Source organism: Nicotiana sylvestris, chromosome 4 (assembly GCF_000393655.2).
Source record: "Nicotiana sylvestris chromosome 4, ASM39365v2, whole genome shotgun sequence".
Taxonomy (NCBI): Eukaryota; Viridiplantae; Streptophyta; class Magnoliopsida; order Solanales; family Solanaceae; genus Nicotiana; species Nicotiana sylvestris.
In genome coordinates, this window is record NC_091060.1 from 21,070,511 (window position 1) to 21,142,599 (window position 72,089).

General features: G+C 39.8%; 1 protein-coding gene, 1 long non-coding RNA gene and 1 pseudogene across 2 annotated transcripts; 1 reads left to right on the forward strand and 2 right to left on the reverse strand.

The window, feature by feature from the left end:
• The first annotated feature begins 17,310 nt into the window (after nucleotides 1-17,310).
• Nucleotides 17,311-21,629, forward strand: LOC104218444 (uncharacterized). The gene is made up of 4 exons (XR_011406701.1): nucleotides 17,311-17,580; nucleotides 17,741-18,606; nucleotides 19,295-19,383; nucleotides 21,209-21,629. It is a non-coding gene; the product is annotated as an uncharacterized lncRNA (long non-coding RNA).
• Nucleotides 21,630-22,625: 996 nt separating this feature from the next.
• LOC138889321 (disease resistance protein RPP13-like) lies at nucleotides 22,626-25,392 on the reverse strand (annotated as a pseudogene).
• Nucleotides 25,393-32,769: 7,377 nt separating this feature from the next.
• LOC138889322 (uncharacterized) lies at nucleotides 32,770-33,144 on the reverse strand. The gene has a single exon (XM_070172615.1). It carries the CDS (start codon nucleotides 33,142-33,144, stop codon nucleotides 32,770-32,772), a length of 375 nt encoding a protein of 124 aa, XP_070028716.1.
• Between the last annotated feature and the right edge of the window lie 38,945 nt (nucleotides 33,145-72,089).

Genomic DNA, 72,089 nt, shown 5'->3' on the forward strand with positions numbered 1-72,089 from the left:
TTAACAATTTAAGAAAATGAAGTTTAAATTTTTTTAGAAATTCGTTTACTATTTTGATGTGATTTAAGCAATTCAAATTGTCATTATTATTACAAATATTCCAAGTATAGCATGCTTTTGGGTCATAGACTACCCAAATAATAGCATAATAGTAGCTACGTACGGACTCTCGTCACCTCGTGTGTACGTAGCCCCCACAAATAGGAGCACATAACCAATTAACTCACCTATGGGGATAATTCCCTCTTACAAGGTTAGAAAGGAGACTCACCTCACTCCGAAACCTATATTCTGATTCAAGAACGCGCTTAAACCTCCAATTTGGAGCCGAATGATCCAGAACTATTCAAATATGGTAAGAACTAGTCAATACATGCTCAAAAGTTCATATTCTAATTATTAAACCAATTTTCCGACCCTATATGCAAGGTTCCTAAAATCCGACCCTGGGCCCACGTGCCCGGATTCCGAAATTTTCCAAAGAAAGTTGTTCTCTATAACCTAAGGATCTACAATATATGATTTCTAATCCATTTCATAACCAATTTCGTGGTAAAATCTAAGTTTTATTAAAGCCCTAGGTCTATCTCTAACCTTTTTATTTCTCCAAATCTTTAGGTGTTAATCTACTAAAAACTCGAGTGTTAACTTAAAAATAAGGGGGATGAACTTACCTCACGATGCTATGTGGAAATCCCTTCTCAAGAGCTCCCAAAATTGCCCAAGAAATGAGTGAAAATCAGCAAAAATGGCCGGAGCTCGACTTAAATGAAGTTGGCTGCTTCAGCAGTTTCCTCATCTGCGAAGGGAGGCCGCATCTGCGGAATTGGCCAAAAGGGGTGGGGCCGCTTCTGCGGTCCTGAAGACGCACCTGAAAAGCCGCTTCTGTGGCTAAGGAGCCACTTCTGCAGTTGGGGCCTGGCCAGTTCTGGGCCGCATCTACGAGGCTACGACCGCTTCTGCGGTCTCGCCCCTTCGGTCGACCAACCGCAGGTGCGGTTATGACAGAAGCAGATGCTTCAGCACTTCTCCAATTACATTTTTTGTTCCGTTAACCACCCGAAATTCACCCGAGGCCCCTGGGACCCCGACCAATCATACCAACCAGTCCCAAAATACGTTACGGACTTGCTCGAGGCCTCAAATCATATCAAACAACGCTAAAATCATGAATCGACCTCCAATCCAAGCTTTATGAACTTTAGAATTTCAAACTTCAACTTTCGATGTTTAAACCTACAAATCACGTCTGATTGACCTCAAATTTTGCACACAAGTCATATTTGACATTACGGACCTCAAAATGGCACCTCAAAGTTGCTCCAAAGTCGGCTCCAATGGAAGAAATGGGGTTGAAATGAACCCAATACCTGTTTTAAAAGAGCTCACTATCTCCAGCATTTCCGCACCTGCGGTCATTTGGCCGCTTCTGCGGTCCCGCAGGTGCAGTTCCAATACCGCTTCTACGGTCTTCCTCCAGCTGCACCAGTCCACTTCTGTGCCGCACCAACCACATCTGTGATCACGCAGGTGCGGGAATTCCTTCGCACCTGCAGTCCCTGACCCCTCGCCTCTAACCGCTTTTGCAGTGCCCTTCTTCGCTTCTGCGGTGAACCCTCCGCAAAAGCGGTTACACCAGTAACCAGACCCCTTCAGCCCCTCCTTTAAGCTCTAATTTGATTCGGACATACGCCCAAGTCCGAAATCATCATACGAACCTGCTGGAACCTTCAGATCCCGATTCCGAGGTCGTTTACTCAAAAATCCAATCTTAGTCGATTATTTCAACTTGAAGCTTCCGAAATGAGAATTCTCTTTCTGAATAAATTCCGAACTTCCCGAAGTTCAATTCCGACTACGCGCGCAAGTCATAATACTTGAAATGAAGTTGTTCATGGCCTCAAACTACTAAACAACACGCTAGAGCTCAAAACGACCGGTCAGGTCGTTACACTCCAAGAAACCCTAATAGACTCCTATGATTTCAAGAGTCCTGTAATATCTTTAATTTAGGATTTGGCTTGATCCCTTAAAATTTCGATGTCTACAAATGCCCCCTACTTCAAGGTTTGTCGGGGTGTAGGCTTGCCGAAACTTTAAGACAAGACTTGATGTACTCGACCACCACAACAAATGGTTTTGAAACTTGGAGTTTTCGATTTACAGGAGGAAGAGATGAAGGGCAGAACTGGTCCCACTGGGCATGCCAATTTGTTTGCAACAAATTATTTGTGATACAAAAATAAATTGCAACCACAATATAAATATGAAGAAACATAGTTTTATTGATAAAATGACATGGGTACAATTCTATTTGTTCCCTTGATTCTTCTCTCTTGATTATCTTCGTGATTCGGGGGTAGAACAGCGTGTTTCTCGAACGTAGGATATTGCGGGCTTTCATGGATTTATTTTATATCCATGAAGTATGTTGTGGATCTTCTTGAAGTATTTGATTATCAAGAATTATCCGGCCACTTCTTGATCTCTTTGTGAATATCCCGTGAGTTTATGGGATTTTCGAGATGATCTCCATTTTTGAGATATTTTTTAAAGGATTATGTAACCCTTTTTATAGGAGTGACCTAGGGTTTTGGTAGAGTAGCCTCCAAGCAACACTAACAGACTCCTAGAGTTTCAAGAGATCTTGTAGTATCTTGAATTCAAGATTTAGCTCGATCCATTAAAATTTCGATGTCTACACGCATGTCTGTTATGTGACAGAAATGTGGTCACATAATCGACCTGGAAGGGTATTTTTGTCTTAAATTGGTCTCGAGTTGTAAATAGATTTATTGGGGTTTTGTGGGGGCATCTTGTCTGGTTTTTGAGCTACATTACAACCTTTAAATATTCCTCTCTTTTGGAAGCCTTAGGAGTGAAGAATCTTGCACTTTGTAAGCTTTATGGTATTTTTTTTGTATTTTAGCATGAGTAGCTAGCTTTAAATACTAAGGTTGTGGACCCTAAATGGGTGCAATGTTAATGGGTATTTAACATTGAATATATATATAATGGTTGGTTGATATATATTTATTTATCATTCTTCATTTATTGTTGGTGGTTGCAAACATTAACAAGAGCCATTAAACTTTTTCTTTTCTTGGAAAAGTGAGCTAGAGTTTGGTAGAAATAAATATCAAAGACTCAAGGCTTTAAACCTTGTTTAATAGAATCGCTTAGGAATAAGTGAATTTTATTTGGCATAAATTGATTGGTCTTAATTGTAACTCTTTTATATTTGGAAAATGATAAAGAGGAAATACTACCCAACTATTGGAAAATATTGGGTAGTCATTTAGAAATTATTTGCATATCTAAATAACCTTCCATTAGAAATATATCATATTAACACCGATAGCATTATATTTCATTGAAGGGGACACAACCTTGGTCTCCTTAATCAAATTATTTACATTCTCAATGTTACAATTAGTTATCTCTTCAAATCACAATCATATTATACTCTTGTCACAATTAGAATTACGACCTAAGTCAAGTAACACACTACTCGAGTAACCTTTTCACGCCTATTCCCTGTGGGATTCGACCCCAATCTTGTTGGGTTATTATATTTGACACCTACCGCCTTACACTATTTAATTAAAGTATAATTTGAGCATATCATGGAGGAGAATGAAGAAAGATATAGTTAGGTTTGTAGCTTGGTGTCTCAACTGTCAGTAGGTGAAATATGAGTATCAGAGGCCGGGTGGCTTGCTTCAACAGATAGAGATTCCAGAATGGAAGTGGGAGCGGATCACCATGGATTTCGTAGTTGGGCTCTCATGGACTTCGAGAAAGTTCGATGCTATTTGGGCGATTGTGGATCAACTGACCAAGTTCGCGCACTTTATTCCTGTGTGTACTACCTATTTTTTAGACCGGTTGGCGGAGATTTATATCAGAGAGATTGTTCGCCTTTACGGTGTGTCAGTTTCCATCATTTCAGATAGAGTCACACAATTTACATCGAAATTTTGGAGAGCCGTGCAGCGAGAGTTAGGCACTCAGGTTGAGTTGAGTATAGCATTTCATCCTCAGACGGACGGGCAGTCTGAGCGCACTATTTAGATATTTGAGGACATGTTACGTGCGTGTGTCATTGATTTTGGTGGTTCATGGTATTAGTTTCTACCACTCGCAGAGTTTTCTTACAACAACAGTTATCATTCGAGCATTCAGATGGCTCTGTATGAGGCTTTATATGGGAGGCAGTGTAGATCTATGGTGGGTTGGTTTGAGCCGCGTGAGGCTAGGTTTTTGGGCACAGACTTGGTTCAGGATGTATTGGACAAGGTGAAAGTGATTCAGGAGCAACTTCGCACAGCGCAGTCAAGGTAAAAGAGTTATGCTGATAGGAACGTCTGTGATATGTCTTACATGGTTGGGGAGAAGGTCTTGCTAAAGGTTTCACCCGTGAAGGGTGTTATGAGGTTTGGAAAGAAGGGCAAGTTGAGCCCTCGGTTTATTGGACCGTTTGAGGTGCTTCGGAGGATTGGAGAGATGGCCTATAAGCTTGCTTTGCCACCCAGCTTATCGAGTGTCCATCCAGTATTTCATGTTTCTATGCCTCGGAAGTATATCGGTGATCCGTCTCATGTCTTGGATTTCAGCACTGTTCAGTTAGATGGTGATTTGACTTATATGTGGAGCCGATAGCTATTTTGGAGCGGCAAGTCCGAAAGTTGAGATCAAAGGATATAGTTACAGTGAAAGTGCAGTGGAGAGGTTTGCCCGTGGAGGAGGCTACTTGGGAGACCGAGCGGGAGATGCGGAGCAGATATCCACACCTATTTGAGGCTCCAAGTATGTTTCTAGACCCATTCGAGGACGAACATTTTTTTAAGAGGGGGAGGATGTAACGACCTGGCCGGTCGTTTTGAGAGCTATAGCCCCATTTCTCCATTTCTTCTTCTTTTTGTGTTCTTCAGCTATATTATGATATGTCAGGTTAGTTGGTTCGGGTTTGGAGTGGTTTCGGGGAGGATTTGAGACACTTAGTCTCTTAGGAGAAGGTTTGAGTTGGAAAAGTTGACCGGATGTTGACTTGTGTGTAAACAATCTCAGATTTGAATTTTGACAGTTCCGTTAGCTCCGTTAGGTGATTTTGGACTTGGGAGCGCATCCGGAATGTGATTTGGAGGTCCGTAGTAAAATTAGGCTTGAATTGGTGAAAGTTAAAAATTTGGCAATTTTGGTCGGTAGTGGAAAATTTGATATCGGGGTCAGAATGGATTTTTGGAAGTTGGAGTATGTTCGTGGCGTCAATCGTGACATGTGTGTAAAATTTGAGGTCATTCGAACGTGATTTGATAGGTTTCGACGTTGTTTGAAGAATTTGAAAGTTTAGAAGTTCTTAAGCTTGAATATGAGGGTAATTTGGTGTTTCGATATTGTTTTGAGTTATTTTAAAGCTTGCCTAAGTTCCCATGTTGATATATGACTTGTTGGTATGTTTAGTTGAGGTCCCGAGGGGCTCGAGGTGATTCCGGATGGTTAACGGGGAGTTTGGAATTGGAAAAATGTAGCTGAAGCTGTTGTTGCTGGTGTTTCCGCACCTGCGGAGTGGGAGTCGCGGGTGCGAGGTCGCAGGTGCGCTTGGGAAGCCACAGATGCGGATGTAGAGGACCTGGGCTGGAACCCCAGGTGCGTAAGAACTGTCGCATTTGTGAGCCCGCAGATGGGAGATTTGGCCGCAGATGCGGAGCCTGGCATTTTAAGTGAGTTCCGCACCTACGATGAGAATTCCGCAGTTGCGGCGTCGCAGACGTAGGATGTGGACCGCTGGTGCAGTTCCACTGGGTAGAAAGTATAAAAAGGAGACTTCGCAAATTTTTGCTCATTTTCACCATTTTTAAACACGGACTTGGAGCTTTTGGGAGTATTTTTGCAGGGGATTAAGGACATTCACCGAGGTAAATTGCTTGAGCTCTATTATCATTAGCTATGGTATTTTTCTATTGATTTCTCACCTAATTAGTGGAGTTTTGAAGTGAAAATTGGGGGTTAGGGCTTGGAATTTTGGAGAGAGTAATTTGGGGATTTGAGGGACCAAATGACGTCGGATTTTGACGAAATTGGTATGGGTAAACTCGTGAGTGAATGAGCTTTCTAGTTTTGTGACTTTTGTTGGATTTTGAGACGTGGGCCCGGAGGGCCGGGTTTGAACCAATTTCGAGATTTGAGCCTAATTTAGTAGTTTTCTTGTGGAATCGATTCCTTTGGCATGTATTGATTGTGTTGTATTACTTTTGGCTAGATTCAGGACGTCTGGAAGCCGATTCGAGAGGCAAAGACATCGCGGAGTAGGATTTTGCTTGGATTGAGGTAAGTAACAGTTGTAAATCCAATTTTGAGGATATGAAACCCCGGACGTTGTGTCTTGTGACTATTTTGGAGGTGACACACATACTAGGTGATGGGCGTGTGGGCATGCACCAAGGGGATTATGACTTGGTCCGTCCCGTAAAAACTGTAAACTTGAACAACATGTTGTTAGCTCTATGCTCTCTTCATGTTATGAAAGATTGATTGTAAATCATGTTAGAAACTATACTTAGGCTATATGTTGGCATTGTTGGGTCCCGTAGGGGCCACGTTACATGTTGAATTGTCTGTTAAATGCTATTTGTACTCAGTCACAATTTTTACTCGTATATCATATCTCAGTCTCTGTATTTTATTTGATACTTCATGTTATTGTTGTTTGAGCTGATTTTCCTGATTTCTGAGAGCCCGAGAGGCTGGAGAAATTGATGATTGAGTAAGACCGAGGGCTTGATTGTGAGGATACTTATGGGATCGGGATGCATGCCGCAACATGTTTTATTGATTCATGACTGAATGAGGCTGAGGGCCTGATTGATTTATGCCATAATTGGCTTGTTATAGCACTTGGGCTGAAGGAGCCCCTCCGGAGTCTGCACACCCCCAGTGAGCGCATGTACCTACTCAGTGCGAGTGCTGAGTGCTGAGTGATTGTGAGGAATGAGTGACAGGGAGGAATGAGTGATTGTGTGGTTGGAGTGATTGGGAGGACTGAGAGATGATTGCCTGAGAGGTAGCGTATTATTATATTATTGATGCACACATTTGCCTTATACTCATGTATTGAAAACTGTTGAAAGATATTCTTATCTAGTTTTACTTGAACTTGCCTGAATTAAACTGATTTGATTTGAATTTCCAGAACTTGGGAACACAACTATTTTTTCTTTCTGAGATTATTGAAATGAACTAAACTGTGTAGCTCGTCACTATCTTCAGTTCCTTATTTATTATTGTTACTTACTGAGTTGGCGTACTCACGTTACTCCATGCACCTCGTGTGCAGATCCATGAGTTTTTGAACGCCGTGATTATTGATAGTACCCGTAGCTGGTCATTGGAGATTGCAAGGTAGCTGCCGGTGTTCGCATCCCTGCTTTTTTCTTCCCTATCTTTCATTATTTTTGTATTTTGGATTCCAGACTATGTTAGTCTTGTTATTTCGGATCAGTTGTGTTAGATGCCCATGACTAATGACACCCCGATGTCGGGATTTATTTTCGCACTTATATTTTGGATTTCACCCCGTTTTATGTCAAAGATTTCAGTTATTTTGAAAGTCTTGTTTTATTTCTGGTGATTGTTGAAACCGTTTTTTGGTAATATCGGCTGGCCTAGTATCATCGATAGGCGCCATCACGACGTGTCATATTTTGAGTCGTGACATTAGGGGTACGTTTAGATTCTTATGAAGTACTTCCCCCGTTCACTTTTACTTGGCACATTTTGACTTTTTATGCCCCTTAAGAAATAATAAATGAAGTATATAATTTACGATGATACTCATATTAATTGATACATATTTGATTGGATTTGAGAAAATGATTTGAAATGAATAATAAATACTATGGGTATAGCAGGAACTTTTTTTTATCTTCTCTTGATATGCGTAAGTGACAAGTTAAAATAAAAATTTATTATTAGTATACATACCAAGTAACAATGAACGGAGGGAGTATCTTATTTATCTTTCTCTCTCATTCATAAATCATATTTCTCTTTCCTATTCAAAATCCTAGGAAAAAAATCAAGCCTTTTTTCTATCTTATTTAATGATCTAGTAAAAAGATCTCAGCTTCTCCTATTTTCTTTCTCTTTCATAAAACTAATTGAAAAATAAAAAAAGCAATCCTTTCTAATTTCTAAATAGACCAGAAGTATTTTCTAAATAAAATACGAAGATAAACATATAGGCATTACAATTAAATAACATTCTAAATAAAATACGAAGATAAACATATAGGCATTACAATTAAATAACATGGATAAACATGTACATATACAATGTATAACCATATATTTTTTAAATTAAATTTTATATTCTGTTACATTTGAATATAACAATTGCATATTCATGGTATCTTTCTAGAATAAGTTTAAAGATTTATGTTATATTTTTAGTATAAAATTTTTCATAATAAATTTAAAAATCTTTAAGCCATGATTTTCTCTTACTTTTCACTATTTTCTCTCCCTTCCATAAAATCAAGGAATTTTTACCTCTTATAGCAAAGGCTAACACCTTATCTATTTTAAATAAATACCATTTAAAAAAATTATATTATATAGATACCTTTTAAGGTTTATAGCAAAATATTTAATTTTGGTTACCTCCTAGCCCTAAGCCACTAAATACGCTAATCAGTTACAATATTTTGTTTCTCTCTCTACTTTGATACATCCCATTCTCTTCTCCATCCCATTAAAATTTTCGATACTCTTCCTCTTCTCTTTCTACTTTGAGAGGAGTTTTCTCTCTCTTTTATATCGATTCCATTTCAGAATCCTTACAAAGTTTGGCCATATACACGTGCACACACAGTTGAATCAATTTTCTCAAAGAAAACAATTATGTCGTTAGCTTCAGATCCTTCAAAAGATTCTAGATCTACTTATTGTCGTAAACAGAAGTCTCTCGATCTCCTATGTTCCAATTTTTTGAGCTTATACAATCGGGAAGGTATTGAAACCATAGGGCTTGATGATGTTGCACAGAGATTAGGGGTGGAAAGACGGTAGATCTATGATATCGTGAATACCGCTCTTGCCAATTGAAAAAATTGAGATATGGATGTTGTAAGATGATTTTCTGTTAATATATGTCAATGTATTTTCATGTATTTCATTATATTCATTGTCTTTTTTTTTATTATAATTCAATGTATCTTGTTGTATTCCATATATTTCATTGTATTCACTGTCTTTTTTCTCATTGTATTTCAATGTATCCTGCGGTATTCTATGTATTTCATTGTATTCACTGTCTCGCTATATGCCATGAATGTATTCATAAGTTTTTTTAATTAATATAATTTATGTATTCAGATGTATTATATAATTTCTCTGAAGATTGCTATATTTTTGGGGTATTTTTTGGTTGAGAGTCTTTTTTATAACTGAATATACAAAATTAGTGTGTTATAATTGAATTTGTTGAGTTATATTAGGAGTCTATTATGTTAATTGATTCACTTTCCCTTTTAAAAATAGTGTCATCCCATATTTCACGTCGTGAATACAGTTGAATACAGGCGAATACAATAATCTGTCCAGCTGTAATCCCATGTTTCACTCCATGAATACAGTTGAATACACTCAAATACAACAACTGATTAGCTAAACTTCCCTGATTCACGCTTATTTTTGCTACTGTATTCATGAATACAATAGCTTAAATACATCAAATACATCAAATACATCTTATAACCACATAAAAGGTATCCATAATCCGTAATATAGCAAATGGTATCTATAAATGGCTAATTACTACTAAAAGATAGTGCTTTATGAAAATTTCCCAAAATTCAACCCCTAAAGAAATGAAAGGCTTTATCGAAGGTGAATCATTCATGAATAATTTCTACACTATATATAATAGTAATATTATATAGTAATATTTTACACAATTATAATGTGGTTTAAATATATAGTATTTAGACAATAAATATATAATATATTTTATATTATAAATATTAATATCCCAAAAATACATCGTGTATATTTATCATATTGAAAAAAAGAACTTTATATATATATATATATATATATATATATATATATATATATATTAAAAGCACGAAGGCCCTTAGCAGAATATTTGCATTTTTTACCCTTTAAAATGGAGTTCATACTGGACAAAATATTCAGTTACTTATTTTTATAATATTTAGGAATATTCCTTTAATAATTTTCCTACAATTTAGGAAAAGTTATTTAATTATTTTTCTTATATTTATCACTTTGAAATCCGTTAAGAATCCAAAGTTTTGCTTATTAAACCTTTCCTTATTTATATTATGTCCTAATAATTATTAATTTTAATCAATTAAAACTCTTCTAAAAACATAGATTTTATAGAAAATCACCATATAAAGCCTATGCAAAGCTTAACAGAAACGGTAAACCTAACCTAAAATAAGCTTTTGCCGAACACCCTTTTCAGGTAATGTCCTTCATTCCATGAATTCTCTCTCAAAATATTGATTTCATGTATTTTTTTTCTTTTCTGGTAACTTCATGTGTTTCAAGAATGAACATCTTGTATGATATAATTAATATTGAATATTCTAGAAAAGTGTTGTTGCCAATTATTTTTATTTTACGCTAGATGCTGACATGCGATGAAGTTGAGTGTAACTTCAACTTATACTATAGCCTCAAAAATCTCAAAGCTATAACTTGGGTTTTAGGCTTAGAACGAGGTTTTGCTTGATACGAGGTTTGTTATCGGTATTGGGTTGTTTTGAGCAGCTATTGTTATCGGAAATTTTGCTATGAGTATGCGAGTCATGTGGTGTGTCATGTTAGTACATCTTGAGTTATGGTTATGGCTTGATACAGCATGTTCAGACTTATACAGTGTGTATATGCGAGGTTCGGGTCTTGTAGGAATTGCAGATGTCGGAAATTGAATTATGTGGTTTACGGGCTAAGGTTGAAGTAATGATCTTCAATATATTGTGTTGTCGGGCCTATATGGAATATGGTGACGTGGGATCACCTCGGGTACGTGCATGGTAAGATTACACGATGATTGGATGGCTTTGGAACGACTTTTGGCACGTTTGAGGACGAACGCATGTTTAAGTAGGGGAGAGTGTAACAATCCGACTGATCATTTTGAGCATTTGCTCTTCGTTCGGTGGTTTGATGGCATGAGTAGCTCCGTACGAAATAGTATGACTTCTGTGTATTGTCGGTTTCAGTTTCGGGTGATTCAGAATTAGTTTGGAAGAATGATTCTCAACTAGGAAGCTTTGAGTTGGAAGATTTGACCAAGATTGAATTTTGAGTATTTGACCTCGGATCGGAGTTTTGATGGTTTTGTTAGGTCTGGATGGTAATTTTTGACTTGGGCGTATGCCCGAATTTGCATTTGGATATTTGTAGAAGATTTTGGCACTCATTGGCAAAAATTGGAAATTGGAAAGTTAAGAATGTTCTTAAGTGACCGAGAGTTGACTTCGATGTTATCAGGTTCGGATTATTTTTCGAGAGTTGGAATAGGTTCGATATGTCATTTGAAACTTGTATGCAAAATTTGGGTTCATTCCGGAGTGGTTAGGCTTGAATCGGATGCTTGATTCGAAGTTTGAAGTTTATGAACTTAAGAGATTGATCTTGATCGACGATTCCTGGTTTTGATGTTGTTATGTATGATTTGAGGCCTCGAATAAGTTCGTGTTATGTTTTGGGACTTGTTGGTATGTTCCAACGGGGTCCCGAGGGGCTCGGGTGAGTTTTGGGATGGTTTCAGACCATTTCTAGGCCATTTTTAGTTGCTGATGTTTGGCTACAGGGGTGTACATTGCGATCGAGCGGATTTGGTCGCGTTAGCGAAGAGAAAAATAGGAAAAATGGAGTTGTGGATTGTGATCGCGGAAGCTTTGTCGCGATCGTTCTCTACTGCACTGACCCGACTTTGGAAGCTTATATCTTGCAATCTATTGGGAATTTGGATGATCCAAAATTAAAAATTGTAGCCCTTTATGTCTAGTTTTGAGAAAATCAAACTGTTTGTCATTTGGAGTTTTGTACAAAAGGTTATGGCCAATATACTACAGGCTGTCTGAGAAGAGTTGGGAAGAGTTAGATGGAAGTTTGTTCATTGCGATCGCGGAGAAATGGCCGTGATCACATAGGGTAAAAATTGTCCTGCAAAATTTTGTGACTGCGATCGCGAAGGGTACCCCTAGAATAGTGTATATAGTACCCTATTTCGAAGGTTTCAGACATTTTTACTTATTTAGAGCTATGAAGCTCGGATAGAGATAATTTTTGAAGTGATTTTCACTATATGGATTAGGGTAAGTGTTCTCTACTCATTTTTTTTATTATATTTCATGAATCTATCTTTATTTTTGGCATTTGGTTGGTGATTTCAAAAGAGAAATTGGAGGTTTTTGACTAAAGTTTCATAGAGCAAGTTCTTGGGTTTTGAACACCGATTTGAAGTTGTATTTAAGTGAAACTAATATGATTAGACTTGTAATTGAATGAGTTATCGAATTTTATGAGTTTTGTTGGGTTCTGAGATGCGACCCGAGTGGGACTTTTGGGATGATTTTTGGGCTTTGATTAAAGATTCAACCTTTATCATTTGGATTTGTTTAATTTAGCATTGTTTGATGTATTTGAATTGTTTTTGGCTAGTTTCGAGCCGTTCGGATTGGTACGCGTATGATAGCATTTTTGGAGCATCGATTGGTTTGCTTGGCATTAAATTTGGCTTGTTCAAGTTAAGTAATACTTCTAAATTGGTGGCGAGGGTATGAAACCCCGAATTACGTGTTATGTGTTTGGTGTTGTGGCGACATACATGCTAGGTGACGGGCGTGTGGGCATGCACCGTGTGAATTGTGACTCTGTTATTTTTGTGGTACTGTGTAGTTGCCTGATCTTATCTATAACTATGAAATCTTTACGTACTAGAGCTATTGAGCTGTGATCCATGTTCGAAACTATGTCTACGCTACATGCGTATTCTATTGGGACCCACTGAGGTCATATTGCTGTTGAATTATTTGTTTAAGTTGAAATTTCATACTCAACCATGTTCATTCATTTCATATCATATCTTACTCTCCGTTGCTATTTGTTGACATATCATATCATCATTTTGAGCTAGTTTCATGGCATTGTGAGCCCGAGAGACTGGAAAGATTGATGACTGTATGAGGCCGAGGGCTTGAATGTGAATGGTATTATGGGATCGGGCTGCACGCCACAGCATGTTATATTGATTTATGCCTGGATCTGGCTTATTATGGCGCTTGGGCTAAAGGATCCCCTTCGGAGTCTGCACATACTCCCAGTGAGCGCGGTTGATTTATATTGAGGGATGGTTCTTCCCTGAGTATGGATCTTGTCCGAAGCATTTATATTTGGGGACGGATCTTCCACGGGCTGGATTGGCCTTATACAGTACTGAGTGACTGAATGTCAGTTGTTGTGTATATATTCGGGATGGATCTTCCCTGGACTGAATTGTCCATATACAATACTGAGTGACTGAGCATGTCAAGTGGTTGAGCAAGATGAGTGGAAAGTATGAGACGGTTAGATTGAGTAGTATGAGATTGTGATTACATGAGTTCATCTCTGAGATACATTGCATTTGACATGCACACTTGACATACAAGCATAAAGATGCATTTTCCTCATGCTGCATGGTATCACGTCATTCATGACTTCTCACACATATTGACATATAGGCATGGAGATGTATTTTACTCTTGCTATCTGGAAAAATGAAACATCTTATTTATTGTTGAAAGGATTCTTGGGAGAATCACAATTTTCAAACTTACTTATTTTGTTTGTTGGCGATTTCAGTAAAAGATTTGGGTTTTCACGGATATACTTCAAAAATAGGCATATTTTCTGGAATTGTGAACGAGCTGAGTATTTTATCTCTGAGTTACTTCTTTTATTATTTTCATTATGTTTTTATGAATTATTTTTGGCTATTGGTGTTGGAATCTGACCATTATTCCAGCACGTCACTACTTTCAACCTAAGGTTAGGTTTGTTACTTTTTGAGTTTATGGGGTCAGTTGTACTTGTACTACACTTCTGCACCTTGCGTGCATGTGTTGGATATTGATGTTGTTGTGATCGACGAGAGCTGAAATTAAAGACGTACTTGCGTTTTGGTTGTAGCTGCCTCTTGTTCATGGTAGCCTTAGGTTTATAAAAATCAGTTTATGGACATTTCGAACAGATAATGTATTTATTTATTTCATACCAGCTTTGTAGATTCTAATCTTAGAGCATCATGATTTGTACTACCAGTCCTTGGGAAATGTATAAGATTCAAATATTTTCTTTTACTTATTTGTCGTATTAAATTTCATTGGAATTGGATAGAGGTTAATTGGCTTACCTAGCGGGTTGGGTTAAGTGCCATCACGACTAGTTGGATTTTGGGTCGTGACATTGACTATTCTGATAACTAGAGCATAATAAAATGATATTGTATAACATAAGAAAGAAAAGTGACTTTTAGGTAATGAACACAAAGTTGAATGACTTTTACATAACAAAAAATAGAAAAATGGCTTTAGAATAATGAACACAAAGCTAAATAACCACCCATGAAATTTACTCGTCATTTTCTTTAGGTCAAATTGTAACAGGTCATGGTGATTTCCTGCAAATACAATTTGAATAAACGAAAATGACCCTATTTTTTTTTTTAACTAATCTCCTATATAACTACAAAATCAAATCTTGGACATAGGCTTGTCCTAAAGAGAAAGAGCAAGGAAATTTTGCTAGCATTTGGAAATAGATTTGGTTGAAACTTGAAAAATTAGCTTTTGAAGATGAGAGGAAAAATAATTTTTGAAAGTTGAAATTGTATCTGGATATGCATTTTACTTGAAAAGAATTTGAATTTTTTTTGAGTAAAAAACTTCAAAAACTACTCTAAAGCTATTTTCGGGATTTGAAGATTTTATTTTCAAAATCTGCCAAAAAATAATTAAAAAAATATTTAAAATATAATTTGGAAAAAGGATCCCAAATTTTATGGCCAAAGATGAGCTTAATTTGATAGACCAACTCTCACGATTTAAAGGATCTGTTTAACTTCATCTTTTGTGCTGTCCAACTACCTAATAACTCCTTCAAATCTTGTTATATTTGTGTTAATATGATACTAGTATTAGTACTCGTATGGATGTACGGACATTAATTATGTCAAATATTTATAATTATATGGAGTAATTTTTTTTTTGCTAGAAGCGAAGTAGTATTTAAATAATTAGAAAAAATAACAAAAGTTCCTAACATGATTGCATATGATCGTTAGCCGAATTAAGTATGTCAAATATAGAATAAAGTTACTATATACTATTAATATTTATTAGCTTGCCACTTGGGTTAACCATAATGTAAATTATATATGTAACTTATTGCTTTCATATATATATATATATATATTTTACTACTATTAATAAGCCAGAACGAGAGCAGCCTCCGGTTAGAAAATGAGCTGCATCCGGTACAAAATCGGGTCAAGACGGTTATTATCGTAATTATTGTAAAATAAAATAATTGTATTGGTTGACTAAAAAAGTTACGACTGTTACCTTGAAAACTGATATCGTATTTGACAATTATACCCTTTAGTTATGTCATTGTACATTTTCCCAATACAATCATTTCGCAAGGGACCCACTTTTGGCCTTTTTGGATGTAGAACTGTAGTTTCTGTGGATGTCTCTTATCAGTCTTATATACTTAGCCATTTAAAATTTTAAACACTATAAATCCAGAGACTAGATAATCATATAATAGGTCTACGTCGAAAGGAAAAAAACGATAGGCATCTTTTTCCATTGCAAATTTTTAAGAGTGAAATATTTTACATAAAAATTAACAAAATTATGAAACATAAGCACTTAAAAGAGCAAATAGGATATATTTTCCAAATGTATGATTTGCTGTACAAATATTAATTTGAGAGTGTTTTGGGATAGATATATACCAGCTTAACATTGTCTAAGTATTCTTTTTCTTAATTTTCTATTGGATATAAAAATAAGAACAAACAAAATATTAACTATTATAAACAAGTAACTAAATGATTCTACACTGTAAATTATTTACGTAAGGCTCATCCTTAAATATTACTATGCCATCTCAAACCCAAAATGTTGAGTTATTTTTATTAATTATTAATTAAGACGTTTTCATTTATAAAATTTTTTGCTCTGACTTATTTTAGATATAACAATAACGTACTTAGTGTGTACCCACAAATGGAATATGCGAAGATGGTATGTACGCAAACCTTATGTATAAGGTAGAGAGGATGTTTTTGATAGAACCTTAACTAAAGAAAAGCATTTTCAAAACAAGTTAAAAATACAGGAGTAAAAAGTTATGATAAAGCAAATTATTTAATGAAAAATATCATATTCGTCATAACATTATTTACTAAAGCAAGAGAGGGAAAAAGATTTTTTTTAAAAAGAATACGAAGAATAGAGGAAAAAAACTATAAATTTTAAAGATCGTTGGCTGAGCCGGTGCTAGATAAGAAGGGAAAATAACTTTCCTTTCGTAAGCCAATTATCTCTTTCTAAAATATTAGAAAGATTTTTAATGGAAAAAAGTACACTAGAAAATTTGAATCACAGTGTGCTTTACATTCGTAACCAAAATGCTAATTCTTTTATCGACAATGTTTTACACATAAAATTTGCGGTTAGTAATTGGCATTACATAAATTGAAGAATTTAAACGGTTTATTATTTAGAAAGAGAATGAGAAAATATTTAATAATTTTTTATTTTTAAAATAGTAACACTCGACTGTACGCATATTAACACCATCAACAATGAAGAAAATGATAGCGTTAAGTTATTTTATTACTTTTAATTATTTTAAAATTTTGCTTAGAACCAGGACCAAAAAAATATTGGTCATAATACGCTACATAATTAATTTTGAATTGTGTTAGTATTTTCACTTTTTCTTTTGATTTTTATTAAATTGAATTACATTAATAATCGAAATTTACAATTACTCAAATAGTCTCTAATTTAAAACTACAAATTCAAATAATATTTAATTAAATATTTAAATTGTCGCCAACTAATTAATGATTAAATTACTATAATAAATAATGTATGTCAAATAAAGTATATTTAAAAGGTTTTTTAGTACGCCGTTGGGCCCGGGCTTAGCCCGACCTCACTAGTATATATATATATATATATTCATTTAACTGTTCTGTATACAGTTATCACTGAACTGTTCAGTATTCGCATTCTTCATTACCGCAGTCGCGACTCTGATTTCTTCATGAGCGGTTATTAGTAAGTTCTTGTTCGACCGAAATTTAATATTCATTCCAAATACTTTGCGATTGAAAACTTTGAGCTCAAGAACAATTGGGTGATTGGAATTTTGAATAGGAAGCACGAGATTAGAAACCTCCATTTCTCAACTAGTTCTTCTTGGAGTTGGAAGAGTAGGAGGTTACCCGTCATAATTATCCGTTGATTTCACCTATTTGAGGTAAGAATCGGTCTCCAAGCCATGAATTTTGCTTATAATTTAATGGGTATCATTTCGTTGGAAGTACAATTGGGTTAAAGATTTAATTGTGAAATGAGAACTTGGAAATTGTGGGTTTTTCATGCACAGATGTAATTTTTATTTTTTATTTTTATAACAGTTGTGTTCGGACACTACAACAACAACAATATATGGGGTCTGGGGAGGTTAGTGTGTATGCTGACCTTACCCTACTTTGGAAAGATAGAGAGGCTGTTTCTATAACAGTTGTGTTCGGACACTGACACTGACAATATTAATAGATGGCTGCTACCTTCCACCAGCAACACGTGTACTTAGAAACCAACTAGTGTTTTTTCCTCGGGTAGAATTTGGAGTTTGCAACCACATACTTCTAGGCTACACCTATTGATGTTGGATTTTCAAGCATATTCTTGTGTCTAATTGATATGGGCACCTTGGGTAAGAATTATTATGGTGACATTGATCTATTGATGATTGACCTATGGATTGAGTATGGAGAAATTGTAAGGAATTTCATTGAGAATAACTATGAAAAGCATAGTCGAGGAAACCTTGAGTTAGCCAAGACTTCAGTTAACGTGCATTGTGATTTCCTATTACTTGAATTGATTAAAATATGAAGTTGGTAACTCTAAACTATGTGTTGCTTTACACTTCATTGACGAATTGAATTATTTTGTTGATCGGAAGTTGGATTTTAGTTGCACCCAAGGCAGTGGCCTAGTGGTTAATGAAGTAGGAGGAGAACTACGAGAAACCATTTCAAATCCAGCGGAGGCGAAAATACTATGTGATTCATTTCCATCTTCCAAAGCTTAGGTGGCCAGAGTTACTTAGGCGACCACGCTAGAAGTCCACAATCGCGGAGTGCCATTAAAAGCTCTTCACCGCGATAGCGCCACTCATATCGTGATCACTGGAGTTGGTGAAATAGTTGAGGTGCATGCAAGTTGATCCAGACGCGACGTCATAAAATATCATTAGAGTTAATTGGCGGTGGAGGTGAGCGATGACTTGAACTATGACTTTTTTTTATAAGGCAATGAAGGTGAGCAATGACTTGAACTATGACTTATTTTTTCATAAACAAGCATGATCAGGAAATTTAATTCGGCATTTATTTTCAATGATTTGAGTTTTTCTATAAAGATATATGCAATTGATATACTCTGGCATGTTGGGGAAAGTTTGAGATTCATAAGCTGATACTGTTGATATGATATGAACTTATGCGTTTTGAGATTACTACTGTATGTTTTCCTATTTCATAGAGTTATATTTAGTTGATGTTAATTGCGTATTAACTTTAAATATGACTCGTGATGAAATTGGACATCAAGGTGAGTCACTATGTATATGGTGGCACGGTGTATACTAAGTGTTTCCCCAGTTAGTAGGAGGGTGATATTTTCAATCCAAGTAGGCTGGTTTTTATTGCTCTCAGGTGTAGAGCTTTTCCTTTTACTAGTTTGGACAGTATAGATTTTCCCTTTTAAAGAAGGTAGTATACCTGATATTAAGGTAGTATATCAAAGATCTTGAGCAGCATCAGGTGTTCAGAAAACAGGATAGCGATGATTCAAATCCCATTCCTTTTGATTGAGTCTCTCACGGATAACAACAGTTTCATTCTTTTTGTAACCTGATATAGCTTTAAACACTTAAATCTACCCTATACCTTTAATAACAGGCATGACACTTGTAGCTGAATGCCAACTTGCTAACTCCTGAAGATCACAAAGATGAAGGAACTCCGACCAAAATTGTCAACCATTGCAGGTAATTTCTTTTCTATCATAAGCATTTTAACAAATTGAGACTCCTTAGGTTTGGTAACAATCCCATAATAGGCATCAGATCTTCCATAAGTCTTTTATACCTAAGGACTAGCAGTGAGATAAAATTTGACAACTTGTTCAAAAGAGGCAGTTTTTATCTCTCCCACTTAACCACAATCTTTGGAGGTTTTGACAAGAAGAAAGAGGTTTAAGGGGTGGAAATATTGCACCAGAATCTTAGCATAAGAGTGCTAAGAATCTCAAGTTCCTGATGGTATTCAAGGAGTAAGATTTCCTAATATCTTCCACCGAATGTATTCAAGTGTTTGTAGGCTTTTGAGAAGGGGAGCCTTGGCATAACTGGTAAAGTTGTTGCCATGTGACCAGGAGGCCACGGGTTCGAGCCGTGGAAACAGCCTCTTGCATAAATACAAGGTAAGGCTGTGTACAATAGACCCTTGTGGTCCGGCCCTTCCCCGGACCCCGCGCATAGCGGGAGCTTTGTGCACCGGGCTGCCCTTTTGTTTGTAGACTTGTAAGTCTCCCAAGATTGCGGAGTTTCTCCATATCGAACAACTAACTGACTAAAGTTAATCAAGTTAGTTATGTGGGGAGATAATCTGAGTTAGCAGTAACCAGCGATCGAGAATATTTGCAAAAATTGTAGGCTTTTGACTCTGCTTGTGGAGGGCGGGAGTTCAAATATGTTAGTACTTAATGCCAAAAAACTAGAGATGGACCAAGTTGCATATGGCATCAGTTGGAATAGAGTTGGCAAAATACATGTTCTCTAACTCCAGCACATACCGGTGTTGGAAAATATTACAGAAAGCACTGTTTTAAATGTGGATAAGCAAGATGACAATGGAACAATTAATTAAGACAATACAAAATCATTATTGCATACAATCCCAAAAATAATTCTCTTCAAACCAATTCCACACTCAAAAGAGCCAAAACAAAAAGAAATTAAACACTCATAAAACAAAACACTGAAGCTTGACATAAGCTCCCATTGACAGCCCTGAAATAATCAGTAAAGTGACAGAAAGCTCATTAATGCTTCTACAATCCAACTTCATGAATGCGAACGTCTTGAAGTGCTTGGCAAAAATACCCCATCTGCCATTTCATATTCCATTAACGGCTGTCTGTTAAAATTTGGGATCAATAATAGTGCTTTTTATGTTGTCTCTAAATATGTTTTTTTGTTCTAATAAGTCATGAAATTGAAATATATTCACACTAAAATTAGCTGACTTGATACTTGTACTGTACTCTGATCATGTTATTCTAATTACTTTTTTTTGGGGGGGAGGGGGGGTTGGGGGTGTTAGGTGTTTGTCCAGATTTTCTTACCATATTTGGTTTTCCTATCTCATGAAGGAAATGACAACATATTTACCATAATTGGTTATTTTTTTTCTAGAAGGAAAATATAATTCTTCCATATTTGGCTAGTCCCTTTTCTTGTAGGAAATTGTTTGGAGTTCTATAAATTGAAGATCCGTCCTTCTCATTTAGTGACATTCACAATGTAGCCATATGGGGTTTGAGAGTCGTGTTTAGGGAGAGAACTTTACGGGACAAGTGTGAATGTGTCACTTGTGTTTGCCTCTTCATGAGGTTGTTCTCTCGATATTTTGTATTCTCTTTTTATATAGTGGATTGCTCATCTCCGCTATGGAGGTAGGTCAGTTGACCGAACCACGTTAAATGTTTGTGTCTCTTTTGGTAGATTTCTCTTTTGTTGTCTGATTTATCATCGTTGAAGGTTTACTTTACTAGCTTCCGCATGACACCTGACTTTCTTTGGTCCTAACAAGTGGTATCAGAGCGAGGTTCAAGACATGATCATCTTAGCGGGTTCAGTTCTAGCTGCAACATATTTGACGATAATCATGATTTTTATTTGAGAAATTTGACCGGTGTGCTACGCACGTTGAGACAAACTTTGTGATGGAGATTTGGAGATGCGACCCTGTTGAAGGCTACATGAAGAAGGTGGATTAAGTTTATTTTGTTAGAAAATTCAAGCCAAGGGGAAGAATTGTTAGGTGTTTGTCCAGATTTTCTTACCATATTTGGTTTTCCTATCTCATCATGAAGGAAAGGACAACATATTTACCATAATTGGATTTTTCTTTTTCTAGAAGGAAAATATAATTCTTCCATATTTGGCTAGTCCCTTTTCTTGTAGGAAATGGTTTGAAGTTCTATAAATTGAAGATTCGTCCTTCTCATTTAGTGACATTCACAATGTAGCCATATGGGGTTTGAGAGTCGTGTTTAGGAGGAGAACTTTACGGGACAAGTGTTAATGTGTCACTTGTGTTTGCCTCTTCGTGAGGTTGTTCTCTCGATATTTTGTACTCTCTATTAAGTATGAATTACAGTTTCTTTTTTACCAATTCAACCAACAGGAACAGATTCCTACTCAACAGTAATATAATTTTCTGTCTTAATATCACGAGAACGTCATCCCAAAAACTCGAACATAAATCTCAATATTACCTTAAGACTTGGTAAAGTAACAACCCAAATTGGCAGAAGATCCTAATTAACCTTAACTAAATAAGCCAAATCTTGCAGAAACTGAAGCTTTTAGAAAGGAAATACAACAATCTGACCAGGCATAAGCCCTATAAAATCTCACATTGACAGTGTTGAGGCAATCTCCAAGGTTGCCACAAACATGCTTACTTCTTACTTTTAAAGCTAATGTCATTCAAACAGATGTCTTGGAGTTCTTGAGAATTTGGCATCTTCGACTGAAGTTGCCCATTTTCTGCAAGCCCCTGCTCTTTCATCTAAATTACATTAAACAGTTCCACCATTAGTATTATAAAAAAGACAAAAAGATTGACAATTATTTAAAATTATTAATTATAATTTTCATGATACTCGGTTACAATATATACATATAGTTACTTATAGGTGGTCTTTAAGTATCATGAAAATGTGAAAGATCTTTTATGATGTCACTGTATAAAGATTAAACCGTTGTACAAAAATTTATTTTGATGAAAAGGTCAACAGAAGTTATGGAAAACTGATATAGAATGAGTATAACGAATCAAATAAATGGTCAGTATGGATTGAAATTTTATTTGTGTGTACCTTTGTGATTTCGTATCAGGTAAAAATGTGAATATCCATGATCAAAAGCTTCAGAGTAGCCTCGAACAATCATATATAGAAACCTGGGCAGCGATAACGCACCTCTGTTTCCATTTTCATTATCTCAAGTAGAGCAACATGTTTCATTCTTTTTGGAATCTCCTGCAGCTTCGGACAACCAAGTATACCAAAACCTTTGAGCAAAGGCATAGCAGTTGCGGCTAAATGCCACCTTTCTAAGCCCCGAAGTTTAAGAAGACGAAGGAATTCGAGCTGACCAAAACTGTCATTATTGCAGGTAATCTCTTTTCCTTCATAAGCGTCTACTAAGTCGAGGTTCCTTAGATTTGACAACATTCCCAAAATAGGCATTGGATCTTCAACAAGTCCTGAGTTCCAAAGCACCATCATTGTAATGGATTTTGGAAACTGATCTGAGAGAGGAAGTTTTTCTATTTTCCCGTGTAACCATAATTTGTTGAGGTTTTGACAAGAAGAAAGAGGTTCAAGGGGTGGAAATGGTTCACCATATTCGCAACCCAACATGAGAGTTCTAAGACTTTTCAAGCTGCCAATGGCATTCAGCGAGTAAGAGTTCATAACTTTTTCCATGACTAATTCTTGAAGATTGAGTAAACCTACAGCACCATCATCTTTCAAACGATCACAACGAATGTATTTAAGAGTTTGTAGACTTGTAAGCTTGCTGAGCTGCACTGCTCCTTCATATCGAGCAATTAAATGTCTTAAGTTTATTAGGTTAGACATCTGAGGAGGTAGTATGCATGAGCTACGATCAGGGTTCAAAACTTGGAGAGAGTGTAAGTTTTTGAGTTTGCCAATGGTGGGTGGGAGTTTAAAGTCATTAGCACCTAGCAAACCTAAGAACTTAAGATGGACCAGATTGCCTATGGCATCAGGTAGTGCAGGTTGAGTGAAACGGATTCTCTCCAAATCTAGCACATACAGATGTTGGAACATATTGCAGTAAGAAGTAAACTTCTTACTGTCCTGGCTACCTATTTCTACATCAAAGAACAAAAGTGTCCTTAACTTCAATGTTGAAAAGTCAAGTGAGAGGACACTTTGTGCTTGAGCATGAATGGCGTGTCTGTGGCGCGAGAGGGGCACAGAGTGCTTTCTTGGATCATAAATATCGAACAAGTTTACCTCGTGGCCTTTTTCACGGCAAGATCCCGAAGTAGGTCATGGATTCTACATCCAATAATCTTCTCCCAAAATGTTTTTGCTACTTGAATCAAGCTTCTTCTTACTAGCTCATTTAGGAAGTCCTCAGCGACATCCTCCATTCTTTCTCCCACTCTAGGTATGAAGCCCTCGGCCATCCACAAGCACATCAACTTTTCAGTGTTGATTACACTATCTTCTGGAAAAATACCAAAATAAAGAAAACATTGCTTGAGCTCTGTTGACAAATCATTGTAGCTTAATGATAAAATGTGAGAGATCTCAATTGAGTTATTCTGCATGTGACGCCAAAGGTGTGCCTTCACTTTTTTCCATTCTACTAGTCCTTTTTTATGGGAAAGTAACCCGCTTAGTACAACAATGGCAAGCGGTAAGCCTCCACATCTTTCCACCATTTCGTTAGCTATTCCTTCCATTGCTGGAGACCACCCAATGTTGTCAAACTTGCCTACGTGACGCAGCTTCTTGCAGAAGAGGTCCCAACTTTCTTCTTGTCCTAGGAAACGAAGTTTGTATGCAAAACCTTTTTCATCTGCACTTTCAGCCACATCCTCCTTGCGCGTGGTAATAATAACTCTGCAGCCATTCTTGCTATCTGGGAATGCTCTTTTCAAACTTTCCCATGCTTCTTTATGCCATACATCATCAACCACCAAAAGGTATTTGCGGTCTTTCAATAGATCACGAAGGTAACTTTCTAAATCTCTCTCCGTCATCTTCTCCAACAAATCTAGAATTTCTTTGGTGCAACCTTGGATGGATTTTATGATATTTCGTAGGAGATCTGGGGTGTTGAACTCTTGAGAAACACATATCCAAGCGCGTGTTGGGAAGCTAGTGATTAGACTAGGGGAGTTGTGGAGGTTTCTTGCAAGAGTGGTCTTGCCTATACCACCCATACCATAAATGGAGATGACACTTCGTCGAGGCTCTTCTTTGAGAAGTTCAGCAAGAAATCTTTCAATGACTTCCTGAAAGCCAACAAAAATCTGATCCTGATCATCTGCATAGGAGGTAGTTCTCCTCAATGTTCTAACCAGGGCGGACCGATTGTTAGACCTATTACTTGGCCCTTCTCCTGCAATAATATCGATATTTCTAATACCATAAGTCTCTCGTTTGCGAGAGATATCCATGATGCGTGTCTTGAGGGATTGGATCTCCTTGCCGACGTTGTAGAGTTTGGTCTCCTTCCTACAGATGCAAGCGCAAGACTTAAGACGACTAGCAAATCCATCGTTAGTACTGCCTTTTATTGCCACATTAGTGGAGCTATAAGTCTCCAATATAGCGACGGTGTCATTAGCAATAGAGCTGATTTCAAATATCCATTGTTGAACTCTTTGATCTTCAACTTGCTTTTCTTCTGCATCTTTGAAGAAAGATTGCATGAATAGCAGCTCATTTCTCAGCCACTGCACATTCTCTCTCAGACTTCTGCGCAAGGCAACTTCTTGTATGAGGAAATTGCCCAGCTTTTCAACTGCAAATGATACAAAAGCATCAACCATTTTCAGGAATCTTTGTTTTAATTCACTGTTATCAAGAAACCAAGTGTTGTTCTTCTTCTTGAGTGTGCAGTTGATGTCATTCCTAATGTGCTATATATATGCACTTGTATTAAGCTTTGTTCTGCTTTTCACTTTTTCTTTTTAGAAATATATATTATAAGTTTGCTTGTGTTCAGGGAAAATGCCACTGAGTAGGAAGCATATTTTGATTAAAACATCAAACAAAGAATGTATAGGGCGTGGAACAGGAATTTCGGAGTTATATTTAACTAACCCACATTTTCCTGATTCTGTGGAAACACCAACAGTTTTGGGATCTTTACACAAATAGTTGGTTGGATCATTGTTTATTTTTTCTGGCCGGTATAGCTAGATTATGCATTGATACATGTATTATACATATATTATATATTTTCTTGCTAGTTTTTCTTTAAACGGTTAGATGAATGGCTATTTAGGTTAATTTTTCGAAGTTTTTTTTACCCTTTCAAGGCCATTAGAAAGTTGTAGTAGCTGCCGTCAGCTTGTTTGGATGGTTGTTACCTGTTTTATTATATCGTATTGTTATTTTAAATAAAATGTTTGTTTTGATTGTTACTTAAATTTTGTTGTATCGTATCGTTAAATCCGTCGTTACGTAAAGATGAAAAGTGCCACTTTATGGAACGACCGATTCGGTGTGGTCGCATCGTTACCTTATTTTTTCTGTTCATCTTGCCTTTCTTTATTATGAAATAATCATATTTTATCTTTTACCCTACCTTTTTATATAATGATTCTACCTCGTATATTATTTTTTCTTTATAATATTGTAAGTTATTCTACATATTCTTGTTGCATGACATCATGAAATGACGGCAATTAATACAATCTATCCAAACATTGTATACATCAAAATGATACAGTACACTACGATACAGTATTATACGATACATAACAACCACCCAAACAAGCTGCTCAGAAGTGATTACAATATAGTGGTGCACTCTAGTTGTATAGGAGTAATTTTATTTGCTTACCATTTCTTTTACTATTAGGGTGTGTTTGATATGAAGGAAAATATTTTCCGGAAAATATTTTCTAATTTTTCCATGTTTGGTTGGCTTAAAATTTTTGGAAAATATTTTTCTCATGAACTCATTTTCCTCCAATTTGAAGAAAACGTTTTCCCTATCAAGAGAAGGGAATTTTTTTTCCAAACTTCTCTCCATTCTCCATTCCCCATTGAAAGAATTACAAGAAAATACATATGACTTCACACCATAACAAAACATGATCCATATTTTTAAGTTTTACCCAACCTAGCCCATATTGTACATATTTTGAAAGCACTAGCAAATTCAAAACTTGTATTCTTATAATCATTGCGTCTAAAAGCTATGGAATTAAATATGTGTTCTCACAACCCTTGATTTCACTCTCTCTTCTTCTCATATCTTCTACATATGCTTCAAAGGGTCGTCCGCCATTGTTGCTTCTTACCCTGTGTCACCTTGTTGCGATGTAAGAAAATTGAAGAGTAGAAGTCCACCATTGAAGGCCATTCAAAGCTTTGCTTTTGAAAATAGGATTTTTTGAGTTTGTTAGTTGTTTGGATTGGGTGTTGTTCCAATTGGTTGAAAATATCAAAAGGAGTTCAAAATTTAAATTTGAAGTGATTTGGAGTAGATTTGAGCAAGAATTGAGTTCAATTTTAGAAAAGACGCAAGGAAAAAGACAAAGTCAGTTTTTTGTATAATTATGTATAATCTTGTATATGAGTGTATAAACACATCTTATACACTATTATACACCTTTATACAAGCGTCTGTAGACGAACTTCTTCCACGATTTTCAGTTGTAATTCTTGTTCAAAATCAGTCCAAATCTCCATTAAATGACTTCAAATTTTATATACAACATCTTTATACTATTTCTAACAAGTCTAAATAACATTCACTCCAAATTTCTTTCAAAATCAAATTCTAAATTTAAACCCACATGTTTAAGCTTATTAAAAATTTAATTTTCACCATCCAAATGGATTTGGTTTGTTGAACTAATATTTGAATCACAGTTATTGGTTCGAAAATTAACTTAAAAGCTTGAGCAATATTTTTTAAAAATTAAATAGTAATTTCTAGAACCTATTAGAGTTGGATGTTGAATCTTAGCCTATTATTTTTGGGCTAGTAGGTTGTAAATTGAAATATGAGTTAAAATTGAAAAGCAGGGAAATTAGTTGTTCTTATGTGAAATTTTTCCTTCCCATTTCCCCTTCCTCACCCCCATCCCAACCCCAACCACCTCGGCCAAACCCCTCCCCAACCCCACCCTAAATAGAAATATTATTAATAGTACTTTCTTTTCATGTTATAGATAGAATATTTTTTATTTCATTTCAACAAATGAGTATTTTCTTTTCACGATATAATTTTTTTTCATCTTAACAAAAAGAGTAATTTCTTTCATGTTGCAGAAAAAATATTTTCTTTCATTTCAACAAAATGATATAGTAGAACGTATTTTCTTTCATTCCAACAAAATGTAGTGAAGAATATTTTCTTCCATTGCAATCAAATGAGTATTTTTTTCATGATGTAGAAAACGTATTTTCTTTCATTTCAACAAAATGAGTATTTTATTTTCATGTTGTAGAAATAGTACTTTCTTTTTCAACCAAAAAAGAGTATTTTTTTTAAGGTATGGAGCACAAATATCAACTTATTTTTATGTAAAAAAGTAAAGCAACACATTAGTTCATTTGGGTTTGTGTGAATTTTCAGAAGAATAATTTAATTCTTGAAAAAATGGAAAGCACATTTTCCGAAAAAAGGTTTTCACTCACCAAACAAACAAGGTAAAATAAGCGATAAAATCACTCATTTTCCATGAATATATTTTCTAGGAAAACATTTTCCTTCATACCAAACACACCCTTAGTTTCACTAATTTTCAAGTAATCAAAAATAAAGTAAAATGTGAATCAAAATAATTTTTTTTGGTTGTATCCTGTTGACTCATAGGCGTAGGACATCTATAAACAAAACTAATTTTCCCTAGATATCCCAATTTTTCTTCATACTGCTAGTTTTAATCGACATTTAGACAAGATGTCTCATTTTCCTTATCCTATTTAGACAACGATAGCAGAATCTTCCAACAAAGAAAAAGAAAGGGGAAGATTCTTCCTTTAAATTAAGGAAAGAAAAAAAGAACAGGATGGAGTGTTCTGCGTTTCCTTTAAAATACTTAAAGAAAAAAGGCATGAGGGGCAAAGAGATTGATCAAGAAAGATCTAAGCATCCTTTTAATATTTTTTCCTTTCGAAAAAGAAAAGACTCCATAATGGCATAGCTTGCATACTTAATTTTTTTTTTAGTAGATATATCTCTTTAATAAAAATAATGGTAAAGGGTGAAATTTGCCCTTAAATCATGCGAAAGAATAAGTTTGTCATCTGTTAGTAGAATAAATTCGTCGTTGTTACTAAAATAACTTAAGTTGTATTTTTTTTTTTTAAAAGGAAGGCAAATTTGCACCTATTAAACTTTGATCCTTCTCCCTAATTTTTTCTTTTTTGACTTTTTTACATTGTTGGTCTCTTATAAAATAGTATTTTAATTAATATAACAATTTTGTTTATTATAATAATAGCACATTTTATAACAAACGTAGCAGATTGAACCGTTAATTCCTTAACTCTTCCCGATAATTAGGGGTACGTTTAGATTCTTATTAAGTATCTTATTTATCTTTCTCTCTCATTCATAAATCATATTTCTCTTTCCTATTCAAAATCCTAGGAAAAAAATCCAGCGGTTTTTTCTATCTTATTTAATGATCTAGTAAAAAGATCTCAGCTTCTGCTATTTTATTTCTCTTTCATAAAACTAATTGAAAAATAAAAAAAGCAATCCTTTCTAATTTCTAAATAGACCAGAAATATTTTCTAAATAAAATACGAAGATAAACATATAAGGATATATATTATATAATTATTATACATATATAATTTTAAAATTTTTCTAACTAAATTTACAATGTACTATATATATATATATATATATATATATATATATATATATATACACACACACATATATATATATATTAGGAATATATTTTAAATAACATGGATAAACATGCACATATACAATGTATAACCACATAATTTTTAAATTAAATTTTATATTATGTTGCATTTGAATATAACAATAGCAGATTCATGGTATCTTTCTAGAATAAGTTTAAAGATTTATGTTATATTTTTAGTATAAAATTTTTCATAATAAATTTAAAAATCTTTAACCCACGATTTTCTCTTCCTTTTGCACTATTTTCTCTCCCTTCCAACCACTAAAGAAATGAAAGGCTTTATCGAAAGTGATGCATTCATGAATCATATATATATATATATACACACACACACAATAAATATATGATATATTTTATATTATAAAATTTAATATCCCGAAAATACATCGTGTTTTTTAATAAATTAATTGTAAGAATTATATATATATATATATATATATATATATATATATATATATATATATATCACGACCTAAAACACGACCCATCGTGATGGTCTATCGATGATACTAGGCCAGCAGACATTACCCAAATGCTTCCAACAATAACCAGAAATAAATCAAGACTTTTAAAATAATTGAAATCTTTGTCATAAAACGGGGTGAACCCCAAAACATAAGTGAGAAAATAAAAGTCCGACATCGGGTTGTCACTATTCATGAGCATCAAATATAGTCGACCCGAAAGTAACAAGACTAACATAGTTCGGAATCCAAAACACAGAAAATAAGGAAAGATAGGGAAGAAGAAAGCAGGGCTGCGAACGCTGGCAACTACCTCGCGATCTCCAATGACTAGCTACAAGTACTATCAACAACCTCCGCGTCTAACAACTCCTGGATCTGCACACAAGGTGCAGGGAGTAACATGAGTACACCAACTCAGTAAGTAACAATAATAAATAAGGAACTGAAGATAGTGACGAGCTACGCAGTTTTAGTTCATTTCAATAATTTCAGAAAGGAAAAATAGTCATGCTTCCCAAGTTCCGGTCATTCAAGTCAAATTAGTTTATTTCAGGCAAGCTCAAGTAAAACCAGATAAAAATATCTTTCAACAGTTTTCAAAACATGGATAAAAGGCAGCTGTGTGCATCAATAATGAAATCACATGCTGCCTCAAGCAATCATCTCTCAGTCCTCCCAATCACTCCAACCTCCCAATCACTCATTCCTCCCAGTCACTCATTCCTCACAGTCACTCAGCACTCGCACTCAGTAGGTACCTTTGCTCACTGGGGGGTGTGCAGACTCCGGAGGGGATCCTTCAGCCCAAGCGCTATAACAAGCCAATCATGGCATAAATCAATCAGGCCCTTCGACCTCACTCAGTCATAAATCAATAAAACATGTTGCAGTGTGCAACCCGATCTCATAAATATCCTCACAATCAGGCCCTTGGCCTCACTCAGTCATCAATCTCTCCAGCCTCTCGGGCTCTCAGAAATCAGGAAAATCAGCCCAAACAGCAATAACATGAAGTATCAGATAGAATAACAGAGACTGAGATATGATATACGAGTAAAAATTGTGACTGAGTACAAATAGCATTTAACAGGCAATTCAAGATGTAACGTGGCCCCTACTGGACCCAACAATGCCAACACATAGCCTAAGCATGATTTCTAACATGATTTATAGTCAATTTTTCATAACATATAGAGAGCATATAGCTAACAACATGTTGTTCAACGTTACAGTTCTACGGGACGGACCAAGTCGCAATCCCCTCGGTGTACGCCTACACGCCCGTCACCTAGCATGTGCGTCACTTCCAAAATAGTCACAAGACATAATGTCCGGGTTTCATTCCCTTAGGACCAGATTTATAACTGTTACTTATCTCAATTCGAGCAAAATCCTACTCCGCGATGGCTTCGCCTCTCGAACCGGCCTCCAAACATCCCGAATCTAGCCAAAAGTAATACAACACAATCAATATATATTCGATGGAACCGATTCCACAAGACAAACTATTAAATTGGACTCAAATTCCGGAATTGGCTCAAACCCGGGCCCATGTCTCGAAATCCGACAAAAGTTACAAAACCCGAAAGCCCATTCACTCACGACCATACCATTTTCATCAAAATTCGACATCATTTGCTCCCTCAAATCCCCAAAATCCACTCTTCAAAATTTCAAGCCCTAACCCTCAATTTTCACTTCAAAACTCCACTAATTAGGTGAAAAATCAATGGATAAACACATAGCTAATGATAATAGAGCTCAAGCAACTTACCTCAGTGATTATCCTTGAATCCCCTTTAAAAATCCTCCCCAAAGATCCAAAGTCTGTGTTCAAAATGGTGGAAATGAGCAAAAATTCGCGAAGTTTTCTATTTATAGGTTCTGCCAAGGCTTTTCGCACCTGCGGCTCAATATGCGCACCTGCGGTGCCGCTTTTGCGCAAAAATCTCCGCATCTGTGGAAAATCACTTAAATCCCCATCTCTACACCTGCGCTCTTGATCTGCTTCTGCGATTTCGAAGGTGCAGAAAAGACCTCGCACCTACAGCCACCGACATGCCTCATCTTTTTTACTTTTGCGGGCAACTACCCGCTTCTGCGGGCTCGCAGATGCATACAACCAAACGCACCTGCGGTCTTCCCTAATCCAACACACTTTTACACCTATGGCGTTTCACCTGCGCCAATACCCTCGCAGGTGTGATAACACCAGCAACATGCCAACTTCAGCAATTCTCCAAACTTTAAACTTGATCCGTTAACCGCATGAAACACATCTGAGGCCCTCGGGACCTCAACCAAACATACCAACAAGTCATATAACCCCATAAAAACTTAGTCGAACCTTCGAATCACTCAAAATAACATCAAATACCAAATTACCTTTGGATTCAAGCCTAAGAACTTCTAAATTTCCAAATTCCGCAAACGATGCCGAAACCTACCAAACCACATCCGAATGACCTCAAATTCTACACACACGTCACAAATGACACCGCGAACCTACTCCAAATACTGTAATTCCATTATGATCCCGATATCAAATTTTCCACTGCCAACCAAAATCGCCAAATTTCCAACTTTCGCCAATTCAAGCCTAATTTTACTATGGACTTCCAAAACATATTCCGGACGTGCTCCTACGTCCAAAATCATCTAACAGAGCTAACAGAACCATCAAAATTCAAATCCAAGGTCGTTTACACATAAGTTAACATCCAATCAACTTTTTCAACTTAACCCTTTTCCTAAGAGACTAAGTGTCTCAAGTCACTCTAAAACCACTCCGGACCCAAACCGACCAACCCGGTAAGTCAAAATACAGCCGATGAACACAAAAGAAGTAGGAAATGGGGAAACGAGCTATAACTCTCGAAATGACCGGCCGGGTCGTTACATCCTCCCACTCTTAAATAAATGTTCGACCTCGAACGGGTCTAGAAACATAGCTGGAGCCTCAAATAGGTGTTGATATCTGCTACGCATCTCTCGCTCGATCTCTCAAGTAACCTCCTCCACGGGCTGACCTCTCCACTGCACTTTCACTGAATCTATATCTTTTGATCTCAACTTTCGGACCTGCCGCTCCAAAATAGCCACCGACTCCATATCATAAGTCAAATCACCATCTAACTGAACAGTGCTGAAATTGAAAACATGAGATGGATCGTCCATATACTTACGAAGCATAGACACATGAAATACTGGATGGACACTCAATAAGCTGGGTGGCAAAGCAAGCTTATAGGTCACCTCCCTAATCCTACGAAGCACCTCAAATGGCCTAATAAACTGAGGGCTCAACTTTCCCTTCTTTCCAAACCTCATAACACCTTTCATGGGTGAAACCTTCAGCAAAACCTTCTCCCCAACCATGTAGGACACATCACGAACCTTTCTGTCAGCATAGCTCTTCTGTCTCGACTACGCCGTACGAAGCCGCTCCTGAATCAATTTCACCTTGTTCAATGCATCCTGAACCAAGTCTGTACCCAAAAGTCTAGCCTCACTGGCTCAAACCATCCTACTAGAGATCTACACCGCCTCCCATACAAAGCCTCATACGGAGCCATCTGAATAATCGACTGATAACTGTTGTTGTAAGCAAAATCCGAGAGTGGTAGAAACTGGTCCTATTAACCCCCAAAATCAATTACATAAGCGCGTAACATGTCCTCCAAAATCTAAATAGTGCGCTCGGATTGTCCGTCCGTCTGGGATGAAATGTTGTTCTCAACTCATCTTGAGTGCCCAACTCTCACTGCACGGCTCTCCAAAACTGTGATGTAAATTACGATGTAAACTGCGTGCCTCGGTCTGAAATGATAGAAACTAGCACACCGTGCAGGCGAACAATCTCTCTGATGTAAATATCAGCCAACCGATTTGACGAATAGGTAGTACTCACAGGAATGAAGTGCGTGGACTTGGTCAGCCGATCCACAATCACCCAAATAGCATCGAACTTCCTCGAAGTCCGCGGGAGCCCAACTACAAAATCCATGGTGATCCGCTCCCATTTCCACTTTGGAATCTCTATTTTCTGAAGCAAGCCACCTGGTCTCTGATGCTCATATTTCACCTGCTGACCGCTGAGACACCGAGCTACAAACCCAAATATATCTTTCTTCATTCTCCTCCACTAATAGTGCTGTCTCAAATCCTGATACATCTTTGCGGCACCCAGATGGATGGAATACCGCGAACTATGGGCCTCCTCTAGAATCAACTCCCGTAGCTCATCCACATTGGGCACACATATCCGGCCCTGCATTCTCAACACCCCATTGTCTCTAATAGTTACATCTCTGGAATCATCATGCATGACCATGTACTTGAGGATAAGCAAATGAGGATTATCATACTGGCGATCTCTGATACGATCAAACAAAGAAGACCGAGAAACCACACAAGCTAGGACCCGAGTGAGCTCCGAAATATCCAATCTCACTAGCTGGTTGGCCAAATCCTGAACATCAACCGCAAGAGGTCTTTCCCCAACAAGAATAAATACAGGATTGCCCATACTCACCGCCTTCCTACTCAAGGTATCGGCCACCACATTGGCCTTTCTCGGATGATACAAAATGGTAATATCATAGTCCTTTAGCAGCTCCAACCATCTCTACTACCTCAAATTGAGATCCTTCTATTTGAACAAGTGCTAGAGGCTATGATGATCAGTAAACACCTCACAAGACACACCATAGAGATAATACCTCCAAATCTTCAACGCGTGAACAATGGCAGCCAACTCCAAATCATGAACATGGTAGTTTTTCTCACGGGGCTTCAACTGACGAGAAGCATAAGCAATCACTCTACCCTCCTGCATCAAAACACATCCAATATCGATCCGAGAAACATCACAATATATTGAATATGAACCAGAAGTTGATGACAAAACTAATACTGGAGCTGTGGTCAAGGCAGTTTTGAGCTTCTGAAAGCTCGCCTCACACTCGTCCGACCACCTGAAAAGAGCACCCTTTTGGGTCAATCTGTTCAAGGGCGATGCAATAGAAGAGAAACCCTGCACGAACTGACAGTAATAACCCGCGAAACCAAGAAAGCTACAAATCTCTGTGGCTAAGGACGGTCTAGGCCAACTCTGGACTGCCTCTATCTTCTTCGGATCAACCTGAATACCCTCACTAGACACTTCATGACCCAAGAACGCCACTGAACTGAGCCAAAACTCACACTTGGAGAACTTATCATAAAACTTCTCCTCCCTCAACCGCTACAACGCTATCCGCAAATGCTAGGCATGCTCCTCCTGGCTACGAGAGTACACCAGGATATCATCAATGAATACAATAGCAAATGGGTCGAGATAAGGCTGGAACACACTATTCATCAAATGTATAAACACTGCTGGGGCATTGGTCAGCCCAAAAGACATCACAAGGAACTCATAATGACCATATCAGGTCCTGAAAGCTGTCTTAAGAATGTCTGAGTCCCTAATCTTCAACTGGTGATATCCTGACTTGAGATCAATCTTGGAAAACACCCTCGCTCCCTGAAGCTGGTCGAATAGTTCATCAATGCACGACAAAGGATACTTGTTCTTGATTGTGGCTTTGTTCAACTGCCCATAATCAATGCACATTCTCATAGTGCCATCCTTCTTCTTCACAAATAGAACAGGTGCACCCCACGATGACACACTAGGACTAATGAACCCATTCTCAAGGAGCTCCTGAAGTTGCTCCTTCAAGTCAGCTGGTGCCATACGGTGCGGTGGAATAAAAATAGGTTGAGTGCCCGACACCAAATCAATACCGAAGTCAATATCCCTATCCGGCGGCATGCTCGGTAGGTCTGCAGGAAACACATCCGTAAAATTGCGCACTACCGGAACAAAATAAATAGTAGGGATCTCTATACTGACATCTCTCACAAAAGCCAAATAGGATAAAAACCCTTCCCAACCATCCACTGGGCCTTCAAGTATGAAATCACTCTACTAGGGACATAATCTAAAGATCCTCGCCACTCAATCCGAGGCGACCCCGGCATCGCCAACATTACAGTCTTAGCGTGGCAGTCTAAAATAGCATGATAGGGAGACAACCATGTTACATCTTGCATTTTTGTATATTAAAGTTTTGTCTTCAGTTAATCGACGTAGACTCGGGGATAATATTATCTTGAGGTTAACAAATTTATGCTATTTATAATAAGCAATAAGTAAGTGTCATGAAGGATAAAAGGGTACACAAATTAAAGAAAATGATTTTCGTGGAAGATGGCCGATTTGGGATAAAATACGGGTCGAGTGATAATACCCGATAATTATGGACTAGTACCATATGACCATGATAGAATAATGTATAAAGTGTATTAAAAATGAGTAGAAATTTAAGTAATTTGAGATAATTTTTAATTATGCGAGTAATTCGTTAATTATCGGGTAACAGGACATTACCTGATTAACTAATAAGTGGATAAAGTTTAATAATTTTCACCTCCTCAAAATGTGGCAGCTAGCCACACTGTAAAGAAATGACTAAGTCATTTCTTTGTTAGGTGGCAAAATGATACACCTTCACTCTATTATTTCCCATATTCAGTAAAAACTAAACCATAGGTTAATAATCATTCTTACATCAAAGTTTCTTTCAACCAAACTCAATGTTATCCATTTACAGAACCTCTTTCAACCAAATCCAAAACGTTAACCATCTTCAAAGAATTCAATAAAGATTCATTTCTCATATCTTGAAATCAAGGTCACAATCAGAACGTTAGAAACATTTAAAAATTCAAGCTCCTACAAGATATCAACAACGAGACTCTTGCAATCAAATTCTCCTACAAGGGATATTATACGGATTTTCCCTACTCTAGGTATGTTAAGGCTACCCCTTTTTTTTTTGGCATGATCCAAATTATACAGAAGAAATGAGCAAACGCACAGTTTCCATAAATTACTTTATTCATAGAAATACTAGGGGTGTCTATATTCTTGATTCTTCATGTGAATTATTATTATCTTCTGTTCATGGGTCCCAGAAAAATATGTATTTGATATTGCTTATCCGAAAGGCATATTGATTTTTATGGCATTCCGAGAAAATTTTATTAACGTATTTCTTATGCATTTTATACATTTATACATGTACATTGACCCCTGACCAGATGGTATTATATACGCGTATATATGCATATTATATTTATATGGGATATGGGAAAAGGTTACAACATTATATACGCACCACCACCTGATGAGTTGGTATATGTTGATGATGTTTCCCACAGTGGCCGAGACAGTATGATGCGATGCCCGTAGAGGCTTAATGATATTATGTCTGTTTCAGGATTTATGACGTTATTCAGATTTACAGATGGATTTCTTTATTTCATGTTTCATCTATGTCTCTTATGTTCTGATTTTCATGCCTTGCATACTTAGTACATTATTCGTACTGACACCCTATTTCCCCGGGCTTGCATTTTATGTCCGCAGGTGCAGGTAGACAAGTCGACGGTCCCCCTTATTAGGATCCTTGATCAGCGAGAGTTGGCGTGATCCACTTGATCCGGAGCTGCCTTTTAATTTTGGTACGATACGCTCAGTCCTGTCTTTGTACAGTTGTATTTCTATTAGAGGTCTATAAACGGTTATGTACAGTTGAATAGTATGTGGCCTTGTTATCTTTCACTTTTGGGTATATGGTTGTCTATCGCGATCTTATCGGCTCACCCACTGTAATCCGCACGTATATGTATATATGTCTTTTGGACAGATTTTCCTCGTGCCTGTTACTCTCGTAATTCAGTAGATATTATTCATGTTTATATCTTAGTCGCATGTTTAAGGGTGTTCGATAGGTAGGACTCGGGCACTCATCGCGGCCCATCGGTTTGGGTCGTGACAAAAGTGGTATCAGAGCTATTCTGTCCTAGGGTTGTCTACAGACCGTGTCTAGTAGAGTCTTATTTATGGGTGTGTTTTGCACCACACTTATAGACAGGAGGCTACAGGACATATAGAATATTATGCTCTCTTTTTATCGCGGATCGTGGGAGATAAGAGTTCATGTTCCTAACAATATGTTACGTTTTTAGCGATGCCTCCGAAGACTACAGTCGCCCCGAAAGGAAAGTCCTTGGCTGGCGAGACTACTAGTCAAGCGCCACGAGTTACCAGGGCTCGGGGAGAGTCTAATAGTGAGATTCCATCTTAGACTTCACATACCCTTCCCTTTCCAGAAGAGCTCCGAGGGTCACCAGCTCCAGCGCCCGCCCCTGTACGTCGACTCCTCAGCCAGATGCACCGGGTCAGGAGATGAGAGATGCTATTTAGCTATTAACCAGATTAGTAGCCACACAGGCTCGGCATCAGGAAGTAGGTATTGGTCATGTAGATAGGTCCGTTATTGCGAGGGTTCGTAACATCATTAATTTAGACCCTCCGGTATTCACTAGGGCAGGTCCAAATGAGGACCCTAAGGTATTTATTGATAGAATGTAGAGGACGTTAAGGGTAATGAAGGCCACTGCGACTGAGTCAGTTGAGCTAGCCTCCTATAGACTCCGAGATATTTTAGTTAATTGGTACGAGTCTTAGGAATTGTTCAGAGGTGAAGATTCCCCTCCAGCAATATGGCAGGAGTTTACAGAAGCTTTTCTTTGTCATTATCTGCCACCAGAGCTTAGACGGGCTAGAGTTGATAGGTTCTTGACCCTTCGGTAGGGTAACATGAGTGTTCGGGAGTACAGTCTTTAGTTTGATTTGTTGGCTATGTATGCTCCCACTATTGTATCTAAGATGGATGATTGGGTTCACCGGTTCGTGATGGGATTAAAGCCTCACTTGCTTAACAATTGTATGTCGGTCTCGCTTCAGCAGGACCTGGATATTTCTCGTATTCAGGAATAAGCTCAGGGTGTAGAGGAGCGTAAGCAGAAGCAAAGGATAGATCGTGAGTATGATAGAGCCCAGAATAAGAGAGCGAGGTCTTCGGGTCCTTCTAGTGAGTTTCGAGGTGGTCAGAGGCAACAATACCCGAGGTATTTAGCCTAGCCATCGGCTAGCGCACCTTCTCAGTTCAGCGGTAAGAGATTTGATCGTTCCACATATTCAGGGTCTGGTTAGAATTTAGGGCCTCATGTTCTCAGTATAGGGGTGAGTCAAGTCAGATGAGGCCGCCCTTGCCATGATGTGCTCAATGTGGTAAGCATGCCGGGTAGTGCCGTGTGGGACTGGGTATTGTTATACTTGTGGTTATCTGAGCCACGTTATGAGAGATTATCCGACGACGGGTGATGCAAGCATAGATCAGCCAGCAGGATCTATAGCTGGTTCGTCATCATCAGTACACCCCCCCGGGCAAGGTTCATAAGCACCAGTAAGTCGCAGTAGAGGCAAAGGAGGAGCATCTAGCTCGAGTGGTCCTCAAAACCGCATTTATGCATTGGCAGGACGACAGGACCATGAGTCATCGCCTGATGTTGTTACAGGTATATTATCAGTCTCCTCATATGATGTATATGCACTAATTGACCCAAGTTCTACCTTATCATATGTTACTCCATTGGTTGCTAATAAGTTTGGAATAAAACCTGAATTGGTTAAACCTTTTGAGGTGTCTACACCTGTTGGGGACTTAGTGATAGCTAAGCGAGTATATAGGGGTTGTATAATAGTAGTTCATAGTCGAGCTACCGTAGCGGACCTAATCGAGTTGGATATGGTAGAATTTGATGTTATAATGGGTATGGATTGGTTGGCTTCTTGTCATGCCAATGTTGATTGTAGATCAAAGTTAGTCCAATTTCAATTTCCAGGGGAGCCTGTTTTGGAGTGGAAAGGTAATACGGCGTCGCCGAGAGGAAGATATTTCCTATCTCAAGGCAAGGAAGATGATCGGAAAGGGCTGTATTTATCACTTAGTTCGGGTTCAGGATGTGGAAGTAGAGTCACCAACCATTCAGTTAATCCCTGTGGTTAATGAGTTTCCCGATGAGCTTCGAGGTCTTCCGCCAGAGCGAGAAATTGAGTTTGCTATTGACCTACTACCGGGTACTCATCCAGTATCCATTCCTCCCTATAGAATGGCCCCCGCAGAGCAGAAAGAATTAAAGGAACAACTAAAGGACTTGCTTGAAAAAGGCTTTATCAGGCCTAGTACTTCACCATGGGGGGCACCTATGTTATTTGTAAGGAAGAAAGATAGTTCCTTACGGATGTGTATTGATTATAGACAATTGAATAAGGTGACAATCAAGAATAAGTACTCGCTCCCAAGGATTGATGATTTATTTGATCAGTTGCAAGGTGCCAAGTATTTTTCAAAGATAGACTTGAGGTCCGGGTACCATTAGGTAAGGGTTAAGGAGGAAGATATTCCGAAGATAACATTCAGGACCAGATACAAGCATTTTGAGTTTCGTGTTATGTCATTTGGTTTGACCAATGCCCCAATAGTATTCATGAATTTGATGAACTGTGTGTTCAGGCCCTTTTAAGATTTGTTCGTAATTGTTTTTATCGATGATATATTGGTGTATTCTCGTTCAGAGGCTGAGCATGCAGATCATCTACTTACTGTGCTCAGACTTCTACAAAAAGGGAAGTTGTATGCAAAATTTTCTAAATGTGAATTTTGGTTGAACTCTGTAGCTTTCCTTGGTCATATCATTTCAGGTGAAGGCATCCGGGTGGATACACAAAAGATTGAGGTAGTAAAAACTTGGCCTAGACCCATGTCACCGACGGATATTCGTAGCTTTCTTGGTTTGGCAGGTTATTACAGGAGATTTGTAGAGGGATTTTCTTCCCTTTTAGCACCTTTGACAAAGTTGACTCAGAAGGGAGAAACGTTTCAATGGACCGATGCTTGCGAACAGAGTTTTCAGGCATTAAAGGACAGACTAACTTCAGCATCAGTTCTAACGCTCCCAGAAGAGACCGATGGTTATATGATCTATTGTGACACTTTGGGCATTGGGTTGGGTTGTGTACTGATGCAGCATAGTAAGGTTGTAGCTTATACTTCTAGACAACTGATAAAACATCAGAAGAATTACCCGACCCACGATTTAGAGTTAGCCATAGTGATTCATGCACTAAAGATGTGGAGGCACTAATTGTATGGCATTCATATAGATATCCATACGGATCATGAGAGCCTCCAGTACTTCATGCAAAAGGAATTGAATTTACGTCAAAGAAGATGATTGGAGCTACTTAAAGACTATGCTGTTGATATTTTATACCATCTGGGGAAGGCGAATGTGGTAACCGATGCCCTCAGCCGTCGATCGATGGGTAGCCCGTCATATTTACAGCCAGAGAAGAGGGGAATAGCCCATGAGATTCATCAACTAGCTAGTCTTGGAGTTCGGTTACTAGAGGTGATATTGGAATTACTATTCAAGATACAACAACATCCTCATTAGTAACTGAAGTAAAGGAACGCCAGTACGAGGATCCTGTGTTAGTTCATTATAGGGATACCACCTCTCAGAAAGAGAAAACGCAGTTTGAGATTACAGAAGATGGAGTCCTCAGATATCGAGGACGATTATGTGTCCCTAATGTTGCAGGGCTACGTCAGCAGGTTATAGGGGAAACTCACTATTCTCATTATTCTATCCATCCAGGAGTGACAAAGAAGTATCATGATATCAAGGAAGTATATTGGTGGGACGGAATAAAAAAGGATATAGCAGAGTTTGTTGCTCAGTGTCCTAACTGTCAGCAAGTTAAGATTGAGCATTAGAGACCCGATGGATTATTGTAGGACATGGAAATTCCGACTTGAAAATGGGAAGTAATCAATATAGATTTCATCGTATGCTTACCTCTCACCCAGCGTAAGTTCGATCTGATATGGGTGATTGTTGGTAGACTTACAAAGTCAGCCCATTTTCTGCCCGTTAGGACTACATATTCCGCAAAGAATTATGCAAGGATTTATATTAAGGAGATAGTACGACTGCATGGTGTCCCTGTATCTATTATCTCGGATAGAGGAGCGCACTTTACAGCTAACTTCTGGAGGTCCTTCCAAAAAGGATTGGGGAATTAGGTAAGTCTTAGTACAACATTTCATCCCCAGACAGACGGACAAGCTGAGTGTACTATTTAGACACTTGAGGATATGTTACGAGCTTGTGTGATAGACTTTAAAGGTAGTTGGTATGATCATCTGCTGCTCATTGAATTTGCATATAATAATAGCTACCATTCCAGTAGTTAGATGGCTCCATACGAAGCTCTTTACGGACAGAAGTGTAGGTCGCCTATAGGGTGGTTTGATGTTGGGGAAACTACGTTAGTAGGACCAAAATTGGTACAGCAGGCAATCGAGAAAATTAAGCTTTTACAGTAAAGGCTATTAGCAGCTCAAAGCCGTCAAAAGTCTTATGCAGATAATCGACGGCGAGACTTGGAATTTTAGGTTGACGATTGGGTATTCCTAAAAGTATCACCGATGAAAAGCGTTATGAGGTTCGAAAAAAGGGGAAAACTTAGCCCTCGGTACATTGGACCATATAGGATCATACGCAAGGTAGGCCAGGTAGCACATGAAGTGGACTTGCCTTTGGACTTGGAATCTGTACATCCAGTCTTTCATGTGTCTATGCTCCGTAAATGTATAGAAGATCCTTCCAGAATTGTGTCAGTTGATGACGTTCAAGTCACAGAGCAGCTATCATATGAAGAAACTCCCATTGCTATACTAGACAAACAGGTTTGGAGATTGAGAACTAAAGACGTAGCTTCGGTGAAAATACTTTAAAGAAACAACAATGTGGAAGAAATGACTTGGGAGGCCGAGGAAGACATAAAGTCTAGATATCCCTACTTATTTCCTCTTCCAGACAAGGGTCCAATTGAGACATCACAACCTTAAAGTACGTGTACGAATTCTTATGTTAGTTATTATCATTGGCCGTGTGAGGCCATTGTCGTTGTTGATGATTGTGGTCCGGTGTGGTGTTAAATTATTGGGTTTCTATAGGGAGAGTTGGTAGTAGTGTTGATACAAAGGCGACTCTCCCAAGGTTATATAGATCCCGGAGAGTTAAACATTCGAGGACGAATGTTTCTAAAGGGGAAGGATGTTACATCTCGTATTTTCGTACGTTAAAGTTTCGTCTTCAATTAATCGACGTAGACTCGGGGATAAGATTATCTTGAGGTTAACGTATTTATGCTATTTATAACAAGCGATAAATAAGTGTCATGAAGGATAAAAGGGTACACAAATTAAAGAAAATGAATTTTCCTGGAAGGTGGCCGATTTGGGATAAAATATGGGTCGAGCGATAATACCCGATAATTATGGACCAGTACCATACAAGGTACCATATGGCCATGATAGAATGATGTATAAAGTGTATTAAAAATGAGTAGAAATTTAAATAATTTGAGATAATTTTTAATTATACGGGTAATTGATTAATTACCGGATGACGGGACATTACCTAATTAACTAATAAGTGGATAAAGTTTAATAATTTTCACCCCCTCAAAATGTGGCACCTAGCCATATTGTTAGGTGGCAAAATGATACACCTTCACTCCATTATTTCCCATATTCAAAAAGACTAAACCATAGGATAATAATTATTCTTACATCAAAGTTTCTTTCAATCAAACTCAATGTTAGCCATTTATAGAACCTCTTTCAACTAAATCCAAAACGTTAACCATCTTCAAAGCTTTCAATAAAGATTCATTTCTCATATCTTAAAATTAAGGTCACAATCAGAGCGTTAGAAACGTTTAGAAATTCAAGCTCCTACAAGATATCAACAACAAGACTCTTGCAATCAAATTCTCCTACAAGGAATATTATAAGGATTTTTCCTACTCCAGGTATGTTAAGCCTACCCCTTCTTTCTTTTTAGGATGATCCAAATTATACAGAAGAAACGAATAAACGCGCGGTTTCCATAAATTACTCTATTCATAGAAATACTAGGGGTGTCTATATTCTTGATTCCCCATGTGAATTATTATTATTATCTTCTGTTCATGGGTCCCAGAAAAATATGTATTTGATAATGTTTACCCGAAAGGCATATTGATTTTTATGGCATTCCGAGAAAATTTTATTAACGTATTTCTTATGCATTTCATGCATTTATACATGTACATTGACCCCTGACCAGTTGGCGTTATATACGTGTATATATGTATATTATATTTATATAGGATATGGGAAAAGGTTACGGCGTTATATACACACCACCACCTGATCAGTTGGTATATGTTGATGATGTTGCTCATAGTGGCCGAGACAATATGATGGGATGTCCGCAGAGACTTGATGATATTATGTACACCTATACCTATGTATGACACGACATTTATATGCACGTGCATGACATTATAAATGTTTCAGGATTTATGACGTTATTTAGATTCACAGATGGATTTCTTTATTCCATGTTTCATCTATGTCTCCTATGTGCTGATTTTCATGCCTTTCAAACTCAGTACATTATTCGTACTGATGCCCTATTTTACGGGGCATGCGTTTCATGCCCGCAGGTGTAGGTAGGCAAGTCGACGACCCCCTTATTAGGATCCTTGATCAGCGAGAGTTGGTGTTCTCCACTTGATCCGGAGTTACTTTTTAATTTTGGTACGATACGCTTGTGTGTATACATACATACATACATATATATATATATGACATGGCTCAATCCCGTCTTTGTACAGTTGTATTTCTATTAGAGGTCTATAGACAATTATGTACAGTTGAATAATATGTGGCCTTGTCGGCTTTCAGTTTTGGGTATATGATTGTCTATCGGGGCCTTGTCGGCTCGCCTACTGTAATCCGCACGTATATGTATATATGTATTTTGGACATGTTTTCCTCGTGCCTGTTACTCTCGTAATTCGGCAGATATTATTCATATTTATATCTTAGTCGCATGCTTAAGGGTGTTCGATAGGTAAGACTGGGGCACTCGTCGTGGCCCATCGGTTTGGGTTATGATAAGCCAATCCATACCCAATATCACATCAAAATCAACCATACTAAGCAGTAGAAGATCCACTCTAGTTTCCAATCCCCTAATGGTCAGTACACCCGACCTATACACACAGTCCACAATAATAGTATTGCCTACCAGAGTAGATACATGAACAGATGAAGCTAAAGACTCACCGGGAATATCCGGATAATGAGCAAAATACGAGGATACATATGAATAGGTGGAACCAGGGTCAAATAATGCAGAGGCATCTCGGTGACATACTGAGACAATACCTATGATCATTGTGTCTAAAGCAATGGCATATGGTCTGGCAGGAAGAGCATAGAAACGGGACTGACCTCCACCTAATCGGCTTCCCCCTCTTGGGCGACCCCTAGCTGACTAAGTTCCACCCCGAGTTGACTGGGCGAGTGGTGATGTAACTAGTGCTGAAGATGCAGCCTGACCCCTCTACTGCGCTGAACCTCCCTGATGACGAGGACACTGCCTCCACATATGCCCAAACTCCCCACACTCAAAATAACTCCCTAGTGCTGGTGGTGGGGATTGAAGGGAGCCCCGAGCACCGAGAAAACTAGTAGAAGAACCTGCCATAGACGAGCCCTGAACTGATGGCACACGGGATGAACTCTGAGCTGGAATGGCACAGAGAGATGAGTGACCCTACTGAGAACTATGAAAACCATGACCAGAGGATGCACCATGGTGAGCTGGACGAGCTGCCTGAGCATGCTTGAAGGGACGACCCTTGCCGTGGTGAAACTGACTTCCAAAAGGAACACCACCAAAACTACCAGATCCACGGGCCTCTTGGCCTCCCTCTCTACTCGCTCCTGGAGGCGAATCGACTCTATATCCCGAGCAATGTCGACAACCTCCTTAAAAGAAGCACTAGACACCTTCTCCCTAGTCATAAGAATCCGCAGCTGACATGTGAAGCCATCAACGAACCTCATGACCCTCTCCCTATCTGCAGGAACCAACCAAATAGCATGACGGGACAACTCAGAAAATCTTATCTCGTACTACGTCACCGTCATATCATCTTGATACAACTTCTCAAATTGTCTGCGCAGCTCCTCTCTACGGGACTACGATACATACTTCTCCAGGAAGAGAATAGAGAACTGCTGCCAGGTAAGGGGTGCTGCACCAACAGGCCTACTCATCTCATAAGCCTCCCACCAAGTGAAGGCAGCTCCAGAGAATTGAAAGGTAGTGAACGAGACCCCACTAGTCTCCAGAGTACCTGCTGTACGGAGAATCATCTGACACTTATCCAAGAAACCCTAGGCATCCTTGCCCTCTGCACCGCTGAATGTTGGAGTCTAAAGTCTACCAAACCTCTCCAATCTATGCTGCTTATCATCAGGCATGACTGGAATTACATAGTCCTAAGCAAGTGCAACTGGCTGGGCTGGTAGTGCCCTCAGTGTTTGGAGTCCCTGAACAACCTGCTCGGGTGTGCGGGAAGCGGGAGTCTGAGTGCCTCCCCCGGCTTGGGAAGTGGCTAATGCAGTAGAAACAGAGACCACCTAAGCAAGACCGGTGCACACGGTCAGAATTTGAGCTAAGGTCTCTTGAAGACCTGGAATCACGAAGGGTACAACTGGTGCCTGAATTGGACCCACTGGTGCATCCACAACTGGGACCTGATCTTATACCGGGGCAACTGGTGGATCTGTAGGTTCTGCCCTAGCTGCTGTGCGGGCTACACCCCTACCCCTACCATGGCCTCTACTACGAACATGGCCTATCGCGTCCCTAACTGGTGGTACTAGTGGTTGTCCATCCTGACCGGTAGCACATGTGTCGATGCCCCCTTATTCTAACATGGGGTTTGAAATTGGGTATACGACATTGGGAAGGACAACTCTATTCCCTTTCGAGAATTAGGTTTTAGAATTTTGAAGAGTCGCCACCTAATGATTATAGTGCATTAGGACACTTTAAGAAAGGTTTGAGTTGGAAAACCAGAGTTCGGGTAAGGGCTAGAAATTATCTCGAGGGGAAGGTGTTAGGCACCCCTCAAGATCCACTAGTGTTGTTCCCGACCATGTTACAATTGTGACTTTACAAGTTAACAATCAAGGCTCAAATAAGGACTCGCATATAACATTGCAATTAGGTTGAAAACTTTTGAAAGTAAATAGAGAGGGCAGAAATTTATAAAAAAAAGTTTTGAATAATTTTACAAGAAAAGATTAAAGCAAATAAAGGGAGGGGGGGTCCTAGGTTTATAATTAATATGGTTCACTTCAATGCAATATCCAGCAATCACTCCTCAGAAGAGGGGTCGCACGTGATATTAGCACACCGGCCATCATATCCATATTCTACCCTTCCCACTCCATCAAGGTATTAAGCGCGGAATAGTATCGTTACTTATTGCATGCTAGTACCCGCCCCAATCCTATTAGTCCTGGAGGCATATGGGACTACTAATCCTAAAGGGGGGGGGGGAGTTGAGGCTTTTATGGTTTTAAAAGGATAAATTTCTAGGGCGACAAAAAAAACACATAAAACAGATATGGGAAAACACATAATAGTTAAAAGGCTCAATTAGGCCTCCTCACTTAAGACAAATTATTTTTTAGCATGTCTTGCATGTACTGATTAAACTTAGAAAAAATCCGCGAGGCAGACTAATTTATTACATATTTCAGATAAGAAATCCGAATCAGACCTGCCTGCTGGTTGGAATTGTCAAAGACTAATGCAATTATGATTTTTACCCTAAAGCTTGCCTAGGTGAAACCTATATGCATGATATCTAATAATGCAACGTATACTGATTTTAAGGAAAAACTTACTGATTGTGGAAAAACACATAAGTTCTGCAGACGTTAAACGACATTACTACTGATTTTAGACTTGTAGATGAAATAAGCAAATCATATTCAACGGGTTACTCCTATAGGCATGATTTCTAAGCGCTGTTGATTTTAAACGTTTATAGAAGTTCAGAAGTCCTATAGACATGGTATCTAAAATGAATTGGTTATTATTAAGCCTAAGATCGTTTGCCTAATGGCGTGTATATGCAGAAGAACCTAAGACATGATTTCATATGCAGAACCTATAGGCATAATCTCTAAAAATGCATAAATGCAGAAGCGCAGAAAAACTTATAGGCAGGTTTTCTAAATGCAGAAATGCGGAAGTTTGCAGAAAGACTATAGACATGTTTTCCAAATGCGAAGGTGCAAAATTGCAGAGAGGCTACAGGCATGTTTTCTAAATGCAAAAGTGCAGAAGTTGTTAATAACCTATAGGCATGTTTTCTAAAGGCAGAAGTGCAGAAGTTGTAAATAACCTATAGGTATGTTTTCTACCCTTTGCATGCATTCATTCCCCTCCCTTTCCACTAACCAATCCCCAATAGTTATTACAAATTATTACAACCCAGAATAAATGAAGGAAAGTAAAAATAACATTATATCAGAAAGCTAAAAATCCCAACCAAAGAGAGCCTGATTCAGACTTCTGTCTGAAGCATGAAGTAAACCAACTCCAAAGATCAAATTCCAAAACCCTTCTCTTATTTGGGATGTGTCAAAGTTCCCAAGAGTCTCAAAGGGCTCCGGGCAATGCTTACACCCCAAATATATAGCAGAATCATATTATAGTGCAGTGTGAAAGGGCCAGCCCTCAAATGTCCAAGTTCAGAGGGAACTCAAGGTCCCAAAGCAAGGCTCATAGGAGGGGGGCAGAACTTATAGTCTAAGAGTAGGTGCAAGTGCAGGGGAGGGGAGTGATAAGCTGGTGGTCATGCCAAGCAACTTGAAGTACTGGCACACCCCTGACCAACTTGTCATTTCAAGTTGAGGAGTTAGGGCTTATTGAAAGCCAGGCTCAGGCCTGGATAGCCATTTAAGGGCTATCAGACCATAAACTTTAACTCAGCATACATAGGGGGGTAAGGGTAGGGGATTCATAACAGAAACAATAGACAAAGGAAGAGGGGGCAAAGGGCATGATCATCAATGAAACATACTGACACACTCTTTACTTGGGGTCAAAACTTAGTTCATGGACAACAATTCATGTTGCCATGCCCTGAATCCCCATTATAAACACATAGAGGGTAAAGGTATAGGGATCAAGTATTCACAAGAAAGTAAAGCAAACAGCAGCATATGAACATGTCAAACTTTGCAGGTAATAGGCATAGATGTAAAGGTTCTAAGTAAACACATTAGGATGATTTCTAGGAACTGAATCAAGACATACCAGTAAAAGAGCAAGAGCAGGATGCAAATACAAAGCAGTAGTAGTATATTAGCCTTGGCTTTCAGCCGGCTAATAATAAGTAGGAGTATAGAACAACAGTAGAGAAAAAAGCAAGAGCGAATGCAGGTTTTGAAAGTAATAGTGTGTGTAAGAGTATGCAATTCGAAGTGTGTTATAAAAGTATTGAATTGTCAGTTAAGGATCAAAGTGCAGAAGGGTCGTGCCCCTTTTATAGTGCAGAAAACAAGTGAGAAAAGGTAAGGAAATAACATTGAAATCAATCTCCCTTTAGTTAAGGGATTCTAATTTCAATGGGTAAAAGCCAATTAAGGAAAGAAGTCTGATCAAAATCTTTTTCAAAGCAACACAAGAAGGGTAAATACACAGGGACTATTTAAGGCAAGAGTTTAGTAGTACACGATTTGTGCAAATAAGGAAAGAATGTCAATCAACAGCCAGTAAATCACAAAGTCTGAGTTTTGGTATGAATGAATCCAGTCAGAATAGTGAAGAAAGGTTCTACTTAAAGAAAATCAGTAACAATCAATCGAACCTTATTAAAAGGAATTCTGAATCAATCACAAGTTGGCAAACCCCTTTTGAAGGAAAGAGCTCCTCATATATAAAGCATACAGACATATTAAACACGAAGAACTATCATGCCAATTAGCAGAGAGCCTAGCATAGAAAAGTTCAGATTCATAAACAAAGGAATTCATGATCAGTACATAAACTCAGAGAGAGTTTGAGAGAGTCTAGGGTCCCAAATTGAACCCTAGTCCAAATTTGCCAAAAAACCCCCAAATCCTAGGGTTTTCAACTCGAATCAGATACAGAGGAGAGAAGACAAATAACTGAAACAGGCTCAGAGGTCTCTTTCAGAGACTTATGAGAAAACAAACAATAGCAAGTTCGAAGCAATAGAGTGAAGAAATTGATTCGAAACATAGTGAGAGTAGAAAAGACATGTTTAAGAAGAAAGAAACCTGGGACTTAAACGAGTTCAGAAGAGAGGGGAGATAGTATAGCATTTAAGAGAACTGTAGAAGAAACATGTTTTAAAAGAACTCAAACAAAGTCTAGAAGAAGGCAGATAAAGAACTTAAGAACTCAGTAGGAAATACATACAGCAAAAAGGCTCAAACATACCAGAAAAGTATATCAACAATACATGTAGAAAAACACAACATGATGAACATGTGAGCCTGGTGTAGAAGCACAGTAGAACACAAAGCACAGACGAATCATGTATAGTAGAAAGAAAGCAGAAAAATACATGCGTGGTAGAAAAGAAAACATATGAACATAGTATAGACACATACATACAAAGAAAAGAAAAGGAAGAGTCAGAAAAACATTTTAAGCTTTTCAGAAACCCTAGATCGGAAAGAAGTAATTTTTGAAAGAAAAAATTGGGGAAAGCGTTTTAAAACTCCAGTAAAGCACAGATATAACATAAATTTAAATGAACAATTAGAGAAAACCTCGAATAGCTAGGGTTTCATAGGAACCCTGGAATGAGAAAGGCTTGAAAAAAGATCCGATCTAAGTCGGATGAGGTCAGAAACAGGCTCAGAAGACCAAGTGCCACCAGAGCAAGGTCGGAGATGGTCGGAATCTTTGAATCGGTGAAGGTCTGAGTGAAGACCTTCGAGGTCTGGCCTCGAACCTTCGAGCATCAGGCATGGAAGAGTCGGAAGAGGTGAATATAGGCTGTCCATGGCCTGAGAAGCCATGGATTCCGGTGAAAATACTGTGGAACAAGGCAGGAGGAGGCTAGGGTTTGAGAACCCTCGAGAGAGTTTGAGATAGGGGAGGGTTGCAGAGGCGGCGGTTGGTGAGAATGAGGTAGGGTAAAGTTGTCGTTTGAATTAAAAAAGGAAGGGGATGAGGGGAGACCGGGCGGGTCAGATAAATGGGTAAAGGGGTTGGGTTAAATCGGAATTGGGCCGGTCCAATTGGGTTTCAGAATTGGGTCAATTAGGGGGGATCAATTTGGCTATGATTGAAATAAAAATGGGCCAGATTTTAAATAGCCAGTTTTTCCCTTTTTATTTTTATAAAAATGGTAAAATAATTTTGAAAGCAAATTAAAAGTACTGAGCCAACAAAAAATATATAAATATAAATTTAAAAATATTGGAACTAATTTTACAATTATAAAATGCTATTAATCTTAAAGTAGGCTATACTTGCAATTATATACAATTTAGCTTTTAAAATACCAAATAAATTTGTAAAAATATACAAAAATTATCTTTACTATATTTTGGTATAAACATGGGGATAAATAAATTATTCACCAAAATTGATGATTTTGGGAATGATTATTGGATTTTGTATTGCTAAAATAGGCAATAAATTGATCTTAAAAGTTAGGGAAAAACACCAAAACTCTTGGGAATGCTTATATATGCATACACATGCTATTTGAAAGTATTTTGTACAAAAATACATAGGAAAAAATTGGGTGTCAACAGCTGCCCCTCTTTACCCGGGAAGGATGAAAGAGTTGTCGGGTAAAGATATGATGGCCAATTTTGACCGAAGGAAACGATTTGAAAGGAATTCTGACCGAGCTTTGGCTCTTGAGCTGTCTACATATCCCTGGTCTTACAGGAATCAGGCCATATGTAGTTCAGGATCCAACGACGGAATATGCCGATGGAGATTTGAAACGGACGGACGCGATGTTTTAGATTGAGAGAGGTTTTCTGAAAAATCGATAGACTGCGGGAACCGAAGCGGGATCGCTCCTGCTGAGACGGCCGTTGCCAGCGGTGTACCTGCAAGTAAGCAATACGAGCGTATATCATGTGTAAATTTAAACGTGATGCAAGTTCCCATTGGATCATGAATGTTGTCCTCAGACGGTTAGGATGGCGTCCTTGGACCATGATGCCATGGGCCATGAAGCGTATGATAAAGGATTCGCAGGCTATGAAGTGATGTTCTCGGGCTATGAAAATGATGCCTCCGAACCATGATGCCTATGAATAATGATATGCAGAAGACAAAGTGGGGTCCTTAGGCCATGGCATGGCGTTCTCGGGCTATACAAATGGTGCCTCCGAACAATGACGCCTTTGGACAGTTTGGCGATCTTTCAGCCCATGAAATACAGAAGGTGGCGATCTTTCAGCCGATGCAAGACGTAAATAAAAGGTGGCGATATTTCAGCCGTGCAAGAAAAATAAAGTGGCGATATTTCAGCCATGCAGGGTGGAGACAGAGCTTAGTCTCGGAAGGCAGAAAGGTAGCCTTATGCAATGCAGAGATATGCAGATGGAGGTAGAGCTTAACCTCGGAAGGCAAAAAGGTAGCCTTATGCAATGCAGAGATATGCAGATAGAGGTAGAGCTTAACCTCGGAAGGCAGAAAGGTAGCCTTATGCAATTCAGAAAAATGCAGGATGGAGACAATGCTTAGTCTCGGAAGGCAGAAAGGTAGCCTTATGCAATGTAGAGATATGCAGATGGAGTTAGAGCTTAACCTCGGAAGGCAGAAAGGTAGCCTTATGCAATGCAGAGATTTGCAGATGGAGGTAGAGCTTAACCTCGGAAGGCATAAAAGTAGCCTTATGCAAAATGCAGATGGAGACAGGGCTTAGCCTCGAAAGGCAGAAAAGTAGCCTTATGCAATGCAGGAAATGCAGATGGAGACAATGCTTAGTCTCGGAAGGCAGAAAGGTAGCCTTATGCAACGCAGAGATATGCAGATGGAGGTAGAGCTTAACCTCGGAAGGCAGAAAGGTAGACTTATGCAATGCAGATGGAGACAGGGCTTAGTCTCGAAAGGTGGAAGAGTAGCCTTATGCAATGCAGGAAATGCAGATGGAGGTAGAGCTTAACCTCGGAAGGCAGGAAAGTAGCCTTATGCAAAATGCAGATGGAGACAGGGCTTAGTCTCGAAAGGCAGAAGAGTAGCCTTAGGCAGTGCAAGAGTGTAAAAGGACGATTAGTAGTAAGATCTCTTAGCTGATAGCCGATTACGATAATAAGACTGCTGGGGAGATTGTGTATGGATAGCAATTGGGGCTAGTGATGATTCTGAGAAATTGCATTCTTGAGAAAGTATGAGTGCATAAATATATATAATGATATTGCGAATTGATGTGCCTGCATCCAAAGAAAAATCGTGAGTTCTGTAAGGGGAAAAGGTTAGTTCGTCTTCCCCGGGCTCTTGACGTTGTGTGTCATTGGGGTAGCATCGCTAAACAACAGCAATTCGGATAATAGTTATGTATGATTTAGCAAATATAACGTAAGTGTATAATCGAAAATAGTTTTCTTTAGATGAACCAACGACTGCGACATGGCTCAAGACATTGCAACCTCTTTCGCTCCGGAATTTTGTGGGTCCTCCTCAAAATTTGTCCCAGTTTGCTGAGTGGACATTTCCGACGGCTGTGCTGAGTGACTGAAAAAAATCTCTTCGAAATTTTGAGGGTCCTCCTCAAAATTCTGTCCCAGTTTACTGGGCTGGCTCTTCCGGTGATGCATGGACCAAAATCAACTTCGGAATTTTGAGGGTCCTCCTCAAAATTCTGCCCCAGTTCCAATAGCGGGGGGAAAACGGGGTTTTTATTAAATTATGACCAAACCCATAGGGCTGCCTACGTATCCCCTCTTAAATGGGAATCAGGTCAGGCGTAGTTCAAATTACATCATTAAGGGAATCATAAGTGGCTACACGTAATATCGTTTCACTGCATCTGAATTGATTGGCTTCAGCCAGACTTTTCCATCCATCTTTGCAAGAATAAGGGCTCCTCCGGTTAGAACCCGGTGGACCATGTACGGACCCTGCCAATTGGGAGAGAACTTCCCCTTGGCTTCATCTTGATGTGGGAATATTTTCTTCAACACCAGCTGCCCCGGTGTAAACTTCCTTGGCTTAACTCTTTTGTTGAAGGCTCTGGACATTCTGTTCTGATACAACTGACCGTGGCAAACTGCATTCATCCTTTTACCATCTATAAGGGCTAACTGCTCGTAGCGACCTTTTATCCATTCTGCATCATCCAACTCTGCTTCTTGTATGATCCTTAAGGAGGGAATTTCTACCTCGGCGGGGATGACCGCCTCTGTACCATAAACCAGCATATAGGGAGTTGCTCCGGTTGATGTGCAGACTGTGGTGCGGTATCCCAATAAGGCGAATGATAATTTTTCATGCCATTGTTTGTGCCTTTCGACCATCTTCCTTAGTATCTTCTTGATATTCTTGTTGGCGGCCTCCACAGCTCCATTCATCTGAGGCCTATAGGTTGTAAAGTTCATGTGTTTGATTTTGAATGTTTCACACATTGCTTTCATCAAGTTGCTGTTGAGATTGGAAACATTATCAGTGATGATTGATTTCAGAATTCCGAACCGACAAACAATGCGGTCGCGGACGAAATCTGCCACAACCTTCATAGTGACCGCCTTGTATGATACTGCTTCGACCCATTTGGTAAAATAATCGATTGCCACTAAGATGAACTTGTGACCATTTGATGCGGCATGCTCGATAGGTCCGATAACATCCATTCCCCAGGCGGTGAATGGCCATGGTGAGCTCGTTGCAGTAAGCTTGTTTCGAGGCACCTTTATCATATCTGCATGTATCTGACAACGATGGCATTTGCGAACATACCGGATACAGTCTGTTTCCATAGTCATCCAAAAATACCCTACTCGGAGTATCTTTTTTGCTAAGACAAAACCATTCATGTGCGGCCCGCAGGTCCCTACATGCACTTCGTCTAATAGCCTGGATGCTTCCTTTGCTTCGACACACCTTAGTAAACCCAAATCGGGAGTCCTCCTGTACAGGATTCCTCCACTGTGAAAGAAATTGCTGGATAACCTACGAAGTGTGCGCTTCTGAGTAGCGTTGGCAAGTTCTGGGTATTCCCTTGTTGTCAAATACTCCTTGATGTCATGGAACCATGGTTTTCCATATGCTTTTTCCTCAATGTGGGCACAATAAGCCGGCTGATCATGAATCTTTACTGGGATGGGATCAATGAAATTTGTATCTGGATGCTGGATTATGGACGATAAAGTAGCTAAGGCATCAGCAAACTCATTCTGGACTCTGGGGATGTGCCGAAACTCTGTCTTTATGAACCTTTTCCTCAACTCCTGTATGTGATGCAAGTAGGGAAGTATCTTAGAGTTATTGGTTGCCCACTCTTCTCGAACCTGATGTATGAGCAAGTTTGAATCCCCGATCACTAGCAACTCCTGAACGTTCATGTCAATGGCCATTTTGAGCCCCAAGATGCAGGCTTCATATTTGGCCATATTGTTGGTGCAAGGGAATCTGAGCTTGGCGGATACCGGGTAGTGCTGGCCGGTTTCTGATACTAGGATTGCTCCTATGCCAACTCCTTTGAAATTTGCAGCTCCGTCGAAAAACAACCTCCAACCATCATAGGACTCTACAATATCTTCTCCTATGAAAGATACCTCTTCATCGGGGAAATACATTTTTAGGGGCTCGTATTCTCCATCCACGGGATTCTCGGCGAGATGATCCGCCAATGCTTGCCCTTTGATTGCTTTCTGGGTCAAGTAAACAATGTCGAATTCACTTAGCAGGATTTGCCACTTGGCGAGCTTGCCAGTGGGCATGGGTTTCTGGAAGATATACTTCAAAGGGTCCATTCTGGATTTGAGATAAGTAGTGTAAGCATAGAAGTAATGCCTCAACTTCTGTGCGACCCACGTCAGGGCACAACAAGTGCGCTCTAAAAGGGAATACCGGGCCTCGTACGGTGTGAATTTCTTACTGAGATAGTAGATGGCTTGCTCCTTTCTCCCTGTTTCATCATGTTGTCCCAGAACACAACCGAATGCTCCATCCAATACCGCAAGGTAAAGTAATCGGGGTCTCCCTAGCTCGGGAGGAACCAATACTGGTGGCGTTGACAAGTATTCCTTAATTTTGTCAAAAGCTTTCTGACAATCATCAGTCCACTTGGTAGCAGCGTCCTTTTCAATATTCTGAAGATAGGTTCACAAATGACCGTGGACTAAGCTATGAACCGACTGATATAGTTGAGTCTTCCCATGAAACTCATCACGTCCTTTTTGTTCTTTGGCCGCGCCAATTCTTGTATATCTTTGACCTTTGATGGATCCAATTCTATTCCTCGAGACTCACGATGAAACCCAGTAATTTACCAGCAGGAACCCCGAATGCACACTTGGCGGGATTCAGTTTTAGATTGTACCTCCTCAGTCTGTTGAAGAACTTTCTTAGGTCTTCCATGTGATCCCTAGCTTTCTTGGATTTGATGATGACGTCATCCATATATACCTCGATCTCCTTGTGTATCATGTCATGAAAGATGTTAGTCATGGCTCTCATATAGGTGGCACCAGCATTCTTCAAACCAAATGGCATCATTTTGTAACAGTACATTCCCCATGGCGTGATGAAAGCCGTTTTCTCTGCATCTTTCTCATCCATCCATATCTGATGATACCCAGCGAAACAATCAACAAAAGACTGCAACTCATGCTTGGTGCAGTTGTCGATAAGAATGTGTATGTTAGGTAAGGAGAAGTCATCTTTAGGACTGGCCCAGTTAAGATCCCAGTAGTCGACACAGACTCTAACTTTCCCATCCTTTTTTGGCACTGGCACGATGTTGGCTAACCATGTCGGGTACTCTACAACCCTGAGAACCTTGGCTTTGACTTGCATGGTAACCTCTTCTTTGATTTTCAAACTCATGTCGGGTTTGAATTTCCTGAGCTTCTGCTTCACCGGAGGACATGTTGGATCTGTTGGAAGTTTGTGAGTTACAATGGATGTACTGAGACCAGTCATATCATCATATGACCAGGCGAATATGTCTTCATATTCCTTTAGGAACTTCGTGTACTCTTTCTTTTCTGATGGTGACAGGTGAACACTGATGCGCGTTTCTTTGACATTCTCTGTATCTCCCAGATTAACGACCTCGATTTCGTCCAAGTTGGACTTAGGCCTATTCTCAAAAATTCTCAACCTCTCTGACGACCTCTTCGGGTATATCATCCTCTTCTGAATCCATATCCGTTTGTTGCGTTGTCTCGTTGCAAGTCACAATCGTTGGTTCATCGGCAAGGCAAGTAATAGTAATGCTGTGTAAAATAAAGTGAATGATAGGGAATGATAAGAGCGAGATATATAATAAACTGAAATGCTTCTATTGAATTCATAATTGTTTTGAATATCAGAGCTCTTTTCAAAATTAAAGACAATGCGAAAATAAAATCAGCTAGTAAAAGTGATGCATAGTGCTTTGTTTAGCCTTGCTATCCCGAAGCTTTCCGGGCCTTGGTGGTTCTGATTGACCAATTGTTGAGGCGTTCTCCTCGGTTCACAGCTTGTAAAGAAGGGCCTTCCTCCCCTTCCTCCTCGAAAATAACACAACAGTCTATATCATCATCCTCCAGGAACAGATTCTTCATGGCTGCTAATGCTTCATCTTCCTCTGATCCATATATGGTGTCTGCCGGCTGGAAAGTCTATTCCAGGTGAGGTATCAGATGCTCCATTGGATAGTAAGGACCACGCCATAGTGGCGACCAATGATTGAATTCCTCCTAAGTGTACTCATACCCCAAACCAAATATGGTACCATGTTTCTTCAGCTTGAGGGGTTTGGTGATTCCTTGGAGGTTTTTGCCGAGTCCCTTTCCAGGTTCGTACCCACACCAATTCAAGATACTTTCAATCTTATTATCCCTCCATTTATCCTTGTCTACAGCGTTGACCCGCTTGATATGGTGGTATATTTCTCCGCCTATTTTCCTTCTGCCTCCAACCATTGGGATGGTCTGGCGACTGTATATGGGGTTGCTACCATTGCCATGAACAATCACCTCTTGGTGATTCCACTCGAATTTCACTGCCTGATGCAGGGTCGATGCTACCGCTCCAGCGGCGTGGATCCATGGTCGTCCCAACATCAATTTGTAGGATACTGGAACATCTATCACTTGAAAGTCAACATCGAACCAAGTTGGTCCCATTTGCAAGCATAGGTTGATCTCCCCAATAGAAGACCTTTGGGACCCATCGAAGGCTTTGACATTGATGGCTCCATCTTTGATCTTGTGCAGGCTCTTTCCCAATGTTCTGAGAGTTATCAACGGACAGATGTTGAGGCTGGAGCCTCCATCGATCAAGACTCTAGTGATGAAGTAATCCTCGCACTGCACGGTGATGTGCAGGGCCATGTTGTGACTCAGTCCTTCTGGCGGCAGCTCGTCTTCGTGGAAGGTGATCTTGTGGCTTTCCAATACCTGCCCTACCATATTTGCCATTTCGCCCCCAGTTATGTTGCTGGGCACATAAGCTTCGCTCAATATCTTCATCAAGGCATTTTTGTGTACGTCAGAGCTCTGCGCCGGTATTTTGTTCAACTGCTCAACGACCAAATACTCCTTATATTGTATTTTCCTCCAAAGATCATTGGGCCCGGTTTCAATAGTCCGTCCATAGGCTTGCTTACTGGACTCAGCTAAGTGCTATAGAGTGTAAACCCTGCCTGTTCTGGTCATACCTTGCACAACAATTGCTTCTCCCGTCTTGGTCTTCCCTTTCCTCCTTGCTTCAGCTGTGTAATCCCATGGTATGGCATTTGAGTGGAACGGTGTTATGTCTGACATTGCTATAGGAATAGGTACCCTTGGTGGTAACACAGCAACTTCGAAAGGTGCAGGTGCCTTCGGGACTCCAAACTCAACCTTAATTGGTCCGGGCGCCTTTGCAGAAGAAGGTGCTTCAAATTCGAGAGGTGTAGACATATTTACTTCATCGCCCTCTGCACAATGATTGGGTTAAGCGTGACCGCCGGTTTCTTTGGCTCATCACCCTCAGCAATCAATCCTATCGACCCCTTAGGGTCCCAGTCATCTTCGATCTCGATCATGTGAATGTCTCCACCTTTGTGATCAGGTAGAGGGTTGTTGCGGATATTAGGAGCAGGCTCCTTTGCTATGATAACCTTATTGACGATCAGAGTTTGCATCTTGTCCTTCAACGAGTGGCACTCGTCAATGGTATGTCCCTTCATGCCGAAGTGGTACACACAGGTCTTATTAGGGTTGACCCACTGGGAAGGATTTTCTGGAGTTATGGCAGGGATAGGGGAGACGTAACTGATCGCAACAAACTCAACCTTACACAATGGTAGGAAGAGCGTGCGCTAAGACTTTTACCCGACTAGTGGTATCGTGGTCAATTTCCACAGGGAGCTTGGAATGGAGTTGCATATTTGTTCAGACTAGGAATGCGTGTTTGCTCCTAATTGTACTTCTAACATTTTTTGGGTTTTGTTTAATAACTACTATTATCAACTACAAGTTTAAGCTAATTTATGCTAAAGGGATATGTTCTAAGTTGTGACTAATATAGAGACATGCACTAGGGTCGTGGCATCACATAGGTGGTTAACTAACGGGTAGAGACTACTAATAATAGATTGACATATTTGGGATCAATGTTATAACCATTGCAGAATTGTACCAACTCTCACACCTCTCGGTAGAGAGAGCGATTTTGCCTAATTGACTCTCTCGAGACCAATTGGGTAGGCCAATTAGACCAAACAACTAGGGTTCAAGTAGGGTGATTACTCTCTCGAGGTTTAACCTATTAATTGGGACTACCATTGCTCATGGGTCCACCCAAATTCCTTGTTGGGTCAATTTTGGGGTCATAGACTCTCTTTCTCAAGAAGAGTCAAGACCCACTAAGCTAGAATCAATGTTTGCAACCATCAATCCTTAATTAAACCATAAAATTAACCCAAATAACAAACACCCAATATCAATCTATCATTAAGAAGCAACACCCATTAATTACCCACACTAGGGTTGAGCCACAACCCTAGCTAATGGGTTTAGCTAGACAAAATTAAAGAAGAAACTGAAGAAATAGAAGATGAAACAACCATATTAATTAATTGCTAATGTTAAACTACAATAATCTATGATGAAACCAAGCTAAAACTGCCCAAAATAGGCCAAAGCATAAGTCTCAAGAGTGCAGCAACTATCAGATGTACCAAACTTAACCTAAAAATGGTAAAATGTTCTATTTATAGTGGGCTGGAAAAACTGGACAAAAATGCCCCTGCGGGGTTAGTGCGGACCATACAAAGTTGGCACGTGGCTGCACTGGGTTGCTTGACCTCTGAATCTTGCTCTCTGAAAATGGTGATGCGGACCGCACAAAGTTGGAATGCGGCCGTATGAAGACTGGCGCGGACCGCACAAAGTTGTTGTGCGGCCGCATGAATGGTTTTGGCAGCTTCTCTGAACTTTACTGACGCGGACCGCGTGACCATAGAATGCGGCCACATGGAGAGGGACGCGGGCCGCATGAAGTGGGACGCGGCCGCGTGGTTTGCTTCTAGAATATGACACTCTCTGAACTTCTTGGACGCGACTGCATAGCAAGATTGTGTGGCCGCATGAGTGAGACGCGGGCCGCATGAAGTGGGACACGGCCGCATGAGTTTGACTTGTAGTTTCACAGTCTCTGAACTCCTATGGTGCGGCGGCATGACATGATGGTGCGGTCCGCACCAAGTTCTGAATGTCCTTACTTTAATGATCTTTGACACTTGAGCAGGTTTCACTGCTATTTGAGCCGATCTTTGACGATTTGTCACTTTATAGCTCAAACCTGCAATCAAGCGCAATCTGTAAGCATTTTGGGACTATTTTGTAGCAAATTAAACTCAAAGCGCAGGCAAGTATGGGTATAAAACATGTTAAAATCCTACTTATCAACTCCCCAAACTTAAACCTTTGCTTGTACTCAAGCAAACAAAATAAGACCCACCCCTCAAAGGCAACATCCAAGCAATTTCAGCTTATCCTAAAGTAACCTGAACAAGCATCAATTGGGACTAACAATTGCCCTCAATGCGAATGCATCATTAACACATTTAAACTTTGAAAACTTGTGGATCAAGTGTGACACAATAGCATCAAGAGTTGACACATTTCATCAAAGAACTTTTCTCAATTACTTTGGTCATTGTGGAACCCAAACTCACACATCCTCAACTCTCCCTAAGAGAACCTCACCTTTTAGAGTATTGTCACACAAACCGAGGTTGATGGATTTTCACTCATCTCTCTCAAGGAAGAGGCCACAAGTCCGGCTCTAAGTACCATATGCTTGCCCCTTATGTAAGTATCCACTAATGTAGGTTCCCTTCAACTCAAAATCATGTAGGGCTTTTGTGGAGTCATTGTGAAGGCTTTTGGGTAAGGGTAGGACATATTTTTGTTCAAGTGGGTTCAATCTTCCCTTAAGCACTTCTTTTGATTCATTTTGGCACACTTTCTTGAATCATTTGAGTATTCACTTCTTTTTCAAGGGGTTAGAGAGACACATTGTCACCCTTTCTTATGCAATTCAACACGTTTCTCCTTTTTCTACTTTTTCCACACCCTTTTCACTTTTGTTTTCTTTGAATCCCCTTTTTTGACTTTATTCAATTTGGTCTTTCTTTTTGTCTTATTTTTGCTTTCTTTTTCATTACCTTTCTTTTCTTTTGATTTTGTACCTTTTACCACATTGTTTCCTTTCTTGCCCCCCCCAAACTTAGACATTTGCCATCTACTCAAGGGAAGATTTGGGTGCCAAGAGAGGGTATCATTAAGAACGGGTATAGGCTTGTAGCTTTGGTTCTTGAAAGAAGAAGGTTCAAAGCTCAAAAGGGTTAACTAGGGATCATTTCATTGGTAGGTCATGGAATTGTTCAATATTAGAATTTTGGATTAAGGAGAGCCTACAATTACTTCTCAAGCCAAATTTCACCTAGGATTTTACCTCAACAAACATTCGGGGCAAGTTCTAGACCATAGGCTTGGGACTTGGACTCACAAATCGAATTCTCACCACACACACTCAAGGATTGCTAAAGATATCGAGTCGAGGGCCCACAACGACCTTAGTTACGATTCAAGTGCACAATGGTCCAATACAACCACATGATGTCTGTTTGGTCAACACATGAGTTTCAAGGCCACGACTTTCACCATCCTAAGCACAACATTATGTCTTTGACCATGGGATCAAAGGCAAATGTGTTAGGCCCATGTGAAGTTTTGCCTGAGGTACCCTTGACTGCAAAACTTGAAAATCAAAAAAGAAAAATCAAAAACGGACTCAAACCCTTAAGAAGGTTGTCACGCCATCTATCATTGGGAAGAGCCACCCGGTTCACACAACACTCTACCCTTGGAAAGAACTGTGGCATTAAGAAAACCAAGAGATAATTGTAAATGCCAAAAAAAAACAAAAAGGCTACGAGCTTACTATGAAGCTAAAACTGAAATTTTTTAACAAAAATAGAAAAACTGAATGAATATGTACAATAGGGGAGTAGAATATGCAACGGGGGGGGGGGTGAATATGTACATAAAGTAGAAAAGTAACTAGAATGAAAAGTTTTATACATGCCAACTATCAACTAGCAACATAAGCTAAGAGTCAAATAAATATGTACAGTCATCCCAAATGTATCAACCATCAAAATAGTAGGGCGCACCCCCACGAATAAAAGCTGGCATTGTCCCCAATGCCAACTACCAAAATAAGCATATAAACAGAGAAAGGATATAGAGTGGCTCCTCAAGCCTGATCCGTCGTCATGGGCTGCTTAGTGGTCCCCTGGTCCTCTGTACTGGCGGGAACCTCAGACTGGTTCCCGGCCTGCTGCTGCTCTGCTGCTGGGATAGGGGCCGGGTCATGGACCGGCTTAACATCTGGTGGAGCACTGGAAGTATCCTCCTGAACCTGTGCTACCTCTATCACAACACCCTTAGTGCTAGGAAACTTCCTCTTCTTCCTTGGGTGCCTAGGCTCCTCCTTTTGCTGTGGCTCCGGTACAACTACTGCTGGTCGAGGTGCTGATTCATCAAAGAACAAGTCTAAAGGCAGCTGGTCTGCCTTTAGCTTGTCAACCTCAGCTCGAAGCACCTTCACCTCTTCCTTAGATGCCCAGGATTTTCTCATCTTCTTGTGTTCTCTGGAAAGCTCCTTTAGAGCTTTGCCCTGTGCATCAACTGCCTTTGTCAAGGCAGCCTGAGTAGCCAAAATCTTTTCTTGGTTGGCTAGGAGTGTCTTTAATGTCTCCTCAATGGACTGAGAAATCTCAACGGTGGCTGGAACAGACTGGGCCGCAACTGTGGTAGCCAAAGTGGAAAACTTGGATGTTGAGATTGACATCCAGTTGTTCAAACTATCTAATGTCTTTGCTAACTGCTGGGCCGTGAAGGGGTTGGATTTGGAGGTGGAAACCACTGGGCCAGCTGAAGAACTGGGACCCGCAGAGGAGGATGGGATGTCCGGAATAGTAGTGGCAGCAGAAGTAGGTGGCTCAACAGAAGCCTCTACCGCAACTGGCTCCTCAGACTGGCCAGTCAGGGCAAAGGTGGATGATTTTCCCTTCTTATCCCCCTTCGGGTTGTCCGGCCCCTGAATACTAAACCATGAAAACGGGGACACCAGCCGGACTCCAACATCGAAGGGGTATTTCTTCACCTTTGCATCTTCAAAGTACATTGTGAGGGTGTTCGGGTAGGGGTAGTTTCTGTCCGTATCAATGCCAATGGATGTGATCACACTGTACATAACATTCCCCACATTGATGGGGAAACCTGCCATAATGGACGCAATGAGAACCGCTCGGGCGATTGGAATGGTCTGGTCATGGGACGAAGGGTCCAACCTATTGCATACAAAAGTTAACCATCCTCTCGCCTCAAAATTGAGGTCCTTTCGCAGTATTTTCTTCCCCACTTGAATCCACTCCAGAACAGTACCCGGCTGAGCTAAGAACTGTGCCACCCAAGGACGAGCTTCCTCTTTCAAATCTAACTTCTCTCTGTACAGAGAGTCATCCTCATCATTGAAACCCAAATACTCGTTCAACGCCTTTCCCGAGAACACTATCTTCTTATCCTACACTTTGGTTGCAATTGACCCTTCTTTTGTGTGGGCCACATTGCTGTAGAATTCCTTCACCATATGTTCATTTGCATCGACTAGCTCATCTTTGAAGAAATCCCACCCCACTCTAGTAAGAAATTGTTCATGGACTCGGGGAAGGTAAGGTAACAAATTCCGGGTGACTACTCTTCTTTCTGGAATCACCTTCTTCTTGGGCCACATTTCTCGGAATTTATGAAAGGCCACCTCGCTGACAAATCTGTCCTGCCATACAACTGGGTTTCTAGTTCTTTCAATTCCCCCAACTCCAGGTACCCTACTGTCCGGGACCTCCTCATCACTCTTGTTTTTATCTTCTGCACCCTCCCCAGATTCTGAAGTTGTGGGGGAGGTGGAGTATTTGGCACTGCCTGCTTCTGAGCCCTCAGACGACTCAGGTTGTATAACAGTTGGAGCTTTAGCTGGGCCTGCGGGGGCTTTCCCCGAATCAGTTGAGACATCCTGGGAGGGGAGGTACTCACTCCCCGACTGCTCCTCATCACTCACCACCTGCTTTCTTGTTTTTAGCTTTGGTTGGGGAGTGAGTTTCTTCAATTTTCCTTTACCTCCCCGGGAGGGGTCACCTCCTCGTCCGGGTTGTTTAGCTCCACGCCCTCGTTGTTTAACCATTTTCGTCTAGTGCGGCCATGTGAACACAACCGCGGGCCGCACTGGGACTTTACCATTTACCTGTTGCTGAAACGAAGGCACGCGGACCGCCTGAGATGGGCTGCGGCTGCATGAGAACCACGCGGGCCGCTCAAAGTGGGACGCGGCCGCGTGAACGCAGTTCAGAGACTGATCATTCTTGGCCTTTACTGGTGCGGACCACACAAGCAAGGGTGCGGCCGCACTAGCCATCTTCAGAAACTTGGCAATATTTTCTTTAGCCGGTGCGGACCGCACAAAGTGGGATTGCGTCCGCACGATCACTGTTTAGAGACTGTGCACTTTTTGCACAGTTGTTTTGTACTGGTTCAATCACAATTCCTGCAACATCTCACAAACCATTAGCTTAAAAATCCTAATCTACAACAAAAATGAAAAAGAAAGAAAAAGACGTGGGTTGCCTCCAAGAAGCGCCTGATTTAACGTCGCGGCACGACGCATGTTACTATCAAAGTCACTTCAAATGAATGAGTGCCACCACATGGCTGTCATCAAACTTTCCCAAGTAATGCTTGACACGATGCCCATTGACCCGGAAAACTTCACCATTTTTGTTCTTGAGATCAATAGCAACAAATGGGGTTACACCAACAACTTCAAAAGGACCACTCCACTTAGACTTAAGCTTTCCCGGGAATAACCTCAACCGGGAGTTGAAAAGAAGAACCATGTCACCAACTTTGAATTCCTTCCCTCGGGCATACTTATTATGAAGGTACTTGATCTTGTCCTTGTACAAGGATGAGCTGGAGTAGGCATGAAATCTAAACTCGTCTAGCTCATTGAGTTGCTCAACCCGGAGATTCGCAGCGACATCCCATTCTAAGTTCAATTTTCTCAAGGCCCACATATCCTTATTCTCCAATTCCACCAGAAGATGACAAGCTTTCCCAAACACCAACCGGTACGGAGACATACCAATCGGGGTCTTGTAAGCTGTTCGATAGGCCCAAAGAGCATCATCTAATTTTTTCGACCAATCTATCCTATTAGCATTGATAGTTTTGGACAAAATACTCTTGATCTCTCGATTGGAAACCTCAACTTGGCCACTTGCTTGAGGATGATAAGGAGTGGTCACCTTGTGATTTACACCATACTTGGCAAGCAATGAATCAAAAGCCCGATTGCAAAAATGAGAACCACCATCACTAATGATAGCACGTGGAGTGCCAAACCTTGTGAAGATACTCTTTTTCAAGAACGCTTTCGAGCTTCGTTGTTGGGCAAAGTGACGGCTTCGACCCATTTTGACACATAATGTCGATACCCCACACATAAAAAATGTCCACCTCTAGAATTGTGTTGAGAGGCATCTCATCCTTTTGAGAAATCCCACCGGCTCGTTGGCATTCATCACATCTCTTGACAAAATCACCAGTATCTTTAAAGAAGGAGGGCCAATAGAAACTGCAACTAAGCACCTTAGAAGCCGTCTCACCCCGCCATGATGGCCACTATAGGGAGAGGAATGACAAGCCTCCAAAATACTCAATTGTTCTTCTTCCGGGACACATCGGTGAATCATACCATCGGTGCAAATCTTGAACAAATATGGCTCATACCAATAATAATCCAAACTATCTCGCTTGAGCTTATTCCTTTGGTTAGAAGAGAGCTCATATGGGATTATACCGGTCACAAGATAATTTGCCACATCGGCAAATCACGACATATCATGCATAGATACCACAAGGAGTTGTTCATTCGGGAACGCATCATTGATCTCAAGGCCGTCAGAAGGCCTCCCCTCTTCCTCCAAGTGGGACAAGTGGTCCACCACTTGATTTTCACTTCCTTTCCGGTCCACAATTTCTAGATCAAACTCTTGAATAAGTAGCACCCATCTCATCAACCTTGTTTTTGAATCTTTCTTGGTCATCAAATACCTAAGGGCGGCATGATCAGTATGGATAATCACTTTGGCCCCCATAAGGTATGGTCGGAACTTTTCCATGGCAAACACAATAGCTAGCAACTCCTTCTCGGTGACTGTATAGTTTCTTTGAGCTTCATTCATCGTCTTGCTTGAGTAGTACACCAGATGGAACATCTTGTTGATTCTTTGGCCCAAGACCGCCCCTACCGCAACATCACTAGCGTCGCACATGAGCTCAAATGGAAAGCTCCAATTGGGTGCGGTAATGATAGGGGTTGTTGTCAACTTGTGTTTTAGAAGCTCGAAAACCTCCATGCATTTCTCATCAAAGACAAACTTGGCCTCCTTCTCTAACAACTTGCACAACGGGTTAACTACCTTAGAGAAATCTTTGATGAACCTTCGGTAGAAACCCGCATGCCCCAAAAAGCTCCTCACCCCTTTGACAGAAGTAGGGGGAGGTAACCTTGAAATGACTTCAATCTTGGCTTTGTCAACTTCAATACCTCTCTTCGAAATCTTATGACCCAATACAATACCCTTTTCTACCATCAAATGGCATTTTTCCCAATTGAGAACTATGTTTGTATCTTTACATTGGGCCAACACACGGTTCAAATTTGTCAAGCATTCCTCAAAGGAGTCCCCCACTACGCTAAAATCATCCATAAAGACCTCCAACATATCTTCCACCATGTCGGTGAAATTTGCCATCATACATTGTTGAAAGGTCACTGGGGCATTACACAATCCAAACGGCATCCTCGAAAATGCGAATGTGCCGTAGGGACAAGTAAAGGTCATCTTTTCTTGATCTTTTGGGGCGATGAGAATCTGATTGTACCCCGAATACCCATCTAAAAAGCAATAGAACGACTGACCCGCAAGACGATCAAGCATTTGGTCGAGGAACGACAACGGAAAATGATCCTTTCGAGTCACCTTGTTAAGCTTTCTATAGTCCATACAAACTCTCCATCCCGTCACCGTCCGAGTAGGAATCAACTCATTGTTAGCATTGGTTACAACAGTCATCCCACCCTTCTTCGGTATGCATTTCACCGGAGAAGTCCATGAGCTGTCAGAAATAGGATACACCACACCGGCGTCAAGCCACTTGATAACTTCCTTCTTGACCACTTCTTGCATAGCTTCGTTGAGTCTCCTTTGGTGTTCAAGTGAGGGCCTCGCATCCTCCTCCAATATGATCTTATGCATGCAAAAGGCGGGGCTTATACCCCGAATATCCACCAATGTCCATCCGATCGCCCTCTTGCTCTTTTGTAGAACCACCAAAGTGGCATCAACCTGTACGTTAGTCAAGCAAGACGAAATAATAACAGGAAAAGTGAAATTAGGGCCCAAGTATTCATACCTGAGGTGAGGAGGAAGTGATTTCAACTCCAACACCGGCGGCTCCTCAATAGATGGCTTGGTTGGGGGAGTTTTGCGATTCTCAAGATCCAAGGATAACTTCCTAGGCTCATAAGAATACGAGCCCATACCATGCAAATCGTTTACACATTCAACTCTCCCGGCATCATCATCAACATCCATATTCAAGAGCACGACCTCAAGTGGGTCCTCAACATTCACCATTGCGCTTGTGTCATCCACTATCACCGCCGTGACAATGTTAACAAACGAGCACACCTCAGTGCTATTCGGTTGCCTCATAGATTTGCACACATGGAACACCACCTTTTCATCACCAACACGGAAGGTCAACTCTACCGCCTTGACATCTACCAAAGCCTTCCCAGTAGCTAGGAAAGGTCTTCCAAGGATAATTGGCACCTCAAAATCCACCTCACAATCCAAGATAACGAAATCGGCCGACAATATGAACTTATCAACACGAACAAGGACATCATCAATAATCCCCAAAGGCTGCTTCATTGACCGGTCCGCCATTTGAAGCCTCATAGAAGTTGGACGAGGTTGTCCTATTCCCAAGGTCTTGAATACCGAATGTGGCATTAAATTGATACTTGCCCCCAAGTCACAAAGGGCTTTTGCAAAGTCGTCACTTCCAATGGTACATGGGATAGTGAATGCACCGGGTTCCTCAAGTTTCAGAGCCATAGAATGTACAATTGCGCTCACTTGATGGGTCATCTTGATTGTCTCACACTCCATTGATCTCTTTTTTGTAACCAAATCTTTCATGAAATTTGCGTACCCCGACATTTGCTCGAGTGCCTCCACCAAAGGAACATTGATAGTCAAACTCTTAATCATCTCAATGAATTTTTTAAATTGGTTGTCACCTTTTTGCTTGGCCAAGCGTTGAGGATAGGGCGGAGGAGGCCTAGGTAAGGGTGCTTTGGCTTTGGGGACCACCGGCTCGGGCATATCAATCACGTATTCCCTAGACGGGTTCACGGCCTCTTGTGTCTCCTCCTCAACCTCATGAATATCAATCCGCACATCATCTCTCACACTTGGTTCAACTACATCTTCAACCACCAAAGGCATTTCATTATCTCGTAACTCATCTTCATCCACCATAACTTGGTTTCCTCTTGAGGCATGCACATCACCGCCTCTTCCACTTCGCGTTGTCACCGCCATCACATGATTATTGTGCCCACCCTTGGGGTTTACTACCATATCACTTGGTAGAGCACCCTTTGGGCGAGTATTCAAAGACTAAGAAATTTGGCCAAGTTGTACTTCCAAGTTACGGATAGAAGTGTTGTGGGAGGCCAATTGAGCATCGGAGTCTTGGTTCTTCTTCATAATTTGCTCAAACATAACTTCAATTCTATCAAATTCATTTCCCGAAGAACTAGACCTTTGAGATTGAAACAGCAGTGGGTTGTTCGATTGTTGAAACATCGGAGGTCTTTGAAAGCCTTGCCCCCAATTTCCTTGACCACCATTGTTATTCCACCCACCTTGCCCATTGTTGTTGTTCCAATTGTTGTTGTTGTTTCCGCTCCAATTCCCTTGATTACCCGAATTGTTGTTCCCCCAATTTCCTCCTTGGTTGTTGTTATTGTTCCAATTACCACCTTGTTGATTGCCCCAATTTCCTAGGGGTCTCCATTGTTGGTTCCCTTGATTACCTCTATTACCTTGATAGTTGTTGACGTATTGGACTTCCTCATTTTGAGTATCATAGCATTCATTCGAATAGCCACCACCATCATCATAGTTATCAAAATTTCCTTGAGGTTGTTACCCTCTTTGCCTCCTTTTCATCATATTCACTCCTTCCATGGTGTTGACTTCACGCGGGTTTTGAACTTGTTGTAACTGCGCTCTAGCCAACCGATTCATTGTTGTTGTAAGTTCGGCAATGGCTTGGCCTTGATCATGTAACTCCTTATGCAAATGTATGACGTTAGGATCACCTTGAGGAACATTAGCCCGACTTTGCCATGCCAATGATGTGTCGGCCATCTCATCTAACACATCACAAGCTTCATTGTAAGGAAGCTTCATAAAACTTCCTCCCGCCAGTTGGTTCACAATACATTGGTTAGTTGTGTTGATGCCCCTATAGAATATTTGTTGGATCATTACATCATTCATATCATTGTTAGGGCACTCTTTCACCATTGTTATAAACCTCTCCCATATCTCGTGTAACGGTTCAGTCGGCTCTTGCTTGAAGGCTAGAATCTCGTCCCGTAGAGCCACCGTGTGACTTGGAGAGAAAAACTTAGCGATGAACTTGTCTGCCAACTCATCCCATGTAGTGATGGAATGATTGGGGAGCCTCTCCAACCAATCTAACGCCTTCCCCTGAAGTGAGAACGGGAAAAGTCGAAGTCTCAATGCATCCTCCGAAACATTTGTCTGCTTGCTACCCCAACAAGTATCCATGAAGCCTTTCAAGTGTTTATAAGCATTCTGATCAGCTGCCCCCATGAAATAACCTCGTTGTTCGAGCAAGGTGAGCATCACATTTGTAATCTGGAAGTTCCCCGCCCGGATTCGGGGAGGAACTATTGCACTTGCGTACCCTTGATTGGGTAGAACTCTTGGTGCCACTCTTGGTGGAGGTGGAGGAGGGTCTGGTATATTCTCATTTGCATTGGCATTTCGACCTATCCTAGGAGCTTGAGGTAATACATCTTCTTGTTCTAGATCCTCAACCTCCTACCCCACGACCACGTTGCCAAGAGGGTCATTTGCGTTTAAAGCCATGTGCACCTGAGTGAATTGACACAAATAAAATTAGTAAAAAGAAGGAAAGAGAAGCAAAACACAAAACTAGCTACACAAATAGTGAACACCGTAAGCTCAACCTTACGGCAACGGCGCCAAAAAGTGATCGCAGCAAACTCAACCTTACACAATGGTAGGAAGAGCGGGTGCTAAGAATTTTACCCGAATAGTGGTATCAGGGTTAATTTCCACAGGGAGCTTGGAATGGAGTTGCGTATTTGTTCAGACTAGGAATGCGTGTTTGCTCCTAATTGTACTTCTAACATTTTTTTTGGTTTTTGTTTAATAACTACTATTATCAACTACAAGTTTAAGCTAATTTATGCTAAAGGGATATGTTCTAAGTTGTGATTAATATAGAGAAAGGCACTAGGGTCGTGGCATCACCTAGGTGGTTAACTAACGGGTATATACTACTAATAATAGATTGACATATTTGGGATCAATGTTATAATCGTTGCACAATTGTACCCACTCTCACACCTCTCGGTAGAGAGAGCGATTTTGCCCAATTGACTCTCTCGAGACCAATTGGGTAGGCCAATTAGACCAAACAACTAGGGTTCAAGTAGGGTGATTACTCTCTCGAGGTTTAACCCGTTAATTGGGACTACCATTGCTCATGAGTCCACCCCAATTCCTTGTTGGGTCAATTTTGGGGTCATAAGCTCTCTTTCTCAAGAAGAGTCAAGACCCACTAAGCTAGAATCAATGTTTGCAACCATCAATCCTTAATTAAACCATAAAATTAACCCAAATAACAAACACCCAATATCAATCTATCATTAAGAAGCAACACCCATTAATTACCCACACTAGGGTTGAGCCACAACCCTAGCTAATGGGTTTAGCTAGACATAATTAAAGAAGAAACTGAAGAAATAGAAGATGAAACAACAATATTAATTAATTGTTAATGTTAAACTACAATAATCTATGATGAAACCAAGCTAAAAATACCCAAAATAGGCCAAAACATAAGTCTCACGAGTGCAACAGCTATCAGATGTACCAAACTTAACTTAAAAATGGTAAAATGTTCTATTTATAGTGGGCTGGAGAAACTGGACAAAAATGCCCATGCGGGGTTAGTGCGGACCGCACAAAGTTGGCACGCGGCCGCACTGGGTTGCTTGACCTCTGAATCTTGCTCTCTGAAGATGGTGATGCGGACCGCACAAAGTTGGAATGCGGCCGTATGAAGACCGGCGCGGACCGCACAAAGTTGTTGTGCGGCCGCATGAATGGTTTTGACGGCTTCTCTGAACTTCACTGACGTGGACCGCATGACCATAGAGTGCGGCCGCATGGAGAGGGACGCGGTCCGCATGAAGTGGGATGCGTCCGCGTGGTTTGCTTCTGCAATATGACACTCTCTGAACTTCTT

Excerpts from the sequence above, each read along its gene's own strand:
- LOC138889322 (XM_070172615.1), bottom strand. The coding sequence starts at position 33,144 with ATGGTTGGGGAGAAGGTTTTGCTGAAGGTTTCACCCATGAAAGGTGTT.